General features: G+C 44.4%; 3 protein-coding genes and 1 pseudogene across 3 annotated transcripts in view; 3 read left to right on the forward strand and 1 right to left on the reverse strand.

Annotated features, from left to right (window-relative positions):
* Nucleotides 1–18638: 18638 nt before the first annotated feature.
* LOC123163929 (extra-large guanine nucleotide-binding protein 3) lies at nt 18639–23707 on the forward strand. Its single transcript, XM_044581338.1, has 9 exons — nt 18639–20136; nt 20219–20356; nt 20459–20563; nt 20680–20862; nt 21327–21504; nt 21587–21831; nt 22151–22323; nt 22622–22819; nt 23005–23707. The coding sequence occupies exons 1-9, from the start codon at nt 19063–19065 to the stop codon at nt 23435–23437; spliced, it is 2727 nt and encodes a 908-aa protein (XP_044437273.1). The 5' UTR covers nt 18639–19062; the 3' UTR covers nt 23438–23707.
* Nucleotides 23708–42396: 18689 nt separating this feature from the next.
* Nucleotides 42397–43798, reverse strand: LOC123170627 (uncharacterized). Its single transcript, XM_044588458.1, has 3 exons — nt 43755–43798; nt 43508–43648; nt 42397–42891 (listed from the first exon to the last, which is right to left on the reverse strand). Exons 1-3 carry the CDS (start codon nt 43796–43798, stop codon nt 42618–42620), a joined length of 459 nt encoding a protein of 152 aa, XP_044444393.1. The 3' UTR covers nt 42397–42617.
* A 5796-nt stretch (nt 43799–49594) lies between these two features.
* Nucleotides 49595–50239, forward strand: LOC123165117 (6-phosphogluconate dehydrogenase, decarboxylating 1-like; annotated as a pseudogene).
* Nucleotides 50240–70824: 20585 nt separating this feature from the next.
* Nucleotides 70825–72089, forward strand: part of LOC123170109 (uncharacterized) — a 1287-nt gene continuing 22 nt past the window's right edge. The window contains exons 1-2 of the mRNA XM_044587953.1: nt 70825–71543; nt 71644–72089. The exon at nt 71644–72089 is cut by the window's right edge and continues 22 nt beyond it. Of these exons, the coding sequence (XP_044443888.1) occupies nt 71328–71543; nt 71644–71919 (492 nt within the window). The 5' untranslated portion in view covers nt 70825–71327 and the 3' untranslated portion in view covers nt 71920–72089. The remainder of the gene's footprint in view (nt 71544–71643) is intronic.

Below are 72089 nucleotides of genomic sequence, written 5' to 3' on the forward strand. Positions count from 1 at the left end.
CCTACAATACCGCCGAAACAAGAAAAGACTAGTAGCGGCAAGAAGAATTGGCAACATCAACGCCCACAACTACTTTGTGTTCTACTCGTGCATAGTAACTACGCATAGGCCTGGCTCTGATACCACTGTTGGGAATCGTAGCATAATTTAAAAAAATTTCCTACGCTCACCAAGATGCATCTATGGAGTATACTAGCAACGAGGGGAAAGGAGTGCATCTACATACCCTTGTAGATCGCGAGCGGAAGCGTTCCAATGAACGTGGATGACGGAGTCGTACTCGCCGTGATCCAAATCACCGATGACCGAGTGCCGAACGGACGGCACCTCCGCGTTCAACACACGTACGGTGCAGCGACGTCTCCTCCTTCTTGATCCAGCAAGGGGGAAGGAGAGGTTGATGGAGATCCAGCAGCACGACGGCGTGGTGGTGGATGTAGCGGGATGCCGGCAGGGCTTCGCCGAGCTTCTACGAGAGAGAGAGGTGTAGCAGGGGAGGAGGGAGGCGCCCAAGGCTGAGATTTTGCTGCCCTCCCTGCCCCCCTTTATATAGGCCCCCTTGGGAGGGGGGCGCCGGCCAAACCCATCTAGGGTGGGGGGCGGCGGCCAAGGGGGGTGCCTTGCCCCCCAAGGCAAGTGGGAAGCCCCCCCACCCTAGGGTTTGCAACCCTAGGCGCAGGGGGGAGGCCCATGGGGGGGCGCCCAGCCCACTAGGGGCTGGTTCCCTTCCCACTTCAGCCCACGGGGCCCTCCGGGATAGGTGGCCCCACCCGATGGACCCCCGGGACCCTTCCGGTGGTCCCGGTACAATACCGGTAACCCCCGAAACTTTCCCGGTGGCCGAAACTTGACTTCCTATATATAATTCTTCACCTCCGGACCATTCCAGAACCTCTCGTGACGTCCGGGATCTCATCCGGGACACCGAACAACTTTCGGGTTTCCGCATACACATATCTCTACAACCCTAGCGTCACCGAACCTTAAGTGTGTAGACCCTACGGGTTCGGGAGACATGCAGACATGACCGAGACGCCTCTTCGGTCAATAACCAACAGCGGGATCTGGATACCCATGTTGGCTCCCACATGTTCCACGATGATCTCATCAGATGAACCACGATGTCGAGGATTCAGTCAATCCCGTATACAATTCCCTTTGTTAATCGGTATGTTACTTGCCCGAGATTCGATCGTTGGTATCCCAATACCTTGTTCAATCTCGTTACCGGCAAGTCTCTTTACTCGTACCGCAATGCATGATCCCGTGACTAACGCCTTAGTCACATTGAGCTCATTATGATGATGCATTACCGAGTGGGCCCAGAGATACCTCTCCGTCACACGGAGTGACAAATCCCAGTCTCGATCCGTGCCAACCCAACAGACGCTTTCGGAGATACCCGTAGTGCACCTTTATAGTCACCCAGTTACGTTGTGACGTTTGGCACACCCAAAGCACTCCTACGGCATCCGGGAGTTGCACGATCTCATGGTCTAAGGAAAAGATACTTGACATTGGAAAAGCTCTAGCAAACGAAACTACACGATCTTTTATGCTATGCTTAGGATTGGGTCTTGTCCATCACATCATTCTCCTAATGATGTGATCCCGTTATCAATGACATCCAATGTCCATAGTCAGGAAACCATGACTATCTGTTGATCAACGAGCTAGTCAACTAGAGGCTTACTAGGGACACGTTGTGGTCTATGCATTCACACATGTATTACGATTTCCGGACAATACAATTATAGCATGAACAATAGACGATTATCATGAACAAAGAAATATAATAATAACCATTTATTATTGCCTCTAGGGCATATTTCCAACAATGTTGTGATGTGATATGGTCAAAGCATGATGCTATATTTATTATATGAGATGATCATGTTTTGTAACGGAGTTATCGGCAACTGGCAGGAGCCATATGGTTGTCGCTTTATTGTATGCAATGCAATCGCCTTGTAATTGCTTTACTTTATCACTAAGCGGTAGCGATAGTCATAGAAGCAATAGTTGGCGAGACGACAACGATGCTACGATGGAGATCAAGGTGTCGCGCCGGTGACGATGGTGACCATGATGGTGCTTTGGAGATGGAGATCAAAGGCACAAGATGATGATGGCCATATCATATCACTTATATTGATTGCATGTGATGTTTATCCTTTATGCATCTTATTCTGCTTTGTTTCATGGTAGCATTATAAGATGATCTCTCACTAAATTTCAAGGTAAATGTGTTCTCCCTGAGTTTGCACCGTTGCCAAAGTTTGTCGTGCCGAGACACCACGTGATGATCGGGTATGATAAGCTCAACGTTCATCTACAACGGGTGTAAGACAGTTTTGCACATGCAGAATACTCGGGTTAAACTTGACGAGCCTAGCATATGCAGATATGGCCTCGGAACACTGAGACCGAAAGGTCAAGCGTGAATCATATAGTAGATATGATCAACATAGTGATGTTCACCATTGAAAACTACTCCATTTCATGTGATGATCGGTTATGGTTTAGTTGATATGGATCACGTGATCACTTAGATGATTAGAGGCATGTCTATCTAAGTGGGAGTTCTTAAGTAATATGATTAATTGAAATATAATTTATCATGATCTTAGTCCTGGTAGTATTAGCATATCTATGTTGTAGATCAATAGCTCGCGTTTAGCTCCCCTGTTTTATTTTTGATATGTTCCTAGAGAAAACTAAGTTGAAAGATGTTATTAGCAATGATGTGGATTGGATCCGTGATCTGAGGATTATCCTCATTCCTGCACAGAAGAATTATGTCTTTGATGCACCGCTAGGTGACAGACCGATTGCAGGAGCAAAAGCAGACGTTATGAACGTTTGGCAAGCTCGATATGATGACTACTTGATAGTTTAGTGCATCATGCTTTACGACTTAGAATCGGGGCTTCAAAGATGTTTTTGAAACGCCACGGAGCATATGAGATGGTCCAAGAGTTGAAATTAGTATTTCAGACTCATGCCCATGTCGAAAGGTATGGCACCTTTGACAAGTACTTTGCCTACAAGATGTAGGAGAATAGCTCACCTAGTGAGCATGTGCTCAGAATGTCTGAGTACTACAATCACTTGAATCAAGTGGGAGTTAATCTTCCAGATAAGATAGTGATTGACAGAGTTCTCTAGTCACTATCACCAAGTTGCTAGAACTTCATGATGAACTATAATATGCAAGGGATAACAGAAACGATTCCCAAACTCTTCGTGATGCTGAAATCGACGAAGGTAGAAATCAAAAAAAGCATCAAGTGTTGATGGTTGACAAGACCACTAGTTTCAAGAAAAGGGCAAAGGGAAGAAGGGGAACTTCAAGAAGAATGGCAAGCAAGTTGCTGCTCAAGTGAAGAAGCCCAAGTCTGAATCTAAGCCTGAGACTAAGTGCTTCTACTGCAAAGGGACTGGTCACTGGAAGCGGAACTGCCCCAAGTATTTGGCGGATAAGAAGGATGGCAAAGTGAACAAAGGTATATTGGATATACATGTTATTGATGTGTACTTTATTAGTGTTTATAGCAACCCCTCAGTATTTGATATCAGTTGCTAAAGATTAGTAACTTGAAACCGGAGTTGTAGAATGAACAGAAACTAGTTAAGGGCGAGGTGACGATGTGTGTTGGAAGTAGTTCCAAGATTGATATGATCATCATCGCACACCCCCTATACTTTCGGGATTAGTGTTGAACCTAAATAAGTGTTATTTGGTGTTTGCGTTGAGCATGAATATGATTTGATCATGTTTATTGCAATACGGTTATTTATTTAAGTTATAGAATAATTGTTGTTCTGTTTACATGAATAAAACCTTGTATGGTCATACACCCAATGAAAATGGTTTGTTGGATCTCGATGGTAGTGATACACATATTCATAATATTGAAGCCAAAAGATGCAAAGTTAATAATGATAGTGCAACTTATTTGTGGCACTGCCATTTAGGTCATATTGGTGTAAAGCGCATGAAGAAACTCCATGTTGATGGGCTTTTGGAATCACTTGATTATGAATCACTTGATGCTTGCGAACCATGCCTCATGGGCAAGATGACTAAGACTCCATTCTCCGAAACAATGGAGCGAGCAACTGACTTATTGGAAATAATACATACTGATGTATACGATCCGATGAGTGTTGAGGCTCGCGGCGGGTATCGTTATTTTCTGACCTTCACAGATGATTTGAGCAGATATGGGCATATCTACTTGATGAAACATAAGTCTGAAACATTTGAAAAGTTCATATAATTTCAGAGTGAAGTGGAAAATCATCGTAATAAGAAAATAAAGTTTCTACGATCTGATCGTGGAGGAGAATATTTGAGTTATGAGTTTGGTCTTCATTTGAAACAATGCGGAATAGTTTCGCAACTCACGCCACCTAGAACACCACAGCATAATGGTGTGTCCGAACATCGTAACCGTACTTTATTAGATATGGTGCAATCTATGATGTCTCTTACCGATTTACCACTATCGTTTTGGGGTTATGCATTAGAGACAGCTGCATTCACGTTAAATAGGGCACCATCTAAATCCGTTGAGACGACACCATATGAACTGTGGTTTGGCAAGAAACCAAAGTTGTCATTTCTTAAAGTTTGGGGTTGCGATGCTTATGTGAAAAAGTTTCATCCTGATAAGCTCAAACCCAAATCGGAGAATTGTGTCTTCATAGGATACCCAAAGGAGACAGTTGGGTACACCTTCTAATCACAGACCCGAAGGCAAAATATTCGTTGCTAAGAATGGATCCTTTCTAGAGAAGGAGTTTCTCTCGAAAGAAGTGAGTGGGAGGAAAGTAGAACTTGATGAGGTAATTGTACCTTCTCCCGAATTGGAAAATAGTACATCACAGAAATCAGTTCCAGTGATGCCTAAACCAATTAGTGAGGAATATTAATGATGATGATCATGAAACTTCAGGTCAAGTTACTACCGAACCTCGTAGGTCAACCAGAGTACGGTCCGCACTAGAGTGGTACGGTAATCATGTTCTGGAAGTCATGTTACTTGACCATGACGAACCTACGAACTATGAGGAAGCGATGATGAGCCCAGATTCCGCAAAATGGTTTAAGGCCATGAAATCTGAGATGGGATCCATGTATGAGAACAAAGTATGGACTTTGGTTGACTTGCCCGATGATCGGCAAGCCATTGAGAATAAATGGATCTTCAAGAGGAAGACAGACGCTGATAGTAGTGTTACTATCTACAAAGCTCGAATTGTCGCAAAATGTTTTCGACAATTTCAAAGGTGTTGACTACGATGAGATTTTCTCACTCGTATTGATGCTTAAAAGTCTGTCTGAATCATGTTAGCAGTTGCCGCATTTTATGAAATCTAGCAAATGGATGTCAAAACTGCATTCCTTAATGGATTTCTTAAAGAAGAGTTGTGTATGATACAACCAGAAGGTTTTGTCGATCCTAAAGGTGCTAACAAAATGTGCAAGCTCCAGTGATCCATCTATGGACTGGTGCAAGCATCTCGGAGTTGGAATATACGCTTCGATGAGTTGATCAAAGCATATAGTTTTATACAGACTTGCGGTGAAGCCTATATTTACAAAGAAAGTGAGTGGGAGCACTACAGCATTTCTGATAAGTATATGTGAATGACATATTGTTGATCGGAAATAATGTAGAATTTTCTGGAAAGCATAAAGGAGTATTTGAAAGGAGTTTTTCAAAGAAAGACTTCGGTGAAGCTGCTTACATATTGAGCATCAAGATCTATAGAGATAGATCAAGACGCTTGATAAGTTTTTTCAATGAGTACATACCTTGACAAGATTTTGAAGTAGTTCAAAATGGAACAGTCGAAGAAAGAGTTCTTGCCTGTGTTGCAAGGTATGAAATTGAGTAAGACTCAAAGCCCGACCACGGCAGAAGATAGAAAGAGAATGAAAGTCATTCCCTATGCCTCAGCCATAGGTTCTATAAAGTATGCCATGTTGTGTACCAGATCTATTGTATACCCTACACTGAGTTTAGCAAGGGAGTACAATAGTGATCTAGGAGTAGATCACTTGACAGCGGTCAAAATTATTTTCTCGATTATGGAGGTGACAAAAGGTTCGTCGTAAAGGGTTACGTCGATGCAAGTTTTGACACTGATCCAGATGACTCTAAGTCTCAATCTGGATACATATTGAAAGTGGGAGAAATTAGCTAGAGTAGCTCCGTGCAGAGCATTGTTGACATAGAAATCTGCAAAATACATACGGATCTGAATGTGGTAGACCCGTTGACTAAACTTCTCTCACAAGCAAAACATGATCACACCTTAGTACTCTTTGGGTGTTAATCACATAACGATGTGAACTAGATTATTGACTCTAGTAAACCCTTTTGCTGTTGGTCACATGACGATGTGAACTATGGGTGTTAATCACATGATGATGTGAACTATTGGTGTTAAATCACATGGCGATGTGAACTAGATTATTGACTCTAGTGCAAGTGGGAGACTAAAGGAAATATGCCCTACAGGCAATAATAAAGATATTATTTATTTCCTTATTTCATGATAAATGTTTATTATTCATGCTAGAATTGTATTAACCGGAAACTTGATACATGTGTGAATACATAGACAAACAGAGTGTCACTAGTATGCCTCTACTTGACTAGCTCGTTGAATCAAAGATGGTTAAGTTTCCTAGCCATAGACATGAGTTGTCATTTGATTAACGGGATCACATCATTAGAGAATGATGTGATTGACTTGACCCATTCCGTTAGCTTAGCATTTGATCGTTTAGTATGTTGCTATTGCTTTCTTCATGACTTATACATGTTCCTATGACTATGAGATTATGCAACTCCCGAATACCGGCAGAACACTTTGTGTGCTACCAAACGTCACAACGTAACTGGGTGATTATAAAGGTGCTCTACAGGTGTCTCCGATGGTACTTGTTGAGTTGGCATAGATCGAGACTAGGATTTGTCACTCCAATTATCGGAGAGGTATCTCTGGGCCCTCTCGGTAATGCACATCACAATAAGCCTTGCAAGCAATGTGACTAATGAGTTAGTTGCGGGATGATGCATTACGTAACGAGTAAAGAGACTTGCCGGTAACGAGATTGAGCTAGGTATTGAGATACCGACGACCGAATCTCGGGCAAGTAACATACCGATGACAAAGGGAACAACGTATGTTGTTATGCGGTTTGACCGATAAAGATCTTCGTAGAATATGTGGGAGCCAATATGAGCATCCAGGTTCCGCTATAGGTTATTGACCAGAAACGTGTCTCGGTCATGTCACATAGTTCTCGAACCCGTAGGGTCTGCACGCTTAAAGTTAGGTGACGATCGGTATTATGAGTTTTTGTGTTTTGATGTACCGAAGGTAGTTCGGAGTCCCTGATATGATCACGGACATGACGAGGAGTCTCGAAATGGTCGAGACGTAAAGATCAATATATTGGACGACTATATTCGGACACCGGAAGTGTTCCGGGTGGTTTCGGAGAAAACCGGAGAGCCGGAGGGTTACCGGACCCCCCCGGGAGAAATAGTGGGCCTTATGGGCCTTAGTGGAGAGAGAGAGGGCTGGCCTAGGGCAGGCCGCGCGCCCCTCCTCCTCTGGTCCGAATTGGACTAGGAGAGGGGGGGCGGCGCCCCCCTTTCCTTCTCCCTCTCCCCCTTCCTTTCCCCCTCCTAGTAGGGGTAGGAAAGAGGGGAGTCCTACTCCTACTAGGAGGAGGACTCCTCCTCCTGGCGCGCCTACAGGGGCCGGCTGGCCTCCCCCTTGCTCCTTTATATACGGGGGCAGGGGGGCACCTCTAGACACACAAGTTGATCTGTTGATCTTTTCTAGCCGTGTGCGGTGCCCCCCTCCACCATAATCCACCTCGGTCATATCGTAGCAGTGCTTAGGCGAAGCCCTGCGTCGGTAGCAACATGATCACCGTCATCACGCCGTCGTGTTGACGGAACTCTCCCGTGAAGCTCTGCTGGATCGGAGTTTGTGGGACGTCATCGATCTGAACGTGTGCTGAACTCGGAGGTGTAGTGCGTTCGGTACTTGGATCGTGAAGACGTACGACTACATCAACCGCGTTGTGCTAACGATTCCGCTTTCGGTCTACGAGAGTACGTGGACACACTCTCCCCTCTCGTTGCTATGCATCACCATGATCCTATGTGTGCGTAGGAAAATTTTGAAATTACTATGTTCCCCAACACTAAGTTCATTCCATCTTCAACGTTCTTCATCTACTACTTCCTCCATTTGGATATTGCTAGGCCAGGGGTCGTTTTAGCGAGACCAAAACACAAAATGATGATTTTTGTTGTTGTTTGGAAGCTACTTATATGAGAGTGCTATAATTGCTCGACATTACCCCCAACCCCAAATGGATTCCACCAACTCCGCGCGTAATCCTCCACCATTTGGGGTTAATCCTCGATAGAAGGAGTGAAGGGAGGGCTATAGAGGGAAACCTGAACACATTCATACAAGGGTTTCCACCCTAAACAACTGCAGATAATACTTGGACATGAATACATACATTTCCAAATTTGATCATAATTTTATATATTTACAAAATATTTTTTGCCGTGTAGGATGAAATACTCCCTAGAGCCGAATTGGATAACAGGTTTTCGATTTATAATGCTTGCAGATTTTAAGTTTGGACAAGTTTATATTAAAAAAAGACTAGTCAATAACATTTTGATATAGACTTGTTCAAACTTCAAAAATGTTTTACTTAAAAATAATTCTACATGGCTTATATATTCGCAGCAGATTGCCTTTGAAGATTCACCTTTTCTTAATCCATAGACATCATATGCTGTCCTAAGTGAATTCCAGCTTCAACGTTCTGTTGGAAATATGCCCTAGAGGCAATAATAAATGGTTATTATTATATTTCCTTGTTCATGATAATTGTCTATTGTTCATGCTATAATTGTGTTATCCGGAAATCGTAATACATGTGTGAATACATAGACCACAACGTGTCCCTAGTAAGCCTCTAGTTGACTAGCTCGTTGATCAACAGATAGTCATGGTTTCCTGGCTATGGACATTGGATGTCGTTGATAACGGGATCACATCATTAGGAGAATGATGTGATGGACAAGACCCAATCCTAAGCATAGCACAAAAGATCGTGTAGTTCGTTTGCTAGAGCTTTTCCAATGTCAAGTATCTTTTCCTTAGACCATGAGATCGTGCAACTCCCGGATACCGTAGGAGTGCTTTGGGTGTACCAAACGTCACAACGTAACTGGGTGACTATAAAGGTGCACTACGGGTATCTCCAAAAGTGTCTGTTGGGTTGGCACGGATCGAGACTGGGATTTGTCACTCCGTATGACGGAGAGGTATCTCTGGGCCCACTCGGTAATGCATCATCATAATGAGCTCAATGTGACTAAGGAGTTAGCCACGGGATCATGCATTACGGTACGAGTAAAGTGACTTGCCGGTAACGAGATTGAACAAGGTATTGGGATACCGACGATCGAATCTCGGGCAAGTAACGTACCGATTCACAAAGGGAATTGTATACGGGATTGATTGAATCCTCGACATCGTGGTTCATCCGATGAGATCATCATGGAACATGTGGGAGCCAACATGGGTATCCAGATCCCGTTGTTGGTTATTGACCGGAGAGGCGTCTCGGTCATGTCTGCATGTCTGCCGAACCCGTAGGGTCTACACACTTAAGGTTCGGTGACGCTAGGGTTGTAGAGATATTAGTATGCGGAAACCCGAAAGTTGTTCGGAGTCCCGGATGAGATCCCGGACGTCATCAGGAGTTCCGGAATGGTCCGGAGGTGAAGAATTATATATAGGAAGTCCAGTTTCGGCCACCGGGAAAGTTTTGGGGGTTATCGGTATTGTACCGGGACCACCGGAAGGGTCCCGGGGGTCCACCGGGTGGGGCCACCTATCCCGGAGGGCCCCATGGGCTGAAGTGGGAAGGGAACCAGCCCTTAGTGGGCTGGGGCACCCCCCCTTGGGCCTCCCCCTGCGCCTAGGGTTGGAAACCCTAGGGGTGGGGGCGCCACACTTGCCTTGGGGGGCAAGCCACCCCCCTTGGCCGCCGCGCCCCCTCAGATGGGATCTCAAGGGTGGCCGGCGCCCCCCAGGGCTCCTATAAATAGTGGGGGGAGGGAGGGCAGCAGCACCACAGCCCCTGGCGCCTCCCTCTCCCCCTGCAACACCTCTCCCTCCCGCTTGCGCTTGGCGAAGCCCTGCCGGGATCCCGCTACTTCCACCACCACGCCGTCGTGCTGCTGGATCTCCATCAACCTCTCCTTCCCCCTTGCTGGATCAAGAAGGAGGAGACGTCGCTGCTCCGTACGTGTGTTGAACGCGGAGGTGCCGTCCGTTCGGCACTCGGTCATCGGTGATTTGGATCACGGCGAGTACGACTCCATCAACCCCGTTCACTTGAACGCTTCCGCTCGCGATCTACAAGGGTATGTAGATGCACTCCTTTCCCCTCGTTGCTAGTATACTCCATAGATGGATCTTGGTGATGCGTAGAAAATTTTAAAATTCTGCAACGATCCCCAACAGTGGCATCATGAGCCAGGCCTATGCGTAGTTACTATGCACGAGTAGAACACAAAGCAGTTGTGGGCGTAGATGTTGTCAATTTTTCTTGCCACTACTAGTCTTATCTTGTTTCGGCGGTATTGTGGGATGAAGCGGCCCGGACCGACCTTACACGTATGCTTACGTGAGACAGGTTCCACCGACTGACATGCACTAGTTGCATAAGGTGGCTAGCGGGTGTCTGTCTCTCCCACTTTAGTGAGAACGGATTCAATGAAAAGGGTCCTTATGAAGGGTAAATAGAAATTGGCATATCACGTTGTGGTTTTACGTAGGTAAGAAACGTTCTTGCTAGAAACCTATACAAGCCACGTAAAAACTTGCAACAACAATTAGAGGACGTGTAACTTGTTTTTGTAGCATGTGCCTTGTGATGTGATATGGCCAGAAGATGTGATGAATGATATATGTGATGTATGAGATTGATCATATTCTTGTAATAGGAATCACGACTTGCATGTCGATGAGTATGACAACCGGCAGGAGCCATAGGTGTTGTCTTTATTATTTTGTATGACCTGCGTGTCATTGAATAACGCCATGTAAATTACTTTACTTTATTGCTAAACGCGTTAGCCATAGAAGTAGAAGTAATCGTTGGCGTGACAACTTCATGAAGACACAATGATGGAGATCATGATGATGGAGATCATGGTGTCATGCCGGTGACGAAGATGATCATGGCGCCCCGAAGATGGAGATCAAAGGAGCAAAATGATATTGGCCATATCATGTCACTATTTGATTACATGTGATGTTTATCATGTTTTGCATCTTATTTGCTTAGAACGACGGTAGTAAGTAAGATGATCCCTTATAATAATTTCAAGAAAGTGTTCCCCCTAACTATGCACCGTTGCGAAGGTTCGTTGTTTCGAAGCACCACGTGATGATCGGGTGTGATAGATTCTAACGTTCGCATACAACGGGTGTTGACGAGCCTAGCATGTACAGACATGGCCTCGGAACACACGCAATACACTTAGGTTGACTTGACGAGCCTAGCATGTACAGACATGGCCTCGGAACACGGAAGACCGAAAGGTCGAGCATGAGTCGTATAGAAGATACGATCAACATGGAGATGTTCACCGATCTTAACTAGTCCGTCTCACGTGATGATCGGACACGGCCTAGTTGACTCGGATCATGTTTCACTTAGATGACTGGAGGGATGTCTATCTGAGTGGGAGTTCATTGAATAATTTGATTAGATGAACTTAATTATCATGAAATGTTAGAAGAGCTGAAAATGGTTTCCAAGCTCATGCCCGGGTCGAGAGATATGAAGTCTCCGACAAGTTCTTCAGCTGTAAAATGGAGGAAAATAGTTCTGTTAGTGAGCACATACTCAGAATGTCTGGGTTACACAACCGCTTGTCTCAGCTGGGAGTTAATCTCCCGGATGACGCGGTCATTGACAGAATCCTTTAGTCGCTTCCACCGAGCTACAAGAGCTTTGTGATGAACTTCAATATGCAGGGGATGGAAAAGACCATTCCTGAGGATTCAATGCTGAAATCAGCGGAGGTGGAGATCAGAAAGGAACATCAAGTGTTGATGGTGAATAAAACCACTAAGTTCAAGAAAGGCAAGGGTAAGAAGAACTTCAAGAAGGACGGCAAGGGAGTTGCCGCGCCCGGTAAGCCAGTTGCCGGGAAGAAGTCAAAGAATGGACCCAAGCCTGAGACTGAGTGCTTTTATTGCAAGGGAAGTGGTCACTGGAAGCGGAACTGCCCCAAATACTTAGCGGACAAGAAGGCCGGCAACACCAAAGGTATATGTGATATACATGTAATTGATGTGTACCTTACCAGTACTCGTAGTAGCTCCTGGGTATTTGATACTGGTGCGGTTGCTCATATTTGTAACTCAAAACAGGAGCTGCGGAATAAGCGGAGACTGGCGAAGGACGAGGTGACGATGCGCGTCGGGAATGGTTCCAAGGTCGATGTGATCGCCGTCGGCACGCTGCCTCTGCATTTACCTACGGGATTAGTTTTAAACCTCAATAATTGTTATTTAGTGCTAGCTTTGAGCATGAACATTGTATCTGGATCTCGTTTAATTCGAGATGGCTACTCATTTAAATCCGAGAATAATGGTTGTTCTATTTATGTGAGAGATATGTTTTATGGTCATGCCCCGCTGGTCAATGGTTTATTCTTGATGAATCTCGAACGTGATGCTACACATATTCATAGTGTGAATACCAAAAGATGTAAAGTTGATAACGATAGTCCCACATACTTGTGGCACTGCTGCCTTGGTCACATTGATGTCAAGCGCATGAAGAAGCTCCATGCTGATGGACTTTTGGAGTCTCTTGATTACGAATCATTTGACACGTGCGAACCATGCCTCATGGGTAAGATGACCAAGACTCCGTTCTCCGGAACAATGGAGCGAGCAACCAACTTATTGGAAATCATACATACCGATGTGTGCGGTCCAATGAGTGTTGAGGCTCGCGGAGGCTATCGTTATGTTCTCACTCTCACTGATGACTTGAGTAGATATGGGTATGTCTACCTAATGAAACACAAGTCTGAGACCTTTGAAAAATTCAAGGAATTTCAGAGTGAGGTTGAGAATCAACGTGATAGAAAAATAAAGTTCCTACGATCAGATCGTGGAGGAGAATATTTAAGTCACGAATTTGGTACACACTTAAGGAAATGTGGAATCGTTTCACAACTCACGCCGCCTGGAACACCTCAGCGAAATGGTGTGTCCGAACGTCGTAATCGCACTCTATTGGATATGGTGTGATCTATGATGTCTCTTACCGATCTACCGCTCTCATTTTGGGGCTATGCTTTAGAGACTGCCGCATTCACTTTAAATAGGGCTCCGTCGAAATCCGTTGAGACGACACCGTATGAATTATGGTTTGGGAAGAAACCTAAGCTGTCGTTTCTAAAAGTTTGGGGATGCGATGCTTATGTCAAGAAACTTCAACCTGAAAAGCTCGAACCCAAGTCGGAAAAATGCGTCTTCATAGGATACCCTAAGGAAACCATTGGGTATACCTTCTACCTTAGATCCGAAGGCAAGATCTTTGTTGCCAAGAACGGGTCCTTTCTGGAGAAAGAGTTTCTCTTGAAAGAATTAAGTGGGAGGAAAGTGGAACTTGATGAGGTGCTAGTCGCCCCTTCCGAACCGGAAAGTAGCGCAGTGCGGGAAGATGTTCCTGTGGTGCCTACACCAACTGGGGAGGAAGTTAATGATGATGATCATGAAGCTTCAGATATGGTTACTGCTGAACTTCGAAGGTCCACAAGGACACATTCCGCACCAGAGTGGTACGGCAACCCTGTCCTGGAAATCATGTTGTTAGACAACGGTGAACCTTCGAACTATGAAGAAGCGATGGCGGGCCCGGATTCCAACAAATGGCTAGAAGCCATGAAATTCGAGATAGGATCCATGTATGAAAACAAAGTATGGACTTTGACTGACTTGCCCGATGATCGGCGAGCCATAGAAAATAAATGGATCTTTAAGAAGAAGACAGACGCGGATGGTAATGTGACCATCTATAAGGCTCGACTTGTCGCTAAGGGTTATCGACAAGTTCAAGGGGTTGACTACGATGAGACTTTCTCACCCGTAGCGAAGCTGAAGTCCGTCCGAATCATGTTAGCAATTGCCACATTCTATGATTATGAGATATGGCAAATGGACGTCAAAACGGCATTCCTTAACGGCTTTCTTATGGAAGAATTGTATATGATGCAGCCGGAAGGTTTTGTCGATCCTAAGAATGCTAACAAGGTATGCAAGCTCCAGCGCTCCATCTATGGACTGGTGCAAGCATCTCGGAGTTGGAACATTCATTTTGATGAGATGATCAAAGCGTTTGGGTTTACACAGACTTATGGAGAAGCCTGTGTTTACAAGAAAGTGAGTGGGAGCTCTGTAGCATTTCTCTTATTATATGTGGATGACATACTATTGATGGGAAATGATATAGAATTCTTGGAAAGTACAAAGGCCTACTTGAATAAGTGTTTTTCAATGAAGGACCTTGGAGAAGCTGCTTATATATTAGGCATCAAGATCTATAGAGATAGATCAAGACGCCTCATTGGTCTTTCACAGAGTACGTACCTTGACAAGATATTGAAGAAGTTCAATATGGATCAGTCCAAGAAGGGGTTCTTGCCTGTATTGCAAGGTGTGCAATTGAGCACGGCTCAATGCCCGACCACGACAGAAGATAGAGAAAAGATGAGTGTCATCCCCTATGCCTCGGCCATAGGGTCTATTATGTATGCCATGCTGTGTACCAGACCTGATGTAAACCTTGCCGTAAGTTTGGTAGGTAGGTACCAAAGTAATCCCGGCATGGAACACTGGACAGCGGTCAAGAATATCCTGAAGTACCTGAAGAGGACTAAGGATATGTTTCTCGTTTATGGAAGTGACGAAGAGCTCGTCGTAAAGGGTTACGTCGGCGCTAGCTTCGACACAGATCTGGATGACTCGAAGTCACAAACCAGATACGTGTATATTTTGAATGGAGGGGCAGTAAGCTGGTGCAGTTGCAAGCAAAGCGTCGTGGCGGGATCTACATGTGAAGCGGAGTACATGGCAGCCTCAGAGGCAGCGCAAGAAGCAATCTGGATGAAGGAGTTCATTACCGACCTAGGGGTGATTCCCAATGCATCGGGCCCGATGACTCTCTTCTGTGACAACACTGGAGCTATTGCCCTTGCCAAGGAGCCCAGGTTTCATAGGAAGACCAGGCATATCAAGCGTCGCTTCAACTCCATTCGTGAAAGTGTTCAGAATGGAGACATAGATATTTGTAAAGTACATACGGACCTGAATGTAGCAGATCCGTTGACTAAACCTCTCCCTAGAGCAAAACATGATCAACACCAGGACTCTATGGGTGTTCGATTCATCACAATGTAACTAGATTATTGACTCTAGTGCAAGTGGGAGACTGTTGGAAATATGCCCTAGAGGCAATAATAAATGGTTATTATTATATTTCCTTGTTCATGATAATTGTCTATTGTTCATGCTATAATTGTGTTATCCGGAAATCGTAATACATGTGTGAATACATAGACCACAACGTGTCCCTAGTAAGCCTCTAGTTGACTAGCTCGTTGATCAACAGATAGTCATGGTTTCCTGGCTATGGACATTGGATGTCGTTGATAACGGGATCACATCATTAGGAGAATGATGTGATGGACAAGACCCAATCCTAAGCATAGCACAAAAGATCGTGTAGTTCGTTTGCTAGAGCTTTTCCAATGTCAAGTATCTTTTCCTTAGACCATGAGATCGTGCAACTCCCGGATACCGTAGGAGTGCTTTGGGTGTACCAAACGTCACAACGTAACTGGGTGACTATAAAGGTGCATTACGGGTATCTCCGAAAGTGTCTGTTGGGTTGGCACGGATCGAGACTGGGATTTGTCACTCCGTATGACGGAGAGGTATCTCTGGGCCCACTCGGTAATGCATCATCATAATGAGCTCAATGTGACTAAGGAGTTAGCCACGGGATCATGCATTACGGTACGTGTAAAGTGACTTGCTGGTAACGAGATTGAACAAGGTATTGGGATACCGACGATCGAATCTCGGGCAAGTAACGTACCGATTGACAAAGGGAATTGTATACGGGATTGATTGAATCCTTGGCATCGTGGTTCATCCGATGAGATCATCGTGGAACATGTGGGAGCCAACATGGGTATCCAGATCCCGCTGTTGGTTATTGACCGGAGAGGCGTCTCGGTCATGTCTGCATGTCTCCCGAACCCGTAGGGTCTACACACTTAAGGTTCGATGACGCTAGGGTTGTAGAGATATTAGTATGCGGAAACCCGAAAGTTGTTCGGAGTCCCGGATGAGATCCCGGACGTCATGAGGAGTTCCGAAATGGTCCGGAGGTGAAGAATTATATATAGGAAGTCCAGTTTCGGCCACGGGGAAAGTTTCGGGGGTTATCGGTATTGTACCGGGACCACCGGAAGGGTCCCGGGGGTCCACCGGGTGGGGCCACCTATCCCGGAGGGCCCCATGGGCTGAAGTGGGAAGGGAACCAGCCCTTAGTGGGTTGGTGCGCCCCCCTTGGGCCTCCCCCTGCGCCTAGGGTTGGAAACCCTAGGGGTGGCGGGCGCCACACTTGCCTTGGGGGGCAAGCCACCCCCCTTGGCCGCCGCCCCCCTCAGATGGGATCTCCAGGGTGGTCGGCGCCCCCCCAGGGCTCCTATAAATAGTGGGGGGGAGGGAGGGCAGCAGCACCACAGCCCCTGGCGCCTCCCTCTCCCCCTGCAACACCTCTCCCTCCCGCTTGCGCTTGGCGAAGCCCTGCCGGGATCCCGCTACTTCCACCACCACGCCGTCGTGCTGCTGGATCTCCATCAACCTCTCCTTCCCCCTTGTTGGATCAAGAAGGAGGAGACATCGCTGCTCCGTACGTGTGTTGAACGCGGAGGTGCCGTCCGTTCGGCACTCGGTCATCGGTGATTTGGATCACGGCGAGTACGACTCCATCAACCCCGTTCACTTGAACGCTTCCGCTCGCGATCTACAAGGGTATGTAGATGCACTCCTTTCCCCTCGTTGCTAGTATACTCCATAGATGGATCTTGGTGATGCGTAGAAAATTTTAAAATTCTGCAACGATCCCCAACACGTTCTTCATCTACTACTTCCTCCATTTGGATATTGCTAGGCCAGGGGTCGTTTTAGCGAGACCAAAACACAAAATGATGATTTTTGTTGTTTTTTGGAAGCTACTTCTATGAGAGTGCTATAATTGCTCGACATTACCCCCAACCCCAAATGGATTCCACCAACCCCGCGCGCAATCCTCCACCATTTGGGGTTAATCCTCGATAGAAGGAGTGAAGGGAGGGCGATAGAGGGAGGACCGAACGCGTTTCTCCCCGTGGCCTAGTAGAAACGGACGACTCCCTTAGCCCACAGGCATGATGACCACGGTTGGAGGAAGTACCCCCCTTTTCCCAAGTTCGTATGGCCTATGAATTTTGTGTTTGAGTCAAAAGTTTGTAGGGCACACAATGAATTTTGCGTTTGAGTCAAAAGTTTGCAAGGCATGTATGGACTTTGTCTTTGAGTCAACATTTTGTAAGTGTGTCCAAGAAAAGAAACATACCGATTTCTGTCTACAATAACCAAACATGTCTGTCTACATTTGGTGAAGTTTACCGAGAAACAAATCAACTTTCAAAGTAATGTATGAGAGTTTAGATCACTACTTACAGAGGGAGAATCAAATAAATTACGTTCAAAATTTTGATTGATACACAACCAGCGGTCATATGAACCGGGAACCTAGATCCTGCCAACCTCGCGAGTAGTCCCTCCCTCATTTCGGGGTTAACCCATAACGTCTCGCAATAAATTCCCTTGAAAGACGGAGCAAACGGAGGGTGATCGAGGGAAAACTGAACGCATTCATACAAGGGTTCCCCCACTAAACATTTGCAGATTATATTCGGACCAAATTTGTTCATACTTTTTCTATATTTACAAAAATATTTTTGGTGCGTAGGATGGAATACTCCCTAGAGAGGTATAATTGCTCGACATACCCCCAACCCCAAACGGATTCCGCCAACCCCGCTCGCAATCCTCCACCATTTGGGGTCAACCCTCAACAGAAGGAGTGATGGGAGGGCGATAGAGGGTAAACCGAACGCGTTTCTCCCCACGGTCTAGTAGAAACAGACGAGCTCCGTCAGCCCACGGGCATGTTTACTGCGGATGGAGGAAGTGCCCCCTTTTTCCAAATTTGTAAGGCCTATGAGTTTTGTGTTTGAGTCAAAAGTTTGTAAGGCACACATGAATTTTGTGTTTGAGTCAAAAGTTTATTTTTTTGGAACTTTGCAAGGCATGAACCGGGAAGCAGAGAGTGTCTCTCCAGATTTTTCATTTAGCCGTTGATTAACTTGTTACCACTCTAGTCCAAGCACGGTGAAAAATCCACTCTCACCGTCACACACCACAGCACGGCCACGCCAGCGGCGAAATATCCCCAACGGCCGTCGTCTCCCCAAGTCTGAACCCGCTCTCGCTCGCCCACCATTTCCTTTCCACCCCGGAGTTCGGCGGTAAATCTCGATTCCGCGGTTGGTGGCGCCCGTCCGTCCAACCGCGCCGTCCCTTTCCCCGCCCGGCGGCTTGACCCGTTCCACAAAGATTTGGATTTTCCTCTTTCCTCCGGTTGACCGGCCTCGCCGATGCGTGGTGGTAGTTGGCGGGGTGGGGAGCGCGGGGCCTTGACCGTCGCCCAGGCAAGCCAGGCCGGATAGGGCGGCGGCGACGACGAAGCAGAGAAATTCCCCACCAAAGGACAGAGCTTTTTTCGACTCCACCGAGCTCTCCTTGCGCGGCGGGTGTTCGGCGGATTGCGCCGGAGGAGGGGAGGGGGAGATGTCGGGGGCGACGGAGACGGCGACCTGGGAGGAGATGCTGCGGCGGATGCTGCCGCCGGGGACCGCCATCCCGGAGGGCGCGGCGGGGAACCTCGACTACTCCATCGCGCTCGAGTACGACGGCCCGCCCGTCGCCTACGAGGTGCCCAGGATCGCCCCCGTCGACATGGCGGACGTGCCCACGGCCGAGCCTGTCTCCGCCTCCTACGGGCTCCTCGGGAACGGCGGCGCCACCGTGCCCGTCGCGCCCGTCTTCAGGCCGCCGGCGAGCCGGGCGCGCGCCGAGCCGCCGCAGGCCAGGAGAGGCGCGGGGCCGGCCGACTCGGCGCCGCGTGACGAGGCCTCCAGGCCGGCAACCCGGGCGCGCCAGGAGCCGCCATCGCCCGTGCAAGTTAGGAGGAGCTCAGAGTTTGCCCATTCAGGCCCCCAGAATGAGGGGTACTCCGACTCTGACGATGACTCCCGGCGCTCCGTGTCGCGCGAGTCTGCGCCGAGTTACCGGGGCCAGAACGACGGCGGCAGGCATGCCATGGCTGCGCCGCAGGGGAGGAGGTCTCACGTGGTGACCTTCGGGCTGGCAGATGATAGCAAGTATGACCAGAGCAGCGAGCTCGACGACACCAGGTCGGAGCAGTTCGTGGCGGTGACCAGGACGGAGAAGAGGGGGAAGACCTGCGACCGGTGCGGCAAGAGGAAGTGGGAGAGCAAGGAGTCGTGCATCGTCTGCGACAAGAGGTACTGCGGCTACTGCCTGCTGAGGGCCATGGGATCGATGCCGGAAGGACGCAAGTGTATCACTTGCATTGGCCGGCCGATCTATGAGGGCAGGCGGTCGAAGCTGGGGAAGAGCTCGAGGATATTATCACGGTTGCTCAGCTCGCTGGAGGTAAGGCAAATCTTGAAAGCCGAGAAGGAGTGCCAGGCCAACCAGCTCCGGCCCGAGCAACTCATCGTCAATGGCTTCCCTCTTTGTCAAGAAGAGATGTCAGACTTGCTTAGCTGCCCACGGCCTCCTCAAAATCTGAAGCCCGGTAGATATTGGTATGACAAGGAGTCAGGCCTATGGGGAAAGGTAAAGCTTATTGGTAGTAGAGGAACATAGCTTTCTTTAAAGCCTGTATTCGTTGCTAATAACCCGCCATTTACACTTTCAGGAAGGGGAAAAGCCAAACAGGGTTGTCAGCACCAACCTGAACTTCAATGGAAAGATTCAGCCCAATGCTAGTAATGGCAACACTCAGGTTTATATGAATGGAAGGGAAATTACCAGCATCGAACGGAAAATTCTGAGGGTAACTCTAAGCTACACAAAATTGAGAATCCTGTGTACATTATAATTATGGTGTGTCTGTATTTTTATTGGGCTTTTCACAATATCTGCTTTATTCTTACAGTTTGCACAAGTTCAATGTCCCCGCGATACTCACTTCTGGGTCTATCATGATGGTGGATATGAGGAAGAAGGCCAAAATAATATCAAAGGGAAGATATGGGAGTCAGTATGTATCTTGTTCAACGCAGTTTCAATTCTTTCTTCTCCCTTTCTTAAATTAATGCATCCTTCCTTCTTATATTGCTTGTTTTAACTTGATTGTCTGTATCCCCTGTTATGCAGCCTTTGACACGTTTTGTGTGCACCTTGGTTTCACTACCGGTGCCTCCTGCAAACTCTGTTGAGCCCAGAGATGATGCTCCTTATTCAGCAAGAACAGTGCCCGAATACTTAGACCAGAAAAGGATACAAAAACTTCTTATTCTTGGATCACCTGGAGCTGGAACAAGCACCATATTTAAGCAGGTCAGACCCTGTTCTTGTAGAAAAATTTAATGCATTAGGTTCTGTTAGATGTTTATTTGGTTTGGACTTCAACTTACCTTTATGCTTCCAGCGAACTATGGCTGGAAGTTGATTGCTAAAGTTTTTCCCTACATGTAGTACAGCGGTTTGGTGTATAAACTATTTTTTTTACTGTTCTGGAGTTTGGCTAGTTTTTACATTTGCAAATGTTTCAGATGACATTTTTATGCGTGCCGTGGTACATTCTCCTACAAGCTAGTGGGTATTTATACATTAGTCTAGTCGCCGTAGCCTCATAGGTATCTTTGCTTCAGACAAATGTCTCAAAGCCTTTATGGAATATCATAAAAGGTTGTTCATCATATCAAGCAATCTCGAACTGAATCCTGAAAGTCCAATTCGTTTACTTTTGACTTTTTATTTATCTTGTATGTATTTTCATGGTGTTCGGTTTTACGACACAGGCTAAGTTACTATATGGAAGTAGATTTACCCCAGAAGAACTTGACAATATCAAACTAATGATCCAAAGCAACATGTTTAAGTACCTTGGGATTCTGCTAGAGGGCCGTGAGCGCTTCGAGGAAGAGGCTTTGGCTATATCAAATAACCCAAACTCAGAGGATGAGGATACACAACAAGGTAGCAAGGAAACAAATATTTCTGCCACTAATGTTTTTGAAGATCATATGCAGCATGCTGAAGTTTCTTTTTTTGTATGCAGAGGAAAACGAATCGAGTGGTTTAAATTCCTGCATATACTCAATAAATGCAAAGCTGAAGAAGTTCTCAGATTGGCTTTTGGACATCATAGCAATGGGAGACCTAGATGCCTTCTTCCCTGCAGCTACACGTGAATATGCTCCAGTCGTTGATGAGTTGTGGAAGCATCCTGCCATACAAGCAACATATAAAAGAAAGGACGAATTGTATTTTCTCCCTGATGTCGCTGAATATTTCTTGAGCAGGGTATACATCAAACCATTTATATGTGATTTCAGTGCGGAATGGTCCCTTACTTTAACCTGTTCACAGCCTGTATTACAAAGATTATGCTGCACCAGCACTTCATATTATGACAACTAAGCAATACACGTGCAGTTTAATCTAAGAAATGCAACTTGTCAATCTCATAAGGGTCTTTTGTGTTTCTGGACTTCACCCATTGTCCTTCCTCTCTCTAGAATTGTCCAGCATAGCAGTGCATGTCCCTTGCTTTTGTGTGTGTACACAGTAATTGTTATTTGAGTACCTAAATTGATTTGTTTCTTTTATGCCATCCTTGCAGGCTATTGAAGTATCAAGCAATGAGTATGAACCTTCAGAGAAAGATGTCTTGTATGCTGAAGGAGTATCACAAGGAAATGGATTGGCCTTTATTGACTTCACTCTGGACGAACGGAACCCTATGTCAGAACTCTATGGTGACAGTCATGACCCAAGCTCCCAGGCACAAAACAAGTAAGCTCTGTTCCTGGCTCATGTATAAGCTGCATCTAAATCCTTCTATTTGCTGTCTACAGTTTACCTGAAAAAGTCTTGCAATCTTTTTAAAGATATTAACATTGATGTCGGTATTGTGGAATGTATCTGTTGATCGTGGTGAAAAGACATAGCCACTGTAATTTTCCCTACTTCATCAGTAGTGCAGTATGTAGGTTGCCTGCCTTCTGCATTTGCATGGGTTGATGACTCTTTCCTCGTGAGAAACAAGTTGCAAAAAAACTTAATTTTCTCATCTACTTTTACCCCTTATCAGATATCAGCTGATTAGAGTCAATGCCAAGGGCTTGAATGAGGGCTGCAAATGGGTTGAAATGTTTGAGGATGTCCGCGCGGTTATATTCTCTGTAGCACTCAGCGACTATGACCAGCTGGGAGCCCCTGCCAGTGGCACCAGTAGGCGCCTCGAGAATAAGATGATTCAGAGCAAGGACTTGTTTGAGGCCACAATCAGGTAAAGTAACCTTGTCAGTTGCATTTGCTAAATGGTCCTGTAGGGGCTAACAATCTGGTAAACTGCACATTACCGATTCTGTCTTGCCTAATATAGAGAATGAGAACATTTTTACAGCTTGCCTAGGGTTAGCGAAGCTCAATTCCTAGATGAAAACTTATTGAATCTATACATTCTTTGCCCAGGCACCCGTCTTTCCGCGACACACCATTCGTCCTGGTGCTCAACAAGTTCGACATCTTTGAGGAGAAGATCGGGCGGTCCCCACTCACCGCCTGCGAGTGGTTCAGCGACTTCGACCCGCTCCGCACCCACAACAACCAGTCGATGGCACAGCAGGCGTTCTTCTATGTGGCGATGAAGTTCAAGAACCTGTACGCGGCGCACACGGGCGACCGGAAGCTCTTCGTGTGGCAGGCGCGTGCCCGCGACGGCCCCACCGTCGACGAGGCCTTCCGATACATCAGGGAGGTGCTCCGGTGGGAGGACGAGAAGGAGTACGGGGGCTTCTGCCCGGACGAGTCCTTCTACAGCACCACCGAGCTCAGCTCCTCCCGCCTCGTCGAACAAGACTGGCAGCAACATCCTGCCGCCGACCAGAGACAAGGGAGCACATAGGCTGTTGTTGCTAATTGTACAGTGCTGCTGCCGTTGTTGTGTTAGCTAAGCCAGCGTTTATACATACAGCTTGTTCAGTGTGGACCATTGTTGTGTAGTGATAAATTTGCTGATAGATATAGCTAAAGCCTAAAGGGAAAACACATGGCTGCTTTGTGATACCATTTGGTTCTAAACTGATGGTGATGGATCTATTTGGGGTTCATGCAGCTGGAGAAATCAAAATGCTCTGGACCAGCTTAGATTGATGTCAATTGTTGTCCATGTTTCCCTTGCCAAATTGTGGCAAAATTTTCTACTTTCTCTTTGGCCAACAGTAAAAGGTTTTTAAGCGGGCTTAACCCCTTTCCGTTAAATGAATTGCGGAAATACAGCGCCGATCCGACAGATGTTGAGAGGACGGGAAGGTGAAGGTTCCTAGCGAAATCTATATGTATCTATATCTGTACCTATTACCTATATTATACTATATTATATTATTATTATATTACACTAATACAAATCTATATCTATACCTCTATACCCCTACTTAATTTTAATTTTAATTTTAATACTAACAATAATATTATAATAATAATATTTAATTTAATAATAATAATAATAATAATAATAATAATAATAATAATAATAAAGTAAGGTGCGTTTCGACAATTTTTTCATCCGTTCACCGCCGATTCTTTTTCCTATCCGAGGTGGTATTAAATTCTTATGCGTTTGTCTGCTAGAAAAAGAATTTTTGTACATGGGCCGCACATGTGGAACAGCGAAGCCAGCCCACTTGTTTTTTCTGCCCACGCAGATGAAACAATTCTATGTCTAAAAAAAAATGAAACAATTCTATTTTCCGCACAGACCAACAAATAGTCAGAATTTCGCACGGGACAACTGATAATGGGATGACCAATTTTCTCTGTTTCTCTTCTTTTTTATTCTCCTTTTCCTATCTCCTTTTTCCCTTCTAAGTTTATTTTTCTAATAAAATTTATTCGTAAATAAACAAAATCTCAAAAAATGTGCGGAATTATTTTTTTTAAATATTGTAACTTGCAAAAAGTTTCCAATTTGTTCAAAAAAATGTGTTCGTGTATAAAAGATACACATGTTCCCGGCTTGAAAAAATATTCATAAATTCAAATAATTTTCCTATTTTTATAAAAAATTGGTGTTTTTCAGAAAATGTTTGTGAATTTTAAAAGATGTTCCCTTTCATATTTTGTTCGTGTTTTTCCAAAAGTGTACATAATTTTCCAAAAACTGTTCAGGATTTAAAATATTGTTCATGTTTGCTACATTATTCAGAAATTTCATACCTTAAATCCCTCTCTTGAAAGGATTGAAAGGAAAAGTAGACTAAATAACTCATGGGCCTTCTCTGGCATACGATGACGTAATAAAACTCTTAAATATCCTCGATCATTGACTAGAAAAAATGGGATTGATTCCTTCACAAGCGGCGAAACCGAGAAGTTAAACATTCCTTTTTCGTGTGCACACATGGTTTTACTTGTACATTTAATTATCACTGACTTTAAATGCATACTATTTTATCTCTCGTTGCAACGCACGGGCATATGTGCTAGTACTAATAAAGCAACGTGCGTTTCACCAATTTTTTCATCTGTTCATCGTCAAAAAGAATTTTTTTTTCTATCTGAGGTGATACTAAATTCTTATGCGTTCGTCTCCTAGAAAAAAGGCTTTTCCAGAATTTCGTACGTGGGCCGCGTGCTGTGCCCCACCGAAGCCATCCCAATTATTCCTCTGCCCACGCAGCTGGGGAAACGTTATTTTCCGCGCTGGGCGAATAATAGTCGGAGCTTTGCACATGGCAACCAATAATGGGCTGGCACATTTTTCTTTGTTTCTGTGTTTTACTTCTATTTTTATACTCATCCCCCTATCTAATTTTCCCCTTCCAAATTTATTTTTGTTACAGAATTTATTTCATAAATTCAAAATTCTCAAAAAACATTCAAAAAAAATAAAAATTTGGAAAATGTTTAGAATTCCAAATTTTTGTTGCTACTTTGAAAAATATTTGGAACTTAAAAAATGTGTGCCATTTTTCTAAAAAAAATATTGTTTTTAAAAATCGTTCGAGGATTCTAAAAAGAAAATGGTATTGAAAAAATGCTCCAAATTGAAAAAATATCCTTGGTTAGTGAATTTTTCACAATTTAAAATAATATTCGCGTATAAAAGATAAACATTTTCGGAAATTTTTATGAATTACAAACACATGTTCCCATTTAAAAAAATGTTGACAAATTCAAATAATGTACGTATTTTTATTAAAAAGTTGGTTCTTTCAAAAAATGTGTGTGAATTTTGAAAGATGTTCCTATTTAAAATTTTGTTTGTGTTTTTGGGAAAGTGTTCATAATTTTCAAAACCTGTTCTGGATTTTAAAAATGGATGATATTTCCTACAATATTCGGAAACTTCATACCTTAAAATCTCCTCGATTGAAAGGAAAAGTAGATTGAATAAGTCATGGGCCTTCTCTGGCGTACGATGACGTAACAAAAGTCTTATATGTCCTTGATCAATGAATGAAAATATAGCGGATTGATTACTTCACACCCGGTGAAACCGAGAAGCTAAATATTCCTTTTTCACGTGCACATAGAGTTTTGCTTGCACATATAATTCTCAGTAACTTTAAATGCATATTATTTCATCTCACGTTGCAACGCACGGGCATATGTGCTTGTTTTAGTAAATTCTAATGGACACTTGGCATGTATCTCCTTGTTACTACTTATTACATTAGCTTAGCCATGTTTGATTAATAAAACCAATTTGACCCTCGTTGCAATTTTAGATGTGAAGTATAACCAAAGTTTTAAATAGGAATTGGCCACAATGAAAGCAGGCCATCACCTGATTAGCAACTCATATGTTTATTATTGTATCACACTGGAATTGGCCACATTACACCAATTAAATTAACCGTACTCCATAGCGAATTTGGGATGCTCACACCACATACTACATCACCAGAGAACGGAATTAAAAGAAAAGGGGAAATATATTGATTGTTCAACGAGAGGCCAGAAAGGGAATAAGGTTAGATTTGGGTGCCGTCAAGAAGTGGCAGTGAAGAGGGTTAAATAATGAGAAAATTGCTTCTATACCATCGACAACATCTGCAATGGCTCATTTGCCATCCAACAAGGCTCTTGTTCTTACCTCCCAACGCATTCAAATTATATTGCTTATTTGTCATGGCCGTTAGTCTGCCATTACCTCCGTTTTCCTGTCAGTTTTCTCACAAAATCCAATTTTACCCTCACTTTAGATAAAAATAAACAAAAACAAAATTCAACTCACGCACGGACCCGACCCTCCCTATCTCCACGACTCCACGCATGCACCCGACCTTCCCCAATCTCCACGCACGCGCGTGCAACGACGGCCCAGCGAGCCGCAATGGAGGAACCGTCGCCGGCGCCACCACAGCCCCTGTCGCCGCTGCCGTGCCGCTGTGCCTCAAAGCTTCATGCCCACCGCATCTTCGACGCTCTCCAGGCGACGCCTCATGGGGAAATACATATGTTAGATAGTCACTCTATTTTTGCTGGAATGCTGAAAATAGAGGGGAAATGCTGTCAATTTTTTTTTCTAGACATGTTTTATAGTTGTTGATTATTTGCCATTGAGGGCAAAACAGTCATTTTGGCCACTTACCATACTGAGATAACACTAGACTAACTGCTAGTGGTATATAAGCACTAGAATTTGTTTGTGTTTGGTATATAAGCATATGAGCCTTTGTTGGATGGTAAATAAGCCATTGCAGAGGTTGTCAATGGTATAGAAGCCATTCTCTCTTGATAATAGTTATTGTCAAAAGAAAAAACAAGCTAACCATGCGTTTGGTTATCAGTAACATATGCACACAAATATACTTCAAGAGGTGAGTTATCAAACATCAACACAATACCTTATAGTTTACTACGAGATCAATGATTGCATCGATGATACGATGGATATACTTCGATTCAGCAAGAAGTTCACTAAAAGGATTGCTACTCTTAACAAGGTAATGCAACTCCTGTAATAATCCGCAACACGATAATGGCTTTTCCACCAATAATATATGGGGCATGAGGCATATCTTGTATGAACATGATTTTGTCCCAGAAATAGCAAGATGCTTCAAACTAAAAAGTTACAGCAAATGAAAATGAGGCGATACATTGTTAAAAGTACCACAATCTATCGAGTGCAGCATTAAATATCACAAATGGAAAAAATACAGCCAAGGAAAATGAAGCGATAAATAGGTATAAGCATTACACGTCTATTAAGTGCAACATTAAACATCACAAATGAAAAGTAACTATAGAAGGTTCCCCCTAAGCAATAATACCACCAAAATAAACACCTCCTTAAATTCTGAGTGCTAATATCATGATAAACATCTCCACAGTCCTATCTGAGTTGGTGTTGCAAGCGGAAATCTTCGAAGAAGATCGAGCTTATAGCTAATCAGCAAGTTGTAGTTGCACCTGATGATTTATGGACTATTTGAATAGAACATGCTGGGGTACACCCAAAGGGGTTGCATCATGTGGCACCAGATCATGTAGTGCTGATGAACATGATCAACAGATGGATCTGGCTCGTTTCCTAGTCCATACACAGACCAACGTGGAGTGAAACAGGCAACATACAAACATTTGTCGACCGCTCCTCCCTCCCCAATGTTTTGGGTTCATACAAGAAAATGATGCACCCCTCATATCACTCCCCGTGAAGATGTCCCAGTTGTCCAACTTTCCCATCTCCACCCATTTTGTAGGCTTGGTTGACATGTTGTGGCGATGGAGTGTGCGGATCATTGGCACAATGTCATTATGCTAAATACTCGTGCAAAAATGGACAACCATGAGAATCATGTCACCGCATACCACTAGCCATGATGTTTTAGATGGGTCTAGGCAGTTGTCGGTCCAATCAGGGGGCAGTCAGTTGTTATCTCTTGCATGCCGAGCTGGCCATACATCTCCAGTGTGTACATGTGTCGATGAAGATCCATGTCAATGAAGTGGCCATTGAAATACACAATCTAGATTATATGTACACCAACAAACTGGAGTTTGAACCAAGTATCACTTCCAACTAGCCAACTAAATAGGGAGGGACCGGTGCTAGCAAGCAAATGTGATTTTGGTGATTCAAGGGGAGTTGTTAGAATGGCACTGTAGTAAGACTTTGTAATTAATTGTTGGAGATCCATCATTTGGTGTTCGAATGGAATCATGGGTCAGTTGAGCTTCCAGTAGTTATCGCAGAATGTGAGACGTGGAGGTGAAACCTTGGTACCGCTAAAAGGATCAACAACAAGACAATATCCAGGATTGTAGAAGATGAGTTGACCATAGGAAGGGCCAACACAATGCATTGTTTGCATAGCTTCTTCATCTATATGGCAGTGAAGGGTGGTATTTTGGTTGGATAGATCAATAACCTTACATGTTCGTAAGTTGCGATGATATTTGTTACTTGGAGGATGAGGAACATGGACACATAGGTTGGGTTCAATGAGGAGAGGTGGAAATAAGGCGCGTAAGGTAGATTTCGATGGGTATGAGGCGAATGCAGCATGACAAGAGTGGTAGGTTGCAAAAAAGGCGACAAGGTCACGGAGTGAGCCTAAACGAGAGAAAATAGACCACAACAGATCATTTGGGAGATCTGCCCAATTGTGGAGTCTAGACACTGAGACACAAGGTTTGTTATGCCTTTGCATGATGGTGAATTCTCTGCAAAGCATAGTAAATTCAAGATAAGCAAATCAGAAAAATGTTTTGATGAAGAAATTACAAGAAAAGAAACAAAATAGCATATGCTATAACAATGTATAAGCATAGGTTGATCTTGAGATCTATTATATGTCTATGTATCTATGTATTAGAAAACTTCTTATTCCCTTTTATGTTCGGTGTTTCATTTCATTTGCACACCATTTTGTCATAAAGCTTACCTAAATAAAAATATACTATGTCATGTTATCATAGCCACACAATGTTTATCTGGGAATGTTTGTGGCTCAAAAAACCCACTGCATCTATTTATTCTAGAGTTTCGACCCTTAAATTTTAGACTAAATTGTGAAAATGATTTCAAAATGTGTACCAAGACATTGCTCTTAGGATATGAATGCGTTGACATTTTAACACTGAGCCGATATAGCAAATTGTCAATACCTATCACCCAAAGACACCATTTTCATTAACTAAACATGTTTTCCAGCATACATATACAAACCAGCAAGTCGATTACTTACTAGGCTTGCATCTATAAATAGTTAAACACATACGAATCATCCATACATCCTTCATAAAAATATTATACATATAAATCACTCGTTCTCATTCAACTATCGCATTACTTCACTATTTTTCGTTACAAACCCTAAAGTGCATCCGTACTTACAAATCATAACAAGGAAATTTCTGTCACCAAAGTACAAATCATCCATAGATACATGCCGACTTGTGTCACAGACCATCACAACAACCGAAATATCAACTATATTGCCATAAATCCATGGATTAAGATCTATAGGAGATGAACTAGATTTTCACACCAATGACCAAAATCGGACAAATAAGGAGAAAGTACTAAGAGATTTTGAGATGGGTGTGGGAGATTTACCTCCAGGAGTCAAAATCTCACCAAAAACGCCTTCTTAGGGTTGAATTTGAGAGAGATTAGGTAATGGGGATGGGGTGTGGGGGTGGGGAGGAACCCTAGTTCTTCTCTTTGTCTCTTGAGCCCAAGTTACCAGTTCGTTGATCGAAAACTACCAAAGTTAGAGAGATTCTAAGAAATCTTTAGAGGACCTGCTGCAAATAAAATCTAGCAGCTATGCATCAAGATCATAACAATCATCGGTACAAGGAGAGCATGCTAGGGACAACCCACATAGGTTGCACCCTGCTGTCACGGCCAGTGAATATGAAGACGTTTGGATTGAATGTCGAGGTGGAGCCATCTCCCTGCAGTGGCTTGCCCAACTCAAGTGCAACCCAATGTTTAGATTCATGATAATAGCAATATATGCAGTTGCTCCTCCCTCCCCATATCTCTGGGTTCATGCAAGACAATCCCTAACTTCTCTTGTCGGTGCTAATGAATATCGCCCAATTCTCTAGCTGAAGGAAATATGCCCTAGAGGCAATAATAAAGTTATTATTTATTTCCTTATTTCATGATAAATGTTTATTATTCATGATAGAATTGTATTAACCGGAAACTTGATACATGTGTGAATACATAGACAAACAGAGTGTCACTAGTATGCCTCTACTTGACTAGCTCGTTGAATCAAAGATGGTTAAGTTTCCTAGCCATAGACATGAGTTGTCATTTGATTAACGGGATCACATCATTAGAGAATGATGTGATTGACTTGACCCATTCCGTTAGCTTAACTTTTGATCGTTTAGTTTATTGCTATTGCTTTCTTCATGACTTATACGTGTTCCTATGACTATGAGATTATGCAACTCCCGAATACCGGAGGAACACTTTGTGTGCTACCAAACGTCACAACGTAACTGGGTGATTATAAAGGTGTTCTACAGGTGTCTCCAATGGTACTTGTTGAGTTGGCATAGATCAAGATTAGGATTTGTCACTCCGATTGTCGCAGAGGTATCTCTGGGCCCTCTCGGTAATACACATCACTATAAGCCTTGCAAGCAATGCAACTAATGAGTTAGTTGAGGGATGATGTATTACAGAACGAGTAAAGAGACTTGCCGGTAACGAGATTGAGCTAGGTATTGAGATACCGACGATCGAATCTCGGGCAAGTAACATACCGATGACAAAGGGAACAACGTATGTTGTTATGCGGTTTGACCGATAAAGATCTTCGTAGAATATGTGGGAGCCAATATGAGCATCCAGGTTCCGCTATTGGTTATTGACTGGAGACGTGTCTCGGTCATGTCTACATAGTTCTCGAACCCGTAGGGTCCGCACGCTTAACGTTCGGTGACGATCGGTATTATGAGTTTATGTGTTTTGATGTACCGAAGGTAGTTCGGAGTCCCGGATGAGATCGGGGACATGACGAGGAGTCTTGAAATGGTCGAGACGTAAAGATCAATATATTGGACGACTATATTCGGACATCGGAAAGGTTCCGAGTGATTCGGGTATTTTTCGGAGTACCGGAGAGTTACGGGAATTCGCCGGGGAGTATATGGACCTTATTGGGCTTTAGGGGAAAGAGAGAGAGGAGGCTGCGCGCCCCCCAAGGCTTTGTCCGAATTGGACTAGGGGGAGGGGCGGCGCCCCCTCCATCCTTCTCTTTCTTTTCCCTTTGTAGGGTAACGCAGCAGAAAACAAAAATTTTCCGACCTACGCACCAGCCCAGGACCAGTATGAAGACTGCATACAAGGTTTGATCTTTTTCGTTACCGACTCGTAGCGCAGCGGCAAGTAGAGTCGATGACGATCGGCGGTGCAGATCCCCGCAGCTAGGATTTACAACCTCCCAACCGCGAGGATGTAAACCCTCATCCGCCATACGGACAGCCCTCCGGGAGGCGGTCGAACAGTCCCCCGGACGGTGTCGCGGACAGCCCTTCGGGAGGACCTTCGAAACTCGAACGGTCACCCGGACAGCCCTCCGGGAGGACCCACAGAACTCGGACCGTCACTTGGACAGCCCTTCGGGAGGCACTCTCGAACAGCCCCTCAAGGCACTAAGATCGAAACTACGACCTCTCTACAGAGTTGCACACATACGGTGTCAGCTATCCGGCAGGGCTTCGCCGTCCAGAACTAGTTCCTGCCGGAACCCAGATAGCCTTTCGACTCTACGAAACTATTTCGCTGGGAGGGAGAGAAGAAGCCAGATCATTGCAATGGCATGTATGTGAGAAAGAGTGAGTGTGGAGGGCTGCCCCTCCACCTCTATTTATAGGAAATCCCAAGGGGTAGGGTAGTTTCACACAAAAACCCAAAATGCACATGAATGAAGTCCTTCCACAAGGACCTAGGAGTGAAACCAATGAACAAGAGGGTCCCCAAAGGGGGATACCCCATGTGGCCGGCCACACCCCCATGAGGGGCCCAAAAAATGGCTCCTATCCATCCATGTCATCACCAAGATCTTTTGGAGCAAAGCCCCAAAAGGTGGCTTTCCATAAAGTAACCATAAAGCTGATTTTCACTATTCACGACGACATTTTTCAGCGTCCGTTCGAACTGAAAATATTTGTGTGGGCTTAGAACATTTCCAGTACCCACCAAAATTATTTTCAACGCGTTCCGAAACAATTCCGGTTTAGTGATTTTCATCTGCGAAAAGCATCTGAAATGGTGTTCCGGCAGCTCCGAAGCATATCCGGTTATTATCCCGGAAAATTCCAGAAAGCTTCCAGAATGATTCTGGCACCCTCCAAGAATTATCAGGCATGTGCCGAAACCAATTTGACTTTATGGTATCCCCTGAAACAACTTTTCAGTTTCACCGGAACTCATCCGGTGACCTCTCTCTGCGGAATTTTTCCGCTGTCCGAAACTTTTCCGGTGATTTTCTCTCAGACTCCCTGTCTAGTATTCAGCAGATAGATGACCCTTAAGCGTGTGACCCTATAGGTTCGGTGAAGTATAGACATGACCTGGAACCCCTTCCGATCAATGATCAACATCGGAGCCGTGGACACCCATATTGACCCCTATACCCACACGAATGAATATTCGAGTGAACCTCCAGTTGCGATGAGCTATTCCTGTTGCTTCACGATATATCACAAACACCCGAGGTGAGATTTATTGCATCCCCGTGGACGAACAATTTGTCCACCATGCAAGTTACCTCGTTACCGGTTTTGTTCTCTTTTCTCGTTTCCGTGTTCCGGCATCCCCGTGATCAAATCACAAAGGTGTCTGGCTAGACGATGATGGACACCGTAACACCGAGAGGGCCTGAGTATATCTCTCCATCATCGGAGGAGCAAATCCCAATCTAGAGCTATCAAGTTACTTAACATACTTTCCCATGAACCCGTAAGCCCCCGTAATAGCCATCCAGTTACGGATGACGTTTAACAAACCCCAAAGTTCATGAAGCAAGCATGAAGAAACTCGATACTCTCATGGTCTAAGGAATTATGCAAACATTAACTATCTCTGTGTTATAAACCATTAACTTGTGACGAATGTATCTCATAGCATAACATCAATTCGGGTCGATTCAACACAAATGTCCTTCCTGACATTGTGCCCTCAAAGTTGCTTGGCATAGACATGCCCATGATTGGGAAAACATAATCATCATGCAAAACTTGAGCTAGTCTTAGAGGCACGACTAGGAATACATTTTACTGTTTATTATTCCACACGTGCATATGGGTTCTCCCCAGAGCCTTTATGGATATACGGGCTGGGGAACCACAACAGTTATAGCATGGAACATAAACATAATTATGAACAGGGAGATAATCAATAACATTTATTATTGCCTCTAGGGCATATCTCCTACAGACTCCCACTTGCACTAGAGACAATAATCTAGCTTATGCTAATGCACTTCACACCTGTGGCACACCGGTGTAAATATGGTTCGCTTGTGGTATAGCCTGATGTCCAACGGACCTGACGACTTCAGCTCCGTGTGTATCTTTGCATGTCCGCCTTTTCACGTTTTCAGAAAATTCATATTTTGTGTGGACTTGGCTTTGTATGTATGTGAATCACAGGTCAAACCTGGATTCCTCAGACTGAGTTATGGAGCAACTATCTGCAGTAGTGTCCCATTGTCAAAAGCCATCTTGGAATCATACTGAGTTCATGAATGAACTATATGATTCAACATCTTCTTTGTCGCTTCTAAAGTGTCAACATAATTAGCCCTTGTTATAGAATTCGCCACAGTAACTAGTTTGAACAAATTCCAACTAACTGTGCCACCACATTGTGTGTTACACAAAACCCTTAATTTAAATCGAAAATCGCATGGAGAAAAGATGAAGACTGTATCGATGTAACATTTTACAATGAACTCTTCATGATCTCTGCTTGCGAGAAAACCATGTCATCAGTACTTACTCTAGTACTCTGTGACATCTTTCACTGTTGTCCCATGATCAGTAATTTGATCACTTTGGTATCCATACTCGCAACACCTTGGGAGTATCGGACATATCTGGTTGTTTTACATACAATGGAATACATGATTAATCCAAACACAAGAGTGTGTGGAATCTCCATCATGTATTTTACTCATCAGTGTTTTGGGACACCGAGTCTTGCAAAAACTCTTTCCATGTGACTTCGGCAAGAATCACTCCCTGGCGGTTTTAAATGCTAAAAGGTTTTAGCACCTTGTCAATATGTATTCATTGCTTAGCCCTATTAGGTAAATCTATCTCCATAGATCATTATGCCTAATATTGAGGCTATTTAGCCTAAGCACTTCATCAAAAAACTATTTTCAAATGAAGTCCTAATTCATGTCAAGAAATTTATTTCCAATTAACAATGTGTCAAGCACACAAGGTTTTTAGAAATATTATTACGCTCCCACATACTTTCTTGAATTACAAGCATCTTCGTTACCCATTGATGAAGTCAAACCCCTTTGACCATTTCATCAAAGCACGAAGATTCCAACTCCATTTTGCTCTCTTCTGTCCATCGCTGGAACTCTGAAGTTTGCACCCTTACTAGCATCCTCTGGATAGACAAAATGCCTTGGACTGTAGCATCAGATGGAAATCCTATTATCATCCATGTTTCATATCTCATGATTGAAATATGTATTAATTGCTAGTTCAACCCGAACCGACTTTAAGCATCGCTACGATGAAAACAACCTCATCGTAGTCAACTCTTGAACTTGTTATTTCAAAAAGTCGAGCTTTATGGATAAAACATTTTTATCCATATCAGTTTTAAGTTCCATAAATATTCGTTAGACTCTAAGTCTTCCGAAAGGTGTATCAAGGTTTTAATCTTGAATCACTTATATGGAAACTAACTCGGGTTGTATTGGCATTTAGCCAATTTCGGAGTCAGGGCCCATCAACGCTTCCTTGTGTATCGTAGGTATAATGTTGTCTAACAACAATATCTCGTTTGCGCACCTGAGAGGTTTGCACGAGCCTTGCCTACGTGGTTCAGCTACAAGTTCGACCGAAGTCCATACATTTTATTGTAGAGACTTCCGTATCAGTCGCAGTAGGAAACTCTGGAATTACTTCCAAGGTCTCTTTCCTTTGATCTGATGACGAAGATACTGTTTATCTCATCGAGTTGCACTATTCTCACACTCACCTTTTTGAAAGAACCATTCTCCTTAAAAGCACACCGTTTCGCGGCAAAACTATTTGGCTCGGTATAGTGAGGGAGGAATACCCAACATTTTGGTATAACCTACAAAGTAGCACTTGTCTGATTTGGAATAGGTTTGTAACCTTTTACACAAGCCCCATATTCCAAATGTTAAGAAAAGATATAACATGGTTGGGCGTACCATACCATGGCTTCATTTCAACAGATCCGATGTAGCTCTTTTTAGTGTAAAAGCCGCAGTCTCTAAAGCATCACTTTAAAAAGGATAATAGCAAATTTATTTCTGTCATCTTTGACCTTACCATGTCATAAATGGTTAGATTACATCTCCACGGACTTTTCACTTGCAGTGGTGTTCCGGGAGGTGCAAGTTATGAAACCCCTTTCACAACTCATCAGACATTCGCTAAACATGTAACTCAAATATTCCTTTGTGCAATCAAATTGCAGAAACATAATTTTCTTGTTACAATAACTTCTACTTCATTTTTGAAAACCTTTCGAATGATTTCAAAAGATCCAGACTTACGTCTCATCAAGCAAATATCCATATATCTACTTGAGTCATTTCTGAAGATATATAAATCCACTACTTGCAACAACATTTATTGAACTACACACATCAAAATGTATGATCACCAATAAGTTTGTTGCTCGTTCCTATGGCCTGTGAACGATATTTCAGTCACTTCACTTTTCGGAGAAAAGTTGCAAGTGTCAGATGATTCAAAATCAAACGACTTCAAAATCCATCACAATGGAATTTTTCCATGCGGGTTTCTCCAATGTGACCAAATACAGTGCCACACATGTGTGGTATTCTCATAGTCTTGCGACATTTAGCATCAGTGTTATGGATGTATTATATTACCATCAATATTCATAACATACATCCATCTTGGATGGAAGCATGGCCCTTCATGTTATTCATAATACTTAACAACAATTGTTGTTTTTATGAACAACTCTTTTGCAACAAACATTGTGCAATGGGCTAGAGTGTATGAAACTCTAAAATGAATTATGGAAGTAAACCTAGAGGTATTGTATTATTATCAATATTCATAACATGCATCTCATTCATAATGAAAGTATGGCCCTTGTGTTATTCATAACATCGAACATAAAAAGTTCTCTTATGAACAACCTTCTTGCAAGATACCTTATGCAATGGGATAGAGTTTGTAAAACTCTAAATGAATTATGAAAATAAATACAGACGGCAATACACCGATGGAAGGTATAGTAACATTTACTATGTTCCCTGTGTATACCTTAACCTTATTTCTGGCTAGCCTTTTAGGCCATAGTAGCTCTTACATTGATTCGTAACAGAATGCAATCGAGTGGGTATCTTTGTGATTAACTCACAATACCCAAGAATTAGTGATTAACATGTTTAACCATAATTTCCAAGAACTATATCTTTGACCAGCCTACTATACATCAAAAATTTGTATGACATTCATACATGAGCTGGATATTCCAGTCATCTTTCTTTCTGCCTTTATACTTCTAACAGTTTAACTTTTAGTATTTCTCCTACTCGCAAAAGAAGCACCCAACTTAAGAGTGGCGTTAGCCCCGGACTTCCTAGGCGTGTAAGTCATACTAACACCCTTTGGACACTTCCTTTCTCTTTAAGTTGTTGTTTTATTCGCCTTTCATTATATGACAGGCGTTCTTCTGGATCCCTCTCTTATCAGTCTAATGCATAGTAAACACTTTACTAATAATTTGCAATCAAACATTGCTTTGGATATTTCATATCTTTCAGCCTTTGTTTGTATCTGAAAATTAATTTCCAGTTCCATGAATATCACATAACTATCCCAAACTTTCGAAGTTCGAGTTTCCTGGAAGCAAACATATTTCACTTGACCGTAACAGAATTCTAGCTTTTGGATCGAAGGACGAGAGTCACATGATCCATAGCATTAGCGGGAGGATACGGAAAGCATGCAATAGGACAAAGTCCTTCTCGGCACTTTTGAGGACAATCCTCATATTACGTTACCAATCGTAAAGTTTTAACCAGATATTTAACAGCTATTCAATTTTAATAGGGAAGGTGGAAACGCGAGCCATTATTCTACAACTATTTTGCATATAACACTTAGACAATGTTCATAATTAATTGCACTAAGAATTAAACATGTTAATTCAACAGTGCGCTCCCACTCAAATCAATATCTCTCAAAATTGATTGTGAGTGATACAAGACCCACATTTCAATTGTTCGCCATTGGTGTAACACCACTGATGACGAAAAATCTCAACCGGTAGGCCAACTTGCCAATCACATCTCTATGTGACTCTTGTTCATCTTTCGATGCGTGTGTTCCGAGCTCATGACGGTCATGCCTGAACGTCAAGACAACCAAGTGATCTCGCTACGAGGTCTCAACTCACCCGCCTCACACTTCTCTAATCGTTCGTACCCGTGTGACATGGCGCACCCCGAAAAGATAGGTGCCGTGACGGTGCTACACTTGGAAGAACACTAACTACTTGGTATTTTTGTGAGAGATCACCCTAATAAAAAGCGACTACCGGGCAATCAAGAAGGGTGCATCATAAGGGATAAACATCTCAGGCAATTCATAATAGCATGATATGGTATAGCCCTTTCTGACGGAGAAGTCTTTCATTTCTTCGTCTTCGGCATTCGCGTCGGTGTTCACCTTCGCGAAGATTGCCACCACCTTGTCGATGCACCAGATAATATTGCTATCTCTATAGCTAACAAAATAATGCATTACAACAAGGTTGACACGCAGGTCATTAAAGTGCAATCATATGGCTCCAGCCATCATGCCGAATCATGACACGTAGGTCATGTTAATTAATTTACATTATATAGTCATCTCATACATAATCAAATTATTATGAGCACTGCTATACCACATCACATGCACATGCAAACCCTCCTGCAAAACAAAGTTAGACGTTTCTAATCGGTTCATGCAAAAAACTTGTTTTACGTGGCTTCTAAGGTTTCGAAACAAACCGAAGCTACCAACGTCCATCATCAAGTATGATAATTCAAGTCGCTAGATTAACTTTCCAGGGTGTATGAAACACGAGATAATAAAATCTTGAGCCCCATACTAAACTTCGTCATACGCATGACCCCCGTGCAGATCATATCTGCATTGCCCTTTCGTCTGCGAAATTTCATCTTTCTTTTTAACTACGGTGGAATTCAATGAACTGTTAGCACTTCGTTAATCAATCAGGATCGCGGATTGCCAGAACATTGAAACTCCACCATACTGTTATCAAGATCAGAAATATGCAAATTCCAGGGAAGCAACAAGAACATCGGGTAACAGATTTCATCTGTCACCCGCATAAATAATTTTCAGCAATAGATCTCATCTACTACCTAATTATATTATGCAATACCCATACATCTCTATGTATTCTAGATCGCAACCTGCATCTACGCATAGCACGGCTCATGATGCCACTGTAGGGTAACGCAACAGAAAACAAAAAATTTCCGACCTACGCACCAGCCCAGGACCACTATGGAGACTGCATACAAGGTTTGATCTTTTTCGTTACCGACTCGTAGCGCAGCGGGAAGTAGAGTCGATGACGATCTGCGGTGCAGATCCCCGCAGCTAGGATTTACAACCTCCCAACCGCGAGGATGTACACCCACATCCGCCATACGGACAGCCCTCCGGGAGGCGGTCGAACAGTCCCCCGGACGGTGTCGCGGACAGCCCTTCGGGAGGACCTTCGAAACTCGAACGGTCACCCGGACAGCCCTCCGGGAGGACCCACAGAACTCGGACCGTCACTTGGACAGCCCTTCGGGAGGCACTCTCGAACAGCCCCTCAGGGCACTAAGATCGAAACTACGACCTCTCTACAGAGTTGCACACATACGGTGTCAACTATCCGGCAGGGCTTCGCCGTCCAGAACTAGTTCCTGCCGGAACCCAGACAGCCTTTCGGCTCTACGAAACTATTTCGCTGGGAGGGAGAGAAGAAGCCAGATCATTGTAATGGCATGTATGTGAGAAAGAGTGAGTGTGGAGGGCTGCCCCTCCACCTCTATTTATAGGCAATCCCAAGGGGTAGGGTAGTTTCACACAAAAACCCAAAATGCACATGAATGAAGTCGTTCCACAAGGACCTAGGAGTGAAACCAATGAACAAGAGGGTCCCCAAGGGGGGATACCCCATGTGGCTGGCCACACCCCCATGAGGGGCCCAAAAAATGGCTCCTATCCATCCATGTCATCCCCAAGATCTTTTGGAGCAACGCCCCAAAAGGTGGCTTTCCATAAAGTAACCATAAAGCTGATTTTCACTATTCATGACGACATTTTTCAGCGTCCGTTCGAACTGAAAATATTTGTGTGGGCTTAGAACATTTCCAGTACCCACCAAAATTATTTTCAACACGTTCCGAAACAATTCCGGTTTAGTGATTTTCATCTGCGAAAAGCATCTCAAGTGGTTCCGGCAGCTCCGGAGCATATCCGGTTATTATCCCGTAAGCTTCCAGAATGATTCTGGCACCCTCCAAGAATTATCAGGCATGTGCCAAAACCAATTTGACTTATGGTATCCCCTGAAACAACTTTTCAGTTTCACCGGAACTCATCCGGTGACCTCTCTCTGCGGAACTTTTCCGCTGTCCGAAACTTTTCCGGTGATTTTCTCTCAGACTCCCTATCTAGTATTCAGCAGATAGATGACCCTTAAGCGTGTGACCCTATAGGTTCGGTGAAGTATAGACATGACCTGGAATCCCTTCCGATCAATGGTCAACATCGGAGCCGTGGACACCCATATTGACCCCTATACCCACACGAATGAATATTGAGTGAACCTCCAGTTGCGGTGAGCTATTCCTGTTGCTTCACGATATATCACAAACACCTGAGGTGAGATTTATTGCATCCCCGTGGACGAACAATTTTTCCACCATGCAAGTTACCTCGTTACCGGTTTTGTTCTCTTTTCTCGTTTCCGTGTTCCGGCATCCCTGTGATCAAATCACAAAGGTGTCTGGCCAAACGATGATGGACACCGTAACACCGAGAGGGCCCGAGTATATCTCTCCATCGTCGGAGGAGCAAATCCCAATCTAGAGCTATCAAGTTACTTAACATACTTTCCCATGAACCCGTAAGCCGCCGTAATAGCCATCCAGTTACGGATGACGTTTAACAAACCCCAAAGTTCATGAAGCAAGCATGAAGAAACTCGATACTCTCATGGTCTAAGGAATTATGCAAACATTAACTATCTCTGTGTTATAAACCATTAACTTGTGACGAATGTATCTCATAGCATAACATCAATTCGGGTCGATTCAACACAAATGTCCTTCCTGACATTGTGCCCTCAAAGTTGCTTGGCATAGACATGCCCATGATTGGGAAAACATAATCATCATGCAACACTTGAGCTAGTCTTAGAGGCACGACTAGGAATACATTTTACCGTTTATTATTCCACACGTGCATATGGGTTCTCCCCAGAGCCTTTATGGATATACGGGCTGGGGAACCACAACAGTTATAGCATGGAACATAAACATAATTATGAACAGGGAGATAATCAATAACATTTATTATTGCCTCTAGGGCATATTTCCTACACCCTTTCCTTCTCTCCTACTCCTACTACATGGAAGGGGGGAATCCTACTCCTGGTGGGAGTAGGACTCCTCCAGGGCGCGCCATAGCTAGGCCGGCCCTCCACCCTCCTCCACTCCTTTATATACGTGGCCAGGGGCACCCCATAGACACACAAGTTGATCTGTTGATCTCTCCCAGCCGTGGGCGGTGCCCCCCTCCACCATATTCCACCTCGGTCATATCGTAGCGGTGCTTAGGCGAAGCCCTGCGTCGGTAGCTTCATCAACATCGTCACCACGCTGTCGTGCTGACGAAACTCTCCTTCGAGCTCTACTGGATCGTGAGTTCGCGGGACGTCACCGAGCTGAACGTGTGCTGAACACGGAGGTGCCGTACGTTCGGTACTGAGGATCGGTCGATCGTGAAGACGTACGACTACATCAACCGCGTTGTCATAACGCTTCCGCTTTTGGTCTACGAGGGTACGTGGACACACTCTCCCCTCTCGTTGCTATGCATCACCATGATCTTGCGTGTGCGTAAGAATTTTTTTGAAATTACTACGTTCCCCGACACTAGCTTCTCCACCTTCATCCATGATGTAGGTTCAATCGATAGGTCAAGGCAAAAAACTTCGAAGGTTGCCCCTGTTACTATAGTAGGTCCCCGTAAGGCCACCAAGAGAAGCATATCACCGCAAATCACCAGCCATCCATTGGAACGATGCCATTTTTTAATCATGCTCGACTCCATAACTGGTATTTCCTGTATGTGAATCCAGGGTGTCAACTGCACTTTGAAGAGTTTGAGATCAGAATCGATGCCAAAGACACGCCCTTTGAAGACCACAATTTGCTTGATTGGTCCATCGTCAGGAGAATACCCCACCCAATATTGACTACCAACACGCCAAAACAAATTGCGTGATCCAATATCAACAATGAGATGTGAGTTTGGTGATTCTAGAGGAGCAGTGAAGGAAGCATAGAAGAGATCGGTGTCCATAACAACCGGTAGTTGTGGGGATGAGACACTAACACCTCTGAACACATCAACAATGAGGCATGATTTATCTCTTGAGAAAATGAGATGACCATAGGCAACACCATTGAAGCAAAACCCTTCTAGAGGACTTGGTGGGGCATTGTTTTCACCAAAAATACTATGTATGGGAATCTGACAGCACTGGTAGGTGTCTTGGTTTGCTATATTAGTGGCATGGCATGGCCGTGTTGGTACCAGGTTGTTGATCATGGGAGGACGAGGAGGAAAGGACATAGGGACATCAGGCCGGAGAAGGAGAGGTGGGAGCAGCGGTATGAAGGTGGAGAAGGCGGCACGCCAAGAGCGACAGGTCGCAGAAAAGGCAACAAGATCAGAGAACGAGACCAGGCCCAGCCGAGCAATGATGGAGCCCAGAAGACCCTCCGGGAGGTCTGCCCAACCCTTGCAATCTGTACATGGTGGGGTGGCGGTGACACAAATGTAGCAGAGACCTTTTCCTTGCAAGTAATTGCAGTTTCCCTGCAACAGATCACAAATTAAAGACATGTATTAGAAGAATGAACTGGATAATAGAAATGTAACAGGGTTACCAGTACAAAATTCCTAATAGGCTAGCTGTAATAAGCATGGAGTCGTGTTCAATTAGAACATACAAAATCCTAGTGGCATGATAAAACGCGGCAAGATATCGACAACATTGGAGTTGCATCTAGTATGCTACCGTGACCTGGATAACAATCAAATCCAATGGTGCTTGTGAAACTACCTCCTCCAGCCTAACATTAAGCATAGTGAAAACACAAACTAGGGAATGCAGCAATTTTTTCGGCAAACAATGCAAGATGGCGTAGCCAGGCATTTAGCTGAAGAGCATGTGTAACGTGATGGTCCCTGGATTGTTCCATCTTCAAGAGAAAAGTGAGAAATTATCAATCGCCGTTGGTGATCAACATCAACATCAAGGACAAGACGCCCTGAATAATATGATCTCTGGTGCTGCTTGGTGTTTCTCTTCCTAATCTGCCTCATGGCTCTTGCTGTGGTGAGATAAGAGAATCCATGGAAATACATGGAGCGACCGGGTAAGAGAAAAAAAAGGCAGGATTCGGTAGGGCGTGCTAGGGAGGGTATATACCTGACGGACGGTGATGATTGCGGTGATGAAGGCGACGGAGGGTGAAGAAGGCGACCGCGACGATTTGCGGCGGAGACGGCGGCGGCGTCCTCCGGGCTCCGCCCCGCCCGTCGATTTCCTCTTTGCTGTGTGCTGCCGTGCCTATCGGCCACGGCAGCCGAGAATAGTTATCATATTTTTTTTGGAATTTATTTTTATCCAGGTGGGCTGGGCTGAGCCGTCGACGTTATCAAGGTGCGCTATGTGCGTCGCGGCCCAATTGGCTAGCTTGATCGCCCCACGCTCTTCCATCGCTTGTTTTTGTTTCCTCGCTTCTGTTGCTGCTGGCTCAATGAAAAAAGCCCCTACCAGTTTTTCTTCTTAATTTTGAAAAAAGGGCCAAACAAAATATCTCTGTCAATTTTAAAACGTTTCATACCTTTAAAGATATTCACAAACTTACAAAATATTAAGAAGTTTGGAAATTGGTCTCACATATAATAAATATTCACAAACTAAAAAATGCTTATAAATTTGAAAAAATGTTTCTAAAATTATTCATTTATTATTAAACCGTTTACAAATTCAAAAATATATTGGCAGCTTTTTAAAAAGGTCATGTTTTAAATATATCCAATAATTTGGGAAATTGTGCATGAAACTAAAAAGGAAGTAATAATAAAAAGGAGATGAAAAAAAAACGATTTGTACCCAATGTGCTAATAGGCCGGGAAATAGGATTTCACCCTAAATCTCTCTCCCCTTCTCTCGGTTACTAATTTTAATTTCCTATAAAATAAAAAGATTATTGATTCCAACCATTAAGATGAGAACTGTTTGTACCAGTGTAGAACAAAATAGGATGTAATACATAGATGATCTGCTACTTGATTGACGTAAACAGGCCTTCTCAACGATAAACAAAATTTGCTCTCATTCACCACTTTTTTTTTTTTTTGCTCGGACCAGATCGACCGTGCATGCCATTTCCATCCATATGAAACGGAAAACATAACAGAGTCTTGTGGAGATAGAAAGGAAATGGGCAAAGACGAGTTCGAAAATCAACTGGTAACCCGCTGAAACACACTTGGCCTCAGGCATAAACAATGGGCGTCAAAACCTGTGAAGCAGCAACTTATGACAGAAAACGATTCAATACTTGCGCATCATCGAATATGGCACAGGATAAAAAACATCACTTATGGATGCAGAACCAGGAGGCAAGAAATCGAGTTCAAAGCCATCATGATGCGTAATTTAAACGTCTCTCAAGGCCAACATAATTCGTTCCTACCCAAGTTATGTGATTCGATGATCGACAAATACCAAGGGTTGGAGAGATTATTAATCATGCATAGCTTGGAGGGTTCTGGTTTTCATACAACAACAATTTATTTTCTATTCTCGTTGAAATTGCAAAATCACATGAACTCCGACAGTCTCTACTGCCTGTCATGGCTCAGCGGTAAAACCATTTTTTGAGCAAACCCGAAGTGCAGAAGGAAACCCACAAGAAAGAAAAAGTCAAATCTGCGGCAACATCAAAAGAAAAATATTTCTAGTGCTCTACTGAGGCACTAGAACCAACATTGCACAGCTCACTGAAATAACACTTCAGCTTTAGTGCTCGGTTAAGGCACGCAGAGCACAAGCAGCTAACAAGTTGGCTCACATATGAACAAACATCATTCGAACCAGCTGGTGATTCACATTTTCATAGTATAAAAAGGAAATACAAAATCTTTCTACGCTAAATGGGAAATGGGAAAACGAGTTTGAACAGTAACTGGAAATGTGCTGAGATACACTTGGCCTCTGGCATAACAAATGAATGCAAAAACCATGAGGCAAGAAAATAGAGTTCAGACCCATCATAATGCTGAAATTAAAGATCTCTCAAGACCAACATAACTTTTACCTAATAAAGTTACGAAATTACGACAACTACCAAAGGATGGACAGATTCTTGCAAGTCTTTGCAATAACAGGATCTTCTTCGAATAAAATATAGCAGTAATGTAACACGATAATCACCATCACCAACGCAGAGAGAACATGCTGGGGATAACCCACATAGGTCGCACCCTTGGGCCGCAGTCCATGGTAACCCGCACATTTGACTCGAGTTCAGAGCCATCTCCCGGCCATTGCTTGCCCAACTCAAGTGCAACCCAATGTTTAGACTTCCAGTCATAGCAGTATATGCAGTTGCTCCTCCCTCCCCATTTCTCTGGATTAAGGCAAGACAATGCCTGACTTCTCTGATCTCTGCTGATGAATATCGCCCAATTCTCCAACTTCTCCATCTTTAGCCATAATGCAGGCTCAGTCGATAGGTCAAGGCGGAAGACTTCGAAGGTTCTCCCCATTATTCCATCAGTTCTTCGAAAGTCAACTAAGAGAAGCATATCGCCACATGCCACCAACCATGCATTAGAAAAATGCTGTTTATTGATCATGCGTGACTCTATAACTAGGAGTTCTTCTTATCTGGGGTGTCAAGTCCACTTTGAAGAGCCTGCGATCAGAGTCCATGCCAAACACTTTCCCTTGGAAGATCACGATTTGCTTGATTGGTCCATGATGAAGAGAATGTCCCACCCAAGATTGGCTTCCAACACGCCAAAACAGATTTTGTGATCCGGCTTCGATAATGATATGTGAGTTAGGTTATGAGAGTGGAGCGGTGAGCATACCGTAGATGAGCCCAGTGCTTTCCAAGACCGGCAGTTGTGGAGATGAGACACTAAAGCGTGTGAACACATCAAAAACGATACATGATTTATTGCTGGAAAAAATAAGATGACCATAGGAAGCCCCACTGAAGCTGAACCATTCTCTAGGACTTGGTGAGGCATTATTTCCACGAGACCACCATAATATTGGAATCTCAAAGTACTTGTAGGTGGTGTCTTGATTGGCTATATCAGTGACATGACATAGGCATGTGGGCACCATGAACTTTTTTAAGGGGCTTGGATGTGGAGAGAGCAAAGAAAAATTGGGTTGGAGAAGGAAGAGGTGGGAAGGATGCTGCCAAGGTATATTTGTATGAACATGAAGAAAACACAGCACGCCAAGAGCGGCAAGTGGCTTCAAAGGCAAGAAGATCATGAAAGGAGCCGAGTCGAGCAATGATAGAGTCTAGCAGGCCATCCGGAAGGTCTGCCCAGCCTCGGAATCTGTTGGACATGGCAGAGGCACGGATATAGCAGCACTTGCTCTTGCAAATAATTGCAACTCCTCTTCTGCAACACATTACAAATAGAAGACACACATTAAAAGTATACAACGAGCAACACGCGGAGGGAGTAGTTGTAAGCAGGGAGATGCAGATGCACTAAATATAAAAGCAACGGATATAAATCATTAAGAAAAGAAAATAAAAAATGTCCAGTGCATGCATGGATCCTGACGAGCTAGTTGTAAGCAGAGAGATGCACTAAATATAAAAGCAACAGATATAAATCAGTAAGAAAATAAAATAAAAAATGTCCAGTGCATGCATGGATCCTGACGAGCTAGTTACGTTGTAAGCACAGAGAGACGCACTAGATTAGAAAATACAAAACTACAGTGGGTCAGTAAACCAGCAAGATATCGATAACATTGGCTCGGCGTGGACTATTTATCAGTAAAAAGTAAAAAACCAGATGCAACATTATTTCTGAGAAAGAGGCCTCCGGCCTAAACCTTAGAAGAGAGTGGCAATCGGAGCCTCGCCACAAATTAAGTCCCCCGCCCAGGACAGTGCAAAAATTTGCAATCCGATCAAAAACAAGTGGAATTAGATATGGGGTATTTTCTTGGGAATTACATAATGCTCTACAACACGAGAATGTATCGACATAATTAAGCGGGATTACGGTATGTATTGGTGTTCTCTTGGCTTTCAGATCTGGCTACCCAGCAGCTAGTCACCGAGGAATTGAGAACTTCTGATCGACAACACCCGATTGCAAAATCCTAACCTAGGGTTCTTGCGGGAGGTATCCATTGTTCTTCAGGCAGGTGAGGAACCCCAAGCCTGAGCTACTGGCGGGGACGGGGAGGAGATTGAAAAAGGATGAAGCTGAGATACAGAGCGTGTGGGCATACCTGAAGGCGAGTCGACGGCGATGATACGGCGGCTGCCTCCGGCTCCCGTCCCGGTATGTATACCAATCTCTTTTTTTTTAGAGAGAGAACGGTATGTATACCAATCGGCAGCATCAACCCGCCAAGTGGGCCAGACCGTGTACGGGCCGGACATCTTTCTATGAGTTGGCTGGGCTGGGCCGTCGTTGCGCCCAATCTCCCTTCTTCTCGTCTCTACCCAGTACTACTGATTCTAACCATTGAATGCCTAAAAAAAACGATTCTAACCATTGAAAGAAAATCGTGAAAATCCATGCTCAAAGTTTATACAATGAACATCAGTCATAAATGTGGGTGTTGTGAGTGTGTTCATACAATGAACATCACCCGTTTCAAAGTTCAAACTCACTTTTGTACATTTTTATCTCTCATTCTCATAAATTTTTCATACAGCTCCTCGCAAAAATAAAATAAAAAATCATACAACAGCAAGGGATTTTAGATCAGGTGCTAAGCGCACTACAGAGTTTAGCAACTAAAGTCTTCAATGCAGACTCCCTCCGTCCTTGAAAGATTGTACTTCCAACTTTGTTGGAGGATCAAACTGCAAAAACATATCAGTGCTTGTGAAGCCAAATAGGTATACGATGAAAATATATTTTATCATGAATCTAATGCTACTAATTTGATGATATAAATGTTGGTGTATTATTGTATAAATACAATCAAACATAAAAAAGTTTAATTTTTCAATAAAGTTGGAAGTACACTCTTTCAAGTACGGATGGAGTAGGTGTTTAACTTGTCCTACCTAAGCTCCCTTCATTTAATGATTTAGCTACTAAACTATTTCATGCATTTGTGACCTTCCTTTATTTAAGTGTTTTGTCTAGGATCGTGTAGTTGGCATTGTTTCTTCCAGGGATCATCAATTGCTTCTTCTCCTTAATTGCTTTGCCATATCATTATTATTTTTGCTTATGTGGCAATGCTTAGCACCTGTACACCACGGAGCACTGGGAAGAACCTAATGGCATGACAAAGAGGTGGGTTCCACAAAGGAAGAAATTGGTCGAAGGAGATGACAACAAGGTGAAGACCTGACTGCAATCATTAGTGCCACAGCCACAATTCCATACAATTTAGTGACAGCTTTCGAGTATCGAATCCGAATATATAGTTGCACATACCTAGTTTTTCCTAGAAAATTCTATAGGAGTTTACCAAAGCAAAAATCTGGAGTGTGTTCCAGAATATATTGCATCAAAATTGTGTAGTTACATGTCTGAATTAGAATTTGAGTGTGAGTTCTTGAAGGATAGCTTGGTAGGTAGCGCTCCTCACCATCTGTATGTTTCCCTGTAACCATACGTTGTCTTTGTATGCGGTTTTTTGAAGCTTTCCTTGTATTAAAATTCAGCAAACAACGACATGTAAGTCATACAGGAAATGCAGTTTTATTTCCGATACCTCCTAACCCTAGATCAAACCGGCTCTGCTGGTCTTATTGCACAAATATGAAATACTCCCTCTATCCCATAATGTAAGACGTTTTTTGACTTTAGTGTAGTGTCAAAAAAACGTCTTACATTATGGGACGGAGGGAGTACAAAACATTGTGAGAGATCACCTGTTGGACGTATATGGATGCAGATGCTCTTTGTTGCTTTTTATGGTGTGCTCCCTCCAACCGGTTGATATCTTCACGCTGCCATCGCCGTTCACTGCCTCCCCATGTGCACTGCAAAATTCCATCGGCCAATGTAGGCCGTCACTGTCCATCCAAATGCACTTGTATATAATTGAGGAGAAGTGCAATTTGCTCTTGAATCCAACCATATAGGGATGTAAGTAAACACGCAACCAAACTTCATGTGCAAGCTGCGCTTGAGTCTAGTCATTGGGTTGTTTGATGCCTGTAGTACATTTTGAACTAAACTTCTCACATTTTGTGGACCTGGGGATCCATGCTCTTCCATTTTGAAATTTGAACTAATGCGGGTGCTGCAGTTCGTAACGCTCAAGCCGTTGTCCTGCTGCTATGTGCTTGCTGCAGGACTGAACACATGTTCTAATCGGGAAGAAGCTGAGGCAGCTGTGGTTCTGCCCGGCCTTCAACACTGATTTATGAGGAGCTGAGAATAGCTAATAAGCGAAGAAACCAGGGACCAGCAGCGGCGAAACTGTCGACAAGGCACAGCTGATCGAGGATGTGAGGAAGGCCCTCTACGCCTCCAAGTCCAAGATCTGCAGCTACGCCCAGGGCATGAACATCATCAAGGCCAAGAGCACGGAGAATAGAAGGGGCCTCAACCTCGGCGAGCTGGCAAGGATCTGGAAGGGCGGGTGCATCATCCGCGCCAGCTTCCTGGACCGCATCAAGAAGGCCTACGACAGGAACGGTGAGCTCGCCAACCTCCTCATCGACCTTGAGTTTGCGCAGGAGATCATGGACAGGGAAGCCACGTGGAGGAGGGTCGTCTGGTCTGCCTCGCCATCAGCAACCGGAGGGACAGGCTTCCCGCAAACCTTGTCCAGGCCCAGAGGGACTACTTCGGGGCGCACACCTACGAGAGGGTCGACATGCCCGGCTCCTTCCACACCGAGTGGTACAAGATCGCCAACTCAAAGAACTAAGCCCATCAGGTTTCGTTTTCTCGGTATCCTTTGTTGCTGCCAGTCATTGCGTTTAATTTTTATTCGAGTAATGTGTCCTGTATTTCATTTCTACAAGGAGACCACATATTCTCTCCAGTCTCCACTACATCCATGTGATCAACCCTGGAGGGAAGACATTGTTATTCGTCGGGTCAACATTGACCTGATGATCATTCTGAATTAGTTTGAATAAAATGTGTGTTTACCTACCTGTGTTTGATAGCCAATGGTCCTGCTTTCGCAAGGCTGCTTTATGAGCGGAATCATTGTCTGCTGCTTGTTTGGTGTCTCATATGATTCCCACAAAATTCTGTTGCTACCTCTTGTGTCTATGCTACTTTTTGTTTTGAAGATAGGCCATGTTTGACTACCCTGTTTATGGTTTTTTGTACTGGATCATTTACAGTACAGTTCTTGTGTTACATAGTTGAGTTGTGACACACACTGTCCTGAAAAAAAAGTTCAACTATGAACATGAGTACTAATAATCATGAAAGGGATCGTGGTATTATTAGCCTCTATTTAGTTCAAAGACCAGGCCTATGTTAGAGAAAATCTGTCTGACTGACTGGAACCGGGTCAAAGTTTTGGCGGAACTTTGTTCGAAATCGGCTCATTTCGATAAGATATTACCTCGAGTTTCATCTGAGATCAACCCATTTATATTCTGAACCAACTTCCGTCCCTAATCGCTGGATGCTGGACTCAACTGTCCTTGATTGCCAATCATCAGCACTCAGTCTGACCAGGGCGTCTCCTGGTGCGTGTCCTCTATGCACTGCGTAAACCAAGCTCGAAGGCGTACTTTGCATGCTGGAGAAGATGCTTCCGCTTTTGGATTGTTTCCTACTACTCCCTCCGTTCCTAAATATAAGTCTTTTTAGAGATTCCACCAAATGAGTACATACGAAGCAAAATGAGTGAATCTACACTCTAAAATACTAGTATGTATACACGTGCAAGGCACGTCTTAATATAACAGAGTGATTTTGGTAAAAGGGAAAATAAATAATATATGTGCTAATAGATTCAAAGAAAAAGAAATTATAGTGATGTATAAATGCCGATATTATTTAAATATTGTAAAAGAGGGAAGTAGTATTCATGCCATAAAACTGTACGTTCATTTAAAAAGAACTGCACGTTGCTTCACTTTTTCCACGTGTTCTTTTTTTAGAAATATCCACATTCTCCTACTAAACCATCTCGACTGGGCTCAATTAAACCATCTGGTGGTCATGTAGCAACACAGCCCATTGGAGCTAGTTATGGACTACTTTTTTCTGAAAGGGTACATGATTGTTCTAGAACACAGGTGAGGTAGCAGCGGTGTACTATTCATGCGACTACTGATATTGGCCGTTGGATTTAGAAGATCAACGGTTATGATTGATGTTCTTAGTCCTACTTAAAATTGGTACACTGTAGTAGTATAGATGTCTACGTACATACGTATATTGTATTCCATTTGAAATGTCTAAAAAGACTTATATTTAGGAACGGAGGGAGTACTTCATTGGCACTTGCGCGCATCAAGCCAGGCGTGGGGCGGAGTAGCCATGGTGCATCTCACAGGCATTTTTTTGGCAATCACACCAAGCTTTATTCATCCGTCACAATGTTTACAGGGACGAAGTTAAGATCACTGGGCTGACCTAACCAAGCATGGCGGCCAGCCCCAAGAGAAAGTGCGTGCTTTGCTAGATTGTGTGCTTCGGTATTCGAAGTTCTATTTTCGTGCTTAAAAGTAGCATGTAAAAAGGCCGAAGAGCGGTCCTTTATCTCATGTACGATGGCGCTGTAGACTGAAGACGATCCCTTGTTGATGGCTTCCACTACTTCCAAACAATCAGAAGCAACTAAAATCTTTTGAAGGTAGAGGTCCTCCGCCAAGGCAAGGGCTTCTCTGGTAGCAAGCGCCTCGAGGGTGGCAGGATCGCTAATATTGTTGAAATATACTGCCGAAGCTCCCTGAAAAAGGCCATCTCCACTCCTGCAAATAGCTGCAACTGCTCCGTACCTGCCATGCCGCGACACTGCTGCATCAACATTGATTTTGAACATCCCATCCGGTGGAGAGGACTGGGAACCGATCTTGAGGGCTTGATTGCACCAGTTGGTTGAAGTACCTTAATCTCCGAGAGATATGAGGAAACAAACCCATGGATGGAATATGGACTTTGGAATATTGATTCGTGTGTCGCCTTCCTCCGAGCACTCCAAATTGCCCACAAAGTAACTACCATAGTAGTGAACTCATCCCCTTACATACTGTCATGCATGGTAAACAACCAGGACTCCGCATCAGATTCTTCGGTACATAACATGTGATGCACCATCTCTTCTTTTGCTAGGGCCCAAACACATCTTGACATGTTGCATTGCATCAAAGAGTGGCGCCAGCTATCCTCAGCACCACACATACTGCACACGCTGGTAGTGGCCATATTCTCAAGGAAATATGCCCTAGAGGCAATAATAAAGTTATTATTTATTTCCTTATATCATGATAAATGTTTATTATTCATGCTAAAATTGTATTAACCGAAAACATAATACATGTGTGAACACATAGACAAACAGAGTGTCACTAGTATGTCTCTACTTGACTAGCTCGTTGATCAAAGATGGTTATGTTTCCTAGTCATAGACATGAGTTGTCATTTGATTAACGGGGTCACATCATTAGGAGAATGATGTGATTGACTTGACCCATTCCGTTAGCTTAGCACTCGATCATTTAGTATGTTGCTATTGCTTTCTTCATGACTTATACATGTTCCTATGACTATGAGATTATGCAACTCCCGTTTACCGGAGGAACACTTTGTGTGCTACCAAACGTCACAACGTAACTGGGTGATTATAAAGGTGCTCTACAGGTGTCTCCGAAGGTACTTGTTGGGTTGGCGTATTTCGAGATTAGGATTTGTCACTCCGATTGTCGGAGAGGTATCTCTGGGCCCTCTCGGTAATGCACATCACTTAAGCCTTGCAAGCATTGCAGCTAATGAGTTTGTTGCGGGATGATGTATTACGGAACGAGTAAAGAGACTTGCCGGTAATGAGATTGAACTAGGTATTGAGATACCGACGATCGAATCTCTGGCAAGTAACATACCGATGACAAAGGGAACAACGTATGTTGTTATGCGGTCTGACCGATAAAGATCTTCGTAGAATATGTGGGAGCCAATATGAGCATCCAGGTTCCGCTATTGGTTATTGACCGGAAACGTGTCTCGGTCATGTCTACATAGTTCTCGAACCCGTAGGGTTCGCACGCTTAAAGTTTCGATGACGGTTATATTATGAGTTTATATGTTTTGATGTACCGAAGGTTGTTCGAAGTCCCGGATGTGATCACGGACATGACGAGGAGTCTCGAAATGGTCGAGACATGAAGATTGATATATTGGAAGCTATGTTTGGATATCAGAATTGTTCCGGGTGAAATCGGAATTTTACCGGAGTACCGGGAGGTTACCGGAACCCCCCGGGGCTTAATGGGCCATAGTGGGCCTTAGTGGAAGAGAGGAGAGGCGGCCAGGGCAGGGCCGCGCGCCCCTCCCCCCTAGTCCGAATAGGACAAGGAGAGGGGGCGGCGCCCCCCCTTTCCTTCCTTTCTCCCTCCTCTTTCCCCCTCCACTCCTAGTCCAACAAGGAAAAGGGAGGGAGTCCTACTCCCGGTGGGAGTAGGACTCCTGGCGCGCCCCTCCTGGCCGGCCGCACCTCTGCCCCTTGCTCCTTTATATACGGGGGCAGGGGGCACCCTAGAGACACAACAATTGATCGTTTGATCTTTTAGCCGTGTGCGGTGCCCCCCTCCAACATAGTCCACCTCGATAATACTGTAGCGGTGCTTAGGCGAAGCCCTGTGTCGGTAGAACATCATCATCGTCACCACGCCATCGTGCTGACGAAACTCTCCCTCAACACTCGGCTGGATCGGAGTTCGAGGGACGTCATCGGGCTGAACGTGTGCTGAACTCGGAGGTGCCGTGCGTTCGGTACTTGATCGGTCGGATCGTGAAGACGTACGACTACATCAACCGCGTTGTGCTAACGCTTCCGCTTTCGGTCTAGGAGGGTACGTGGACAACACTCTCCCCTCTCGTTGCTATGCATCACCATGATCTTGCGTGTGCGTAGGAATTTTTTTTGAAATTATTATGTTCCCCAACAGTGGCATCCGAGCCTGGTTTTATGCGTTGATGTTATATGCACGAGTAGAACACAAGTGAGTTGTGGGCGATATAAGTCATACTGCTTACCAGCATGTCATACTTTGGTTCGGCGGTATTGTTGGATGAAGCGGCCCGGACCGACATTACGCGTACGCTTACGCGAGACTGGTTCTTCCGACGTGCTTTGCACAGAGGTGGCTGGCGGGTGTCAGTTTCTCCAACTTTAGTTGAACCGAGTGTGGCTACGCCCGGTCCTTGCGAAGGTTAAAACAACACCAACTTGACAAACTATCATTGTGGTTTTGATGCGTAGGTAAGAACGGTTCTTGCTAAGCCCAGTAGCAGCCACGTAAAACTTGCAACAACAAAGTAGAGGACGTCTAACTTGTTTTTGCAGGGCATGTTGTGATGTGATATGGTCAAGACATTATGCTAAATTTTATTGTATGAGATGATCATGTTTTGTAACCGAGTTATCGGCAACTGGGAGGAGCCATATGGTTGTCGCTTTATTGTATGCAATGCAATCGCCCTGTAATGCTTTACTTTATCACTAAGCGGTAGCGATAGTCGTAGAAGCATAAGATTGGCGAGACGACAACGATGCTACGATGGAGATCAAGGTGTTGCGCCGGTGACGATGGTGATCATGACGGTGCTTCGGAGATGGAGATCACAAGCACAAGATGATGATGGCCATATCATATCACTTATATTGATTGCATGTGATGTTTATCTTTTATTCATCTTATCTTGCTTTGATTGATGGTAGCATTATAAGATGATCCCTCACTAAATTATCAAAGTATAAGTGTTCTCCCTGAGTATGCACCGTTCCGGAAGTTCTTCGTGCTGAGACACCACGTGATGATCGGGTGTGATAGGCTCTATGTTCAAATACAACGGGTGCAAAACAGTTGCACACGCGGAATACTCAGGTTAAGCTTGACGAGCCTAGCATATAACAGATATGGCCTCGGAACACGGAGACCGAAAGGTCGAGCGTGAATCATATAGTGGATACGATCAACATAGTGATGTTCACCGTTGAAACTACTCCATCTCACGTGATGATCGGACATGGTTTAGTTGATATGGATCACGTGATCACTTAGAGGATTAGAGGGATGTCTATCTAAGTGGGAGTTCTTAAGTAATATGATTAATTGAACTTAAATTTATCATGAACTTAGTACCTGATAGTATCTTGCTTGTCTATGTTGATTGTAGATAGATGGCCCGTGTTGTTGTTCCGTTGAATTTTAATGCGTTCCTTGAGAAAGCAAAGTTGAAAGATGATGGTAGCAATTACACGGACTGGGTCCGTAACTTGAGGATTATCCTCATTGCTGCACAGAAGAATTATGTCCTGGAAGCACCGCTGGGTGCCAGACCTGCTACAAGAGCAACACCAGATGTTATGAATGTCTAGCAGAGCAAAGCTGATGACTACTCGATAGTTCAGTGTGCCATGCTTTACGGCTTAGAACCGGGTCTTCAACGACGTTTTGAATGTCATGGAGCATATGAGATGTTCCAGGAGTTGAAGTTAATATTTCAAGCAAATGCCCGGATTGAGAGATATGAAGTCTCCAATAAATTCTACAGCTGCAAGATGGAAGAGAATAGTTCCGTCAGTGAGCATATACTCAAAATGTCTGGGTATAACAATCACTTGATTCAACTGGGAGTTAATCTTCCGGATGATAGCGTCATTGACAGAATTCTTCAATCACTGCCACCAAGCTACAAGAGCTTCGTGATGAACTATAACATGCAAGGGATGGATAAGACGATTCCCGAGCTCTTCGCAATGCTAAAGGCTGCAGAGGTAGAAATCAAAAAGGAGCATCAAGTGTTGATGGTCAATAAGACCACCAGTTTCAAGAAAAAGGGCAAATGGAAGAAGAAGGGGAACTTCAAGAAGAACAGCAAGCAAGTTGCTGTTCAGGAGAAGAAACCCAAGTCTGGACCTAAGCCTGAGATTGAGTGCTTCTACTGCAAGCAGACTGGTCACTGAAAGCGGAACTGCCCCAAGTATTTGGCGGATAAGAAGGATGGCAAGGTGAACAAAGGTATATGTGATATACATGTTATTGATGTGTACCTTACTAATGCTCGCAGTAGCACCTGGGTATTTGATACTGGTTCTGTTGCTAATATTTGCAACTCGAAGCAGGGGCTGTGGATTAAGCGAAGATTGGCTAAGGACGAGGTGACGATCTGCGTGGGAAATGGTTCCAAAGTCGATGTGATCGCGGTCGGCACGCTACCTCTACATCTACCTTCGGGATTAGTTTTAGACCTAAATAATTGTTATTTGGTGCCAGCGTTAAGCATGAACATTATATCTGGATCTTGTTTGATGCGAGACGGTTATTCATTTAAATCACAGAATAATGGTTGTTCTATTTATATGAGTAATATCTTTTATGGTCATGCACCCTTGAAGAGTGGTCTATTTTTGTTGAATCTCGATAGTGGTGATACACATATTCATAGTATTGAAGCCAAAAGATGCAGAGTTGATAATGATAGTGCAACTTATTTGTGGCACTGCCGTTTAGGTCATATCGGTGTAAAGCGCATGAAGAAACTCCATATTGATGGACTTTTGGAACCACTTGATTATGAATCACTTGGTACTTGCGAACCGTGCCTCATGGGCAAGATGACTAAAACGCCGTTCTCCGGAACTGTGGAGAGAGCAACAGATTTGTTGGAAATCATACATACAGATGTATGTGGTCCGATGAATGTTGAGGCTCGTGGCGGATATCGTTATTTTCTCACCTTCACAGATGATTTAAGTAGATATGGGTATATCTACTTAATGAAACATAAGTCTGAAACATTTGAAAAGTTCAAAGAATTTCAGAGTGAAGTTGAAAATCATCGTAACAAGAAAATAAAGTTTCTATGATCTGATCGTGGAGGAGAATATTTGAGTTATGAGTTTGGTCTTCATTTGAAACAATGCGGAATAGTTTCGCAACTCACGCCACCCGGAACACCACAACGTAATGGTGTGTCCGAACGTCGTAATCGTACTCTACTAGATATGGTGCGATCTATGATGTCTCTTACTGATTTACCGCTATCGTTTTGGGGTTATGCTTTAGAGATGGCCGCATTCACGTTAAATAGGGCACCATCAAAATCCGTTGAGACGACGCCTTATGAACTGTGGTTTAGCAAGAAACCAAAGTTGTCGTTTCTTAAAGTTTGGGGCTGCGATGCTTATGTGAAAAAGCTTCAACCTGATAAGCTCGAACCCCAATCGGAGAAATGTGTCTTCATAGGATACCCAAAGGAGACTGTTGGGTACACCTTCTATCACAGATCCGAAGGCAAGACTTTTGTTGCTAAATTCGGAATTTTTCTGGAGAAGGAATTTCTCTCAAAAGAAGTGAGTGGGAGGAAAGTGGAACTTGATGAGGTAACTGTACCTGCTCCCTTATTGGAAAGTAGTTCATCGCGGAAACCAGTTTCTGTGACGTCTATACCAATTAGTGAGGAAGTTAATGATGATGATCATGGAACTTCAGATCAAGTTATTAGTGAACCTGGTAGGTCAACCAGAGTAAGATCCGCACCAGAGTGGTACGGTAATCCTGCTCTGGAGGTTATGTTACTAGACCATGACGAACCTGCGAACTATGAAGAAGCGATGGTGAGCCCAGATTCCGCAAAATGGCTTGAAGCCATGAAATCTGAGATGGGATCCATGTATGAGAACAAAGTGTGGACTTTGGTTGACTTGCCCGATGATCGGCAAGCAATTGAGAATAAATGGATCTTCAAGAAGAAGACTGACGCTAACGATAATGTTACTGTCTATAAAGCTCGACTTGTTGCAAAAGGTTTTCGACAAGTTCAAGGGATTGACTATGATGGGACCTTCTCACCCGTAGCGGTGCTTAAGTCTGTCCGAATCATGTTAGCAATTGCCGCATTTTATGATTATGAAATTTGGCAAATGGATGTCAAAACTGCATTCCTGAATGGATTTTTGGAAGAAGAGTTGTATATGATGCAACCGGAAGATTTTGTCGATCCAAAGGGAGCTAACAAAGTGTGCAAGCTCCAGCGATCCATTTATGGACTGGTGCAAGCCTCTCGGAGTTGGAATAAACGCTTTGATAGTGTGATCAAAGCATTTGGTTTTGTACAGACTTTTGGAGAAGCCTGTATTTACAAGAAAGTGAGTGGGAGCTCTGTAGCATTTCTGATATTATATGTGGATGACATATTGCTGATTGGAAATGATATAGAATTTCTGGATAGCATAAAGGGATACTTGAATAAGAGTTTTTCAATGAAAGACCTCGGTGAAGCTGCGTATATATTGGGCATCAAGATCTATAGAGATAGATCAAGACGTTTAATTGGACTTTCACAAAGCACATACCTTGACAAAGTTTTGAAGAAGTTCAAAATGGATCAAGCAAAGAAAGGGTTCTTGCCTGTGTTACAAGGTGTGAAGTTGAGTAAGACTCAATGCCCGACCACTACAGAAGATAGAGAGAAGATGAAAGATGTTCCCTATGCTTCAGCCATAGGCTCTATCATGTATGCATGCTGTGTACCAGACCTGATGTGTGCCTTGCTATAAGTCTAGCAGGGAGGTACCAAAGTAATCCAGGAGTGGATCACTGGACAGCGGTCAAGAACATCCTGAAATACCTGAAAAGGACTATGGATATGTTTCTCGTTTATGGAGGTGACAAAGAGCTCATCGTAAATGGTTACGTTGATGCAAGCTTTGACACTGATCCGGATGATTCTAAATCGCAAACCGGATACGTGTTTACATTGAACGGTGGAGCTGTCAGTTGGTGCAGTTCTAAACAAAGCATCGTGGCGGGATCTACGTGTGAAGCGGAATACATAGCTGCTTCAGAAGCAGCAAATGAAGGAGTCTGGATGAAGGAGTTCATATCCGATCTAGGTGTCATACCTAGTGCATCGGGTCCAATGAAAATCTTTTGTGACAATACTGGTGCAATTGCCTTGGCGAAGTAATCCAGATTTCACAAGAGAACCAAGCACATCAAGAGACGCTTCAATTCCATCCGGGATTTAGTCCAGGTGGGAGACATAGAAATTTGCAAGATACATACGGATCTGAATGTTGCAGACCCATTGACTAAGCCTCTTCCACGAGCAAAACATGATCAGCACCAAGGCTCCATGGGTGTTAGAATCATTATTGTGTAATCTAGATTATTGACTCTAGTGCAAGTGGGAGACTGAAGGAAATATGCCCTAGAGGCAATAATAAAGTTATTATTTATTTCCTTATATCATGATAAATGTTTATTATTCATGCTAGAATTGTATTAACCGGAAACATAATACATGTGTGAATACATAGAAACAGAGTGTCACTAGTATGCCTCTACTTGACTAGCTCGTTGATCAAAGATGGTTATGTTTCCTAGCCATAGACAGGAGTTGTCATTTGATTAACGGGGTCACATCATTAGGAGAATGATGTGATTGACTTGACCCATTCCGTTAGCTTAGCACTCGATCGTTTAGTATGTTGCTATTGCTTTCTTCATGACTTATACATGTTCCTATGACTATGAGATTATGCAACTCCCGTTTACCGGAGGAACACTTTTTGTGCTACCAAACGTCACAACGTAACTGGGTGATTATAAAGGTGCTCTACAGGTGTCTCCGATGGTACTTGTTGGGTTGGCGTATTTAGAGATTAGGATTTGTCACTCCGATTGTCGGAGAGGTATCTCTGGGCCCTCTCGGTAATGCACATCACTTAAGCCTTGCAAGCATTGCAGCTAATGAGTTTGTTGCGGGATGATGTATTACGGAACGAGTAAAGAGACTTGCCGGTAATGAGATTGAACTAGGTATTGAGATACCGACGATCGAATCTCTGGCAAGTAACATACCGATGACAAAGGGAACAACGTATGTTGTTATGCGGTCTGACCGATAAAGATCTTCGTAGAATATGTGGGAGCCAATATGAGCATCCAGGTTCCGCTATTGGTTATTGACCGGAAACGTGTCTCGGTCATGTCTACATAGTTCTCGAACCCGTAGGGTCCGCACGCTTAAAGTTTCGATGACGGTTATATTATGAGTTTATATGTTTTGATGTACCGAAGGTTGTTCGGACTCCCGGATGTGATCACGGACATGACGAGGAGTCTTGAAATGGTCGAGACATGAAGATTGATATATTGGAAGCCTATGTTTGGATATCGGAAGTGTTTCGGGTGAAATCAGAATTTTACCGGTGTACCGGGAGGTTACCGGAACCCCCCGGGGGCTTAATGGGCCATAGTGGGCCTTAGTGGAAGAGAGGAGAGGCGGCCAGGGCAGGGCCGCGCGCCCCTCCCCCCTAGTCCGAATAGGACAAGGAGAGGGGGGCGGCGCCCTCCCCTTTCCTTCCTCTCTCCCTCCTCTTTCCCCCTCCACTCCTAGTCCAACAAGGAAAAGGGAGGGAGTCCTACTCCCGGAGGGAGTAGGACTCCTCCTGGCGCGCCCCTCTTGGCCGGCCGCACCTCTCCCCCTTGCTCCTTTATATACGGGGGCAGGGGGCACCCTAGAGACACAACAATTGATCATTTGATCTTTTAGCCGTGTGCGGTGCCCCCCTCCACCATAGTCCACCTCGATAATACTGTAGCGGTGCTTAGGCGAAGCCCTGCGTCGGTAGAACATCATCATCGTCACCACGCCATCGTGCTAACGAACTCTCCCTCAACACTTGGCTGGATCGGAGTTCGAGGGACGTCATCGGGCTGAACGTGTGCTGAACACGGAGGTGCCGTGCGTTCGGTACTTGATCGGTCGGATCGTGAAGACGTACGACTACATCAACCGCGTTGTGTTAAAGCTTCCGCTTTCGGTCTACGAGGGTACGTGGACAACACTCTCCCCTCTCGTTGCTATGCATCACCATGATCTTGCGTGTGCGTAGGAATTTTGTTGAAATTACTACGTTCCCCAACATATTCCTGTGGTTCAAGAGGTCTCCAGTCGGCAACGATTGCTGCGCCAACCTCCAAAGAAAAACTTTCAGTTTTGAAGGAACCCGTAGATGCCAAAGCGATGACCATGCTTTACCTTCCACGTCGGTACTCGACCGCCCTGCATTTTCTTCGAGCCAGCCTTCTCTGGACAGTTTTATGTTGATTATCATATGGTAACAGGACCTCACTGAGAAGATCCCTCTCCTATCCTCATGCCAAGCCCAAAAATCCTCAATCTGCCGGGTACAGAGTGGAATTTGGAGAATCAACTCGGCATCATATGCTGTAAATACCGAGCGAACCAGTTCGTCATTCCATGTTGCCGTTGTAACATCAACGAGCTCCGAGACCATCGTCGGTGGTTCCTGAATGAGAGACCGTATCGGCCACTTCAAACTCCTCGGTATCCAGTTTGTTGTCCAAATATGTGTAGATTTACCATCTCCAATCCTCTTGATAAGACCCTGCCTGAGGATCTCTCTGCCATCAAGAAGTGACCGCCAAATCCGTGATGGGTGAGGCCCAAGTTCAGCATCCAAAAAAGAGCACAAAGGGAAGTAGACTGCCTTGAGAATTCTTGAGCTAAGCGTTAACGGGTCTTCTAAAATCCTCCAAGCCTGGCGGGAGAGCAATGCTAGGTTGAACGCCTCTATATCTCTGAATCCCATACCCCCAAGGCTTTTCGGGAGAGTCATCACATCCCACGATACCCAGCAGGGTTTCCGTTTTCCACACTTATTGCCCCACCAAAACTGACGAATGATCGAAGTAATGCTGTCACAAAGGCCCCTTGGCAATCTGAAACAAGCCATAGAGAAAATAGGGATAGCTTGAGCTACACTCTTAATCAAGACTTCTTTTCCGACCGCAGATAATAACTTCTCCATCCACCCTCTGACTTTCTCCCAAACTCTATCTCAGAGATATCTAAATGTTCCATTGACTGATTGGCCAACATCTGTAGGCAGTCCCAGGTATTTATCACTGAGGGATTCATTGTGTACATTCAAGGAGTTCATAATGCCTTCTTTCATTGCTTGAGGACAGCCTGTGCTAAAAAATATTGATGATTTATCATTATTGATTCTCTGCCCCGAGGCGGCACAATAAGCATTAAGCAGGTTTGATACTTCATTAGCACCCTCAATACTCGATTTGAAAAGCAACAGGCTATCATCTGCGAACAATAGGTGGTTTACTGCCGGAGCCGTAGGTGCCACCTTAATGCCTTGAAGAGCTGATGATTGAGAACGAGATTTCAAAAGGAACGAAAGGCCCTCTGCTGCAATCAAAAAGAGATAAGGGGAAATGGGATCTCCCTGTCTAATACCTCTTGTAGGTTTAAACTGTTATAACCTCTTTCCATTAAATAAAACAGAGAATGATACGGAGTTAATCATACCCATCACCGTGTTGATCCATGACTGGTCAAAACCCAGTTTAACCATTACGGCCTGCAAATATGGCCACTCCAACCTGTCATAGGCCTTCATCATATCAAGCTTTAGTGCACAAAAGCTATTGCTCTTCGACCTGTTCCTCTTCATGAAGTGAAGGCACTCATACGCGCATATGATGTTGTCGGTGATGAGCCTGCCCGGCACAAAGGACAATTGTTCCTGGGAGATAATATCAGGCAAAATCTGTTTCAGTCTGTTAGCTATCACCTTAGAAGCTATTTTGTAAAGAACATTGCACAAACTTATTGGCCTGAATTGAGACATCAATGTCGGACTTGCTATTTTAGGGATGAGGACTAACACAGTCTCATTAATAGCTTCAACACTCTCCCCCCCCCCTTGAAAATCCGGAGCACAACATTGGTTACTTCATCTCCACACAGGTCCCAGTGCCTCTGGCAAAAATGAGCAGGATATCCATCGGGCCCAGGCGCCTTTGTCGAGAACATCTGGAAGAGAGCAACTTTCACCTCTTCGCGTGTGTAGGGAGCACATAAGATTGCATTCATCTCTGGAGTTACCTTGGAAGGTACATGGTTCGTCACCTCTTCTATGTCCTGCACCCCTTCAGTGGTATATAGATTTTCATAAAACTCTTGGACCATAGCCTTGAGTTGCGTTGGATCATCAACCTGCACCCCCAAGGACTTTGAGAGGGCTTTAATCATGCTCTTTCTCCTCCTGAGACTAGCCCTCATATGAAAAAATCTGGTGTTCCTGTCCCCTGCGGTTAGCCACTCTAACCTGGCCCTCTGCCTCCACATAAGCTCCTCGCAGTGGTACAATTCTACCAAGTTCTCATTCATTTTCAGCTCCTGATGGCTAGGTCTGTCACGCAAAGGGTCATTCCTCAACTGCTCCAGTTCAATTTTGATACGCTTTATCTCCTTTCTGACACTACCGAAAGAATTAACATTCCACCGGTCTCGATCTTGAGATACTGCAGCCAACTTATTCTTTGAATATTAATCGTCGGGTTTCCTGCACCCCACATTGTTGTTATGGTCACTTTCTAGGCCTCATGCGTTTCCCACATTGTTTCATACTTGAAGCTTCTTTTCGGTACCCCTTGGCTCTGTCCGCCCTCTGTAAGCAGCAGTATTGGGCCATGGTCAGATGTAGCAATAGTTAGATGTGTCACTTCTGCCATTGGGAACCTGGTCATCCAATCCGCGTTTGCTAGAGCCCGATCCAGTCGCACCCGAGTATAAGTTCCTCCGGTGACTTTTTTCTCAAAGATCCAAAACCTCCCCTGATAGCCAACGTCCATAAGCATTCAATCATCAATAGCGTCTCTAAATCCTTGTATTTGTGCATTACTCCGATTAGCAACTCCTTGATGTTCTTCCGAATGTAACACCTCATTAAAATCTCCTATGCATAACCATGGCAGGGCGCTCAGACTGCAAATACCTCTCATGAGGTCCCATGTTTGGTGCCTCAACTGTGTCTGAGCCTCTCCATAAAAGTAGGACAGCCTCCACGGATCGGTACCTGATTCAGTTATCTTAGCATCAATATGGTACACCGAGTCACCCAAGATTTCAACATCCACTGTATTATTCCAAAAAATACCAATGCCTCCACTTCTACCACTACTATTAATAGCATAAGCTCTATCATAACCAAGAGTACTAGCTAGCGCTTCTACACATGCACCATTTATTTGGGTTTCGACAATACATAGCATGATAGGGGCAAATTTCCTCGCGAGGTCGTGAAGCTCTCGAACTGTCGCGGCTTTGCCCACCCCGCGGCAGTTCCAACAAAGGGCACTCATTGTGCTCGGCGGCGCTCCTCCAGGGAGCCCGCCAATTCTGGTTTTGCGACGCTTGAGCTACTACCCTTGCCTTCCTTGCCATCAGTGCGCGATCTCTTCGAATCCCTCTTCGGGGGAGGGCTAACCGGGTTACCCACATGAGGAACCAATGCCAGCTGATTCTTGGGGTCCACATCCACTCGATCAGACTTCTTCCTGTTGGCCTCTTCCATCTCCACATCCAGTGATGTTGAATTCATGTCTTCCTCACCACCAAACAGCCCCTTGTTCCTGTTTCCCTCTGAACGCCCACCAGCATGAGCCGTTCGTCCTCCTCTCCTTCCACCGCGGCGACCTCGGCCTCCACCTGGGCCTTCCCCTGTGCGCATTGCCCATGATGCACGGAGGTCCTTGAAGTACAGCGCAGACGGAGGGTGAACACCATCCCCGTGCTCCTTATACATGTGCCCTAGATGACCACAGACAGCGCACCAGTCCGGCAGTTTCTCATAACGGACTCTGTATATCTAGCGCTTGGAGTTCCTGATCATTGATACATCGTCTTTCAGAGGTTTGCGGATGTCTATCCTCACCCATACCCTGAAGAAGTTGCAGGCAAAATCCTGCGAGTGGGTTTCTGTGAATAGCACCTCGCCGATCTTCCCTCCAAGGGCCAGCACAAGGTGAGCATACAATTCAGGGACGTCGTGGATCTGGACCCAGATGTTCAGAAAGTACAAAGGGATCTTTGTGGGTTGAGTAATCCCATCATACGGCTCAATCACGACAGCGTTCCCTTGAAAGTTCCATGGGCCTTCATTCATCACGCGCTCCCAGTCTCCCAAACAGAAAAATTGCATCGTATACAGATAGCTTTCGAGAGGCCTAAATTTCACGTCATGCGCTAGATCCCAGGCTGCACGCATGTTTTTGAAGAACCAGTATTGGCTGTAGGGTTTATCGATGTGTACCCTTGCAACAGCCATCCAACGTGCAACATCGGCCGGAGCTTCTTTCTCTTCAAAAACCACATCATCCAGATCCTCATCACGGAGCCCTAGCTCCTCCATCATCTTGTCAATCTCTTCTGTAGCTGCGGATCCCGAGCCCGACGCCGCCGACTTCGATCCATCCGCCGCCATCTATCTTCCTTGAACCCTGGCCCGAAAAACAGAATCGGGCCTTGCGAAGGAACCCTAACTCCCCTCTCAACCCTCACGCGTTAGCCAAGGCCGGGAAGCGATCCAAGATCGCCCCTTAATCAGCCCGAGCCAACAGATGGGATCTCACAGGCATTTGACCACACCCCACTGTCACGGGAATATAACTTGCCACGAGGAGCCCAAGACCAGCCCACAAGGCCCAAGGGGAGAGTGTCCTGCATATATATATTGCGCTTCATTTCTGAGAGAGGCATCGAAGAACGGAAGACTGAACCGGCCGCCGTTGGGCGTTTCCCCTCCCCCACCCCCTGGCTCTCGATTCCCCGATCCCCTTCTTGCTGCTACTACCTTTATATTGTATCCTAGATTCATAGCGATTGAGTGAACCATATATCCTAGGTCGAGGTTCGTATCACCCACCCGCCTCGCCACCGCCGCCGATTATTTGCAAGATTTGTGGCCATGAAACTGAAGATGCTCACCATGCCATTGCCATTGTTCGCTGCCCTCGGGGATGCAATGCACAAAGCATGGGACTTTACCTTGGGTTTGCAGGACCGGACTGGCTGTTGGTGCCACTATCTTCCTTGGTGAAGATGCAAGAACCACAATAGTACCCTACTTCTGTCATGGCGTTCTTGGCAATTAATTGCTTAAGAATCTCGTCCATCCATATTAGATGTGGCTGCTGCAAACAGCCTCTGTTTGCTGCTAAGATGTGGCCGAAGTCTCAAAATACCAAAGAGCAAGGAGATAGAGGCCTGGCGATGGATGGGCAAAAAACGTTGGTAACGTTCAAGCCGTTTGTCCTGTGATCTGCTTGCTGCAGGACTGAACACCTGTTCTGGTACTGAAGAAGCTGAGGCAGCTGCTGCTCTGCTCGGCCTTCAACACTGATCTGATCTAAGAGGAGCTGAGAATAGCTCAGAGACCAAGCCCATGTGTGCCATCAGCCATCCAGATAGCTTTACCAATTTCGGTGCTCTCGGGTGCCAGAGCACCCTATATGCAAAAATAATTTAGTGATTCAAAAAAAGTTCAAAAATTCAGAAACTTTTTTGGAATCAAACATGATCAAGTATTGTACTCGTATAAAAAGATTCGCTGGAGAATGACTTTCATTATATCGCGGGTTAAAGATTCGTGAAAAAAAGCTACATACAAGTACTATTCATGCTATATTGTCATCATAATTTTTTTTCTTTTTTCCCTGAAGTCCATGGGAGGCCAAACATTTTACACGAGTACAATATTTGATCACATTTGATTCTTTTAACTTTTTTTGGAATTACTAAATTATTTGGCGCATATAGGGTGTGCTGGCACCCAAGAGCACCAACTTCGTGTCCCTTCAGGCTTCCTCTTTCTTCATGGCCTTTGCTTTCTTCGGTTCATACACCAATCATTAACCATGCATGCTCTCCTAGGAGAATTGCATAATCGCCTGTTTTGTGTAACAGTCGTGTACCATCTGTTTTCATGAATAATTAAGCATCTAACCTCTGCTATAAGAAATACAAACAATCATCCAATACTGCACCCAATAAATGCTGCCGAAAAATCATACAAAAGAGCAAAAATAATAATTTTATCTGGATGGAAACCTCCTTCTAGGTTACATGGTCGGGTAGAGAAAATATGGAAAGGGCAACTCGTTCAAGGAAGCATCACCTTGCCGGTGAATGCACTTGGTGCCTAACTATGAAGAGAGAGGAAAGTAAAAAGAAACAACTACTGAATTTTAGGAAGAAAATAAATCAATGTCCTAAATATCAGCGGTCCGCAAAAATCAACCCTTTAAATTGTTCTTAATTGTGTTTTAGAATTAGACGTATCGTCCAATATACCAGTCAATGTTTTGCTTGATATTCTGGTTTATGTTCGACCTGTGAATGGCAAAGAATTATGCATCACAGTATCAAATTATTAAATTATAATAACCAATTTTAGTATCATTGCATATGAAAAACATTGTCTTATGTAAAAAAGATGATAAGATCTCCAAACATTAATTCCAGCTTAAAAGCAACACAATGCCACATTCCAGACACGAGCTCTCAAAGAAAAAAAAAATCAGTCAAAACTATCTTAAAAGTGCCACGAAAACACATTACATGTACTATCTTTACTTGGGCTTCACATCATGGTTACTGCACAATATTATTTTGAATTTTAAAGAAGAAGGGCGGTGACGAAACATGTCATAGACCTTTAAATAATATCAATGCAAAATTATACAGGCCAACAACTTCCAACCCATGAACATCATGGCATCTGGTATGTGTGTGTGTGTGTGTGCGCGCGCGCTCTCACGCATATATATAGCAACCCATGATCACTCAAGCAGTAGCATCCACTTGATCTAATAGTTGGAACATTCAAAACTGAAAAAGCTGAGGAAAAAAGATGACTTAGTCTTGAGTGATAGGAGTTGAACATAAATAGAGTATAAAAACTGTATTGGGGAATAAGAGACACCAGGAAAAGGAAGAACGTTTCTATGCTGACCATGCATCGAGTTGCTTCAGGAAGGGTGAATCTAGAATCTTTGTCAAGATGGTGCACACCACTACTCCGTATGGTGACATGCAAGAGATCAGTGAGGCATATCATGTTTTCAAGCATGTTGGTAACCTCACAAACGCCGACCCATAGAAGGACTTCTTTGGGTGGCACAAGGGTGAGCTCCTGAACTCATGTTCGAGATCACTGTCGCATACTTGTCGTCGACCAGGGGTGAAGGCTCCTTGTTCAACGAGGTCTTGGACGAGATATAGACGAAGGGAGCCAGAAAAGGGACAACACAACATGTTGCGGAGCTATCTACTGACGCTCCTACCATTTTGGTGTCCTTGGACTGAACGATCCTTTAGCAGGCTGACGGGTGAGCATGTTAGGGCTTCCAAGAATGATCAGTCATACGGTAACATCACGTTACATGGTGTGAACTAGGAAGTTCTTCCTTTACTAAGCATACTACCTGGGATAGCAAAGGTGTAGTCTAGTCGGAGATGATAGAGCAAATGTGTTTTCAAATTTCGACTCGAACCATGTAACACAATGAAGATTTGCACGTCTTCTGATGCTGGGAAAACGATTACACGGACTGAGACTCGAAGGAGTATTCTGCGCATTGGAGAAGCCGCGAAGGTAGGTTCACTGCTGTGCTTCCACTTTGGGTTTCGGTTTGCTTTCCTTCTCTGCTGGCGAGTGCCGAGCCAGAAGATCGTGGCGGCAGAAGATCCGTGCTGCATCTCGCACGCATTCGACCACACCGCGCCCCGGGACCCTGCTTGACTCGTCGTCATCCATGCTTCGCCCGCGGTACCACCTCTCGTCCGCCTGTCTCCCATCGCATCATCACCATGCTTCCACGCCCTTGCACCGGCCTCCGCAGCAATGACGGCCCCCACGTGTGTGTGCGCGCGAGTCCAGTATTCTCTCGACTGCTTCCATGTGACGATTGATCAACTCTGAAGGAAAACCATTATTATTCGCTGGATTTAGTCGTCCCAAATTACGTAAGAATAAAATGTGTTCTCAGATGCCCATGTTCCACATGTGTTTGTGCATGGCGTGCCATATTATTCTAACAAAATTCTGTTGCTGCCAAATTCCAATGGTGTCTGGTATCTTTTGACAACGTCCATCCCTTTTTTTTGGAAGAGAAGCCATGTTTGACCACCCTGTTCATGTTTTTTACTGGCTTTGTTTTTCCTCGTTTGCTTGAGTAGGAAAGAGAGGCGACGTCTAAGGCCGAGTTCGGGGTGATGCAGCGTACGTCCCCGGCGAGGGTTCGGATGAAAACTCAGCCTGATTAGGTTAACAAGTGTCAAATGTGTACATCTCCTGGTGCAGGTCGTTCTGCGCAATGCGCATTCCATGCTTGTATTTTTCATGCCAGAGAAGCTGTGAAGGCGGGTGCCCATGCTTTCAAATTGCCAGGCACTTCTTGCCTCGCTTGTGGCGACTTCTTGTGGACCGTCTCCTCATTCTCGTGCGGGAGCGCCATCGTACTTTCGGCGTAGGGTGAGAAAATACGTACTCCCTCCGTCTCAGTTTACAAGTCCTACGCGTATATCTAGGTTGTCAATTTTATCACCATAATATAAACTATATAACAAAAAAATTATACCGTTTGAATAGAACATCTGAAGTTTATATTGATATATTTTTTGTAATATATGACTTGTATTAGGTTGGTCAAATTGACGACCTAGGAGTACGCGCACGCCCTGTAAACTGAAAAAGAGGGAGTACAACGAAACTACGTGTGAGTGAATGGATCGGATGCTTATATAAAATGAGGAGAAAAGAAAGAAAGAAAGAAACACACAAGTTCGGAGATGCTCATAGGGTAGGCTGTGCGTGCGTTCATAGGGATACTCAACGTTTTGATTGCTCTCACCATGTTTAGCACTCAATTAATGTCATACTAAATGTTAATACTATCAATGCTAATCATATAATTAACGTGTAATTAACATTTTACCTAATATCAGTCTGCAAGCAATATTCCACCAAATACCAATGGACATTGCAAGTATAAATTTACTAGTTATTATTAAAGTGTGTTCAAACCCAGTGCCTGATAGTCATTGTTTTCTTGAATTTTAGTATATATATGTGAATTACAAAGAATTGTGCATCACAATTTCACCAAATTATGCAACTGATACTCATTTTTAATAGTATCATATAAGAGAGAAGATAAGATCTCCAAACATTAATCACAACTTGTACAAACAACACAATGCCAAACTCCGTATACAATTGAACCGAGCCAACAACTTCCAACCATAAACATCATGACATTTGGTGTGTGTACATGTGCATATATACCGCCCCCATCATGACTCAAGCAGTGGCATCTAGTTCTACTAGTTGGAATACTCTTCCATCACATTCAGATTTATGAAAGGCGAAGGTGAAACATGAGCTATTTTTTTAGAGATGGTAGATGAACATAATAAATATAATGTAAAAGCTGCATCAGGGAATAAGAGACACCAGGAAAAGAAGGGGCATTTCTATATGGACCATGCACCAAGTTGGTTCTAGAAGTGTGAGTCCTACAACGGGTCCAAGATGGTTTACAACAATATCGACTAAAATGACATGTAACTGATCGGCGAGGTATATAATGTTTTCAAGCCTGTTGGTAAGCTCACCAACTTGGGGCTGCTCTAGTCGAACAAGGGTGACGCCTTGAGTTTATTGGTCGAGATCACCAACGATATAATTGGCATCAGACTTAGATGTAACATCTTTTATCTGTCAATTTGAGATATGCCCTTAGTCTATATAGGAAGTGCAAATGTATTTTCGACTCGAACCATGTAACAAACTGAAGATTTGCCGGTTCAAGAAAAACCAAATTGAAGATTTGCGCATCTTTGTGTTGGGGAAACGGCTCCGCACAGTACACAAACTGAGCTCGAAGGCGGACTTTCCACGATCCGCTTCCGCTAGGGTGTCGGTTTAATTTCCTTCTCCGGTGGCGCGCGCCGAGCTCGGCGGCGGAATGGCGGCGGCGGCGGAGGAGCCGTGCTGCATCTCCCACGCCTTCGACCGCGCCGCGCGTCGGGACCCTGCCCGACTCGCCGTCGTCCACGCGGGTGACGGCGGCGCCGCTTCGCCGGCGGCGACCTCCCATCCGCCGTCTCCTCGCTCTCCCGCCGCATCGCCGCCGTGCTTCCTCGCCCTTCCACCGACCACCCCGGCGACGACGGGTCCCCAGGTGCGCGTGAGCTGCGATGCGCTCGGCTGATTTGTTGTCCGCTGTAATTTCGCCCCCAACCCCTCCCCCCGCCTATCTAACCCTGAATTTGGAACCCTAGGCTGCTCGGATCAACAGAGGGGAGGCGCAGGCGCGATGCCTAGGGTCGTTGGGGTGTACGCCTCGCCGTCGGTGGAGGTGCGGGGAGGCGTTCCTGCCGCTGGACCCATCCTGGCCCGAGGATAGGGTCCGGTCAGCTGTCTCTGCTTCTAATGCGGTGCTAGTCGTATCGGCAGGGGTTTCAAATGAAGACGATGTTCTTAAGGGCAGCTCTTGCCCTGTTCTGCGATTCAACGGTGACATCCGATGTCGGCAGGGGTCTGATGATGTGCTCTAAGAAAGGAGAGCTCTAAGAAAATTAGCATAAATGTGCTAGCGAAGAGCACTGAAATTCACAAGATCCAAGTCGTATACTTTTTTTTAGATGAACAATTTATTTGTTCGATGTTCACATGGAGGGATACCTTTGTAGACAAAATTACATTATTTCTCTCCCAAACATTGGTA

This window comes from Triticum aestivum, chromosome 7D, assembly GCF_018294505.1.
Source record: "Triticum aestivum cultivar Chinese Spring chromosome 7D, IWGSC CS RefSeq v2.1, whole genome shotgun sequence".
Taxonomy (NCBI): Eukaryota; Viridiplantae; Streptophyta; class Magnoliopsida; order Poales; family Poaceae; genus Triticum; species Triticum aestivum.

Bases quoted from the DNA above. Each gene is read 5' to 3' on its own strand.
- LOC123170627 (XM_044588458.1), bottom strand. From the start codon at position 43,798: ATGGAAGAGCGTGGGGCGATCAAGCTAGCCAATTGGGCCGCGAC. The intron at 43,649-43,754 runs GCACATAGCGCA...CGTGGCCGATAG, and splicing joins CTAGCCAATTGGGCCGCGAC to GCACGGCAGCACACAGCAAA. The intron at 42,892-43,507 runs GTATATACCCTC...GATCTGTTGCAG, and splicing joins CAATCATCACCGTCCGTCAG to GGAAACTGCAATTACTTGCA.
- LOC123163929 (XM_044581338.1), top strand. From the start codon at position 19,063: ATGTCGGGGGCGACGGAGACGGCGACCTGGGAGGAGATGCTGCGGCGG. The intron at 20,357-20,458 runs GTAACTCTAAGC...TTATTCTTACAG, and splicing joins TCGAACGGAAAATTCTGAGG to TTTGCACAAGTTCAATGTCC. The intron at 20,863-21,326 runs GTCAGACCCTGT...TTTACGACACAG, and splicing joins CAAGCACCATATTTAAGCAG to GCTAAGTTACTATATGGAAG.